This window comes from Nilaparvata lugens, chromosome 2, assembly GCF_014356525.2.
Source record: "Nilaparvata lugens isolate BPH chromosome 2, ASM1435652v1, whole genome shotgun sequence".
Classification (NCBI taxonomy): domain Eukaryota; kingdom Metazoa; phylum Arthropoda; class Insecta; order Hemiptera; family Delphacidae; genus Nilaparvata; species Nilaparvata lugens.
The window spans coordinates 76762813-76824073 of record NC_052505.1 but is presented as its reverse complement, the minus strand read 5'-3'; the positions used below and the strand labels follow the sequence as shown (position 1 = coordinate 76824073).

General features: G+C 34.7%; 1 protein-coding gene across 1 annotated transcript; it reads right to left on the bottom strand.

Moving 5' to 3' along the window:
* Positions 1-37129: 37129 nt before the first annotated feature.
* LOC111047692 (DNA helicase MCM9) lies at positions 37130-61040 on the bottom strand. Its single transcript, XM_039420194.1, has 11 exons — positions 60812-61040; positions 60363-60459; positions 54597-54784; positions 52073-52239; positions 50573-50707; positions 46416-46522; positions 42440-42659; positions 40860-41102; positions 40023-40169; positions 38567-38742; positions 37130-37376 (listed from the first exon to the last, which is right to left on the bottom strand). Exons 1-11 carry the CDS (start codon positions 60822-60824, stop codon positions 37130-37132), a joined length of 1740 nt encoding a protein of 579 aa, XP_039276128.1. The 5' UTR covers positions 60825-61040.
* Positions 61041-61261: the final 221 nt, after the last annotated feature.

Below are 61261 nucleotides of genomic sequence, written 5' to 3'. Positions count from 1 at the left end.
CCACAACCTCCAACATCATTTCTTCAGCTTCCACACCCACGGCTCAACCCCCCTGTAACTTCATCTCTTCAGCTTCTACCCCCACTGCTGAACCTCCTGCCACCATATGTCCTTGTCTTCCTAGTCATTCTTCTCCCCGCTCTATCAAACATAGTAAGAATCATGCTTCTAGGCAGATAAAGAGAAAAGATGAAGATGACTGGTTTGATGAAGCTGTGCAATGGAATGCTCGAGCTAGGCTGGTCCTTGAAGAAAATGGTAATTCTTTTAATAATGGAGGAGGATCCATAGTACATCCTCGTTCATGTCCTGTTTGTTATAAGACATACAAATAAATGTAGGCAGACCTTCAGTAGGCACAAAAAGACTTGCATTCCTTCCTCTGATGTGTGACAATCTTTTGTCTTGCAAAACATGCAAAAAATCGTTTAGAACTGTAAATGATTTTGATAGTCATAAGTTTTTTCAATGTAAATTCTGTTTCAAAAATGTTTTTATCATTAATTGTTTAAGTAATAGGCGAAAATTTTCATGTGATGATTGTAATAATGCTTTAGAGACACTGCATTTTGATACCATGTTAGAATGTCATACATGGATGAGAAATATAAGTGAAAAAAATTACTCTTCTTTTATAAAAATTACTGGCATTCAGGCTAGAACGTTAGCAGGCAACACCACTAAACAGCATTTCTTCAGGTGTATTTTTCATAACAGAATAATAAGTAGAAATGTGCGAAAAACTGTGCGTAGGCGTAGATATGGCCAAATTCCTAATACTCAATGTCCTGCCAGGATTTTTGTGCATGAATATCAAGATGGAAAAGTGAAGGTCAATTTCTTTTCCAAACATTCACATCCATGTAAAAAGAGTAATGTGATTTTCAATCGATGGATGCCTGAGACAAGAGCTTCAGTCAGAAAACTATTGAAGGATGGTGTTAATCCAAACTTCATTAGAAGAAAATTCACAAAGCCATTAAAGATACAGATTCTATCAAAAAAGAAAACTTGATGACTAATGGACAAATTTTACTGTATAAATATAATTTATTACGCAAAAAAGAGGGTTTTGTGGTGATGCTGAGTCTCTCGAAAATCATAAAAATAGCCGGAGTTCTAGAAATAAACGTTTTATATAAGCCTATAAACCACAAAAATGCAACACCAAAATCGGAGACAAAGGGTTCGATCTGTTGGCCGACAGTGACGATTTGTTTGTGTACGGGTTCCAAACAGATCGTCAATTGAAAATGCTGGATCCCTCTCCCTTGGATTCCAGTTTATAAATAATAAATTGACCAAAGATGTGATGATTTTGTTTTTTAAAAGTATTAAAGAGAGGTGCCCGAATTTGAGGGTGAATGCAGTCATGACTGACGATGACAAAACAACGTGGCCCGCTTTCGAGTATGTTTTCCATTGTAGTGACCCCAACCTCAGACCACGACATCTACTATGCAAGTGGCATATGGTCAGGGCAATTAAGAAAAATTGCATAAACAGAATTAAAGATACCAAACTTCGAAAGGAAGTTTTTGGTAAATTTATTGTTCTATTAGGATTGAAGAGCTCCACACAGTTCGAAATAGGACTTTCCAATTTTTTGAAAGATTTGAGACACATGAAAGGACTTACATCCTTCATGAAGTATTTTGAAATGTTCTATGCCAACAGATGTAACAAGTGGGCCATGTGCTTCAGAAATTTTTATCACGCCGACACTGGTACTAATATGTTTGTTGGATCATACCACAATAAATTGATCGTCACCAAAGAGGTGTATTAACCACAAAAATGGTCCCAGAAATGTTGGAAGTGACAAATAAGCGAGGAAAGAAGCCATCAACAATTCTTCAATATAATCAGAGCAAAACCTTTGTAGACTTATCAGACCAAATGTCTTCTTATAATTCCCCTCTTCAACGGAGCGTTAAATGGTACAGAAAAGCTGCATTTGAATTGCTGCTGAATACTGCAATTGTGAATTCCAATATACTTTTTCGTTTGGCTACAGGAAAAAAGATGGACATAACCTAGTTCAGGGAGAGTGTTGTAATTGGATTATGTCCAGATGGACAAATTCCTGTGCCTGTAAATAATAAACATGAGCTTGTAGAAGGAAAACGAAGAAGATGCTCAACTTGCTATTAGAAGCTGTCAAAGAGGTTTGGTAGGAAGTACGCCACAAACAATGCAAAACGAGTGATCACCAAGTGTCCTGGATGTCCAGAAATAAAATATCTTTGTTCAAAATGCTTTTCAAAATGTCACTCTGAAAAAGTGAGCTATGTATAATACAGCAATACATGAAATAAGTAGTTGAGTAGTTAGGCTAGTTGTTAGGTAAGAATATATATCGATAGATTAGGTTGGAATATGTATGGATTAGGTTAGGCTATTATGTAGGGATTTGTGAAAGTGATGCATGGTGGAGACTATATTGAACTGATGTGTGTGATCGAAGAGTTTCTGGAGGAGAAATCAAGGAATGCCAGTTTTATGTGAGTACTCCAGAACATAATATTATATTTATAAATGAATTCTGCATGAAAAAGTGCATTTATATGTTGTTTGTGTTATCTTTGTACAAAAGTAAGTGTGCCCAGATTTTGTACACACAGGTCTCAGCAACTTGGAAACTGAATATGGTTATACACAGCCGGTGTGTACCAAATATTGACACAGCCCAAATTCAAATATTTATTTTTTCAAATTATAAGGGAGTACATACAAATGATTTCAAAACATATATTGTTTATAAATTTAAAAAAAAATCACTCCTGGCCGGGGGGGGGGGGAAATCTTACCAATGTGGCCCAGGAGCCAAAGTGTTAATATGTGTTGATTTAGTGGATAGAGTATCAGATACCGTGTTCGAGGTTGAGTGCCATCAATTAGAGGCAAAGTATTTTGTCACTAGGGTTTCCCCAAAATGCATGCTACCCGACCACTGTATACCCGACATGTATATAGTGAGGTCCACGTTATAATGACAGTATTTGTTCAACTTTGGAATTGCTATCCTTGTCTATCATTCGACAAAGCCGGTGGTACTATCCTTTTCTAGGTCCACAACAATGCCAATTATGTTTTTGACAGTGTAGAAATATAATTAATTAATTAAGAGAATCCGCATCGCTATTCTCCTATCTTTATCCACTGCCATTATAACGTGGACCTCACTATAGCAATTTGTCTAGCTCAGGCCTATGCTCACATCTTTTCAAATTGTGAAGATTCGAGTACTTTGTGTAAGCATATACAAAGAGTTTACTCACTGAGCACGCATGAGCTTGATGTTCATTGTGAGATGGGTATTAATCTTAGTAATTCCAGTCAAACAACATCAAATAATAGTATTGATCACCTTGATAGTGATAATAATGTAATATTAGATAACAGTAGGCCTAACAATTTCCAAGCTCCTCCATCCATGCCAGTCAAATTTTCACCCAATCAGAAGATGCTTTTACAACCGAGACTATCAAAACAACCCAAAATAAAAATAGAAAAAGAAGACTCGAATTAAATAAACCGGACATAATAAAGCATTCCTTTTTGAAGAAAAAATTGTTGGAATCCACTTCTCATGATATTACAATATTGGAAGAAGAAGATATAAATAGTATTTATGGAGCTCAGTTATTGACCTTGACTAAAGCTAATGCTCATTCTGCTAGTTTTACTGAACCAATAACTAATATTCAATCAGCCCGAAAGCCCCTCAATATTGATAATTTTTATGTCACTTTGCTGGAACTGAAATCTCTTGATCTACATTTTCAGAAGATGAAGAGATAAAATTGAAACAATTTGATCGATTTTTCACAAGAGGATGGCTGTTTGATTCAGTTATCGATTTTTTCATTCACATAAACGTAAAAAATAATAATAATGATCAGTAGCCTGTATTCCCAGTTGATAAAAGAACAATTAAAATTCTCAAACTATTCGCAAATCGAACTTTCTAATTGTGTTGAAAGATTTCCCATAGAAGATTATAGGAGTTACAGTAATATTTTCATTCCTTGCTGCATCAATTCATTGTAGTTAAAGTAAAGGAGATGAAAATTCTTTTCTTTGATCTGTATAACTCAGGTATAAATAGTTTACAAAGGCGTCTTTTGGAAATTTGGATTCAAGTTCTTAGTAGTGAACACATTTATCTCTGGACTCCCCCATACTCCCCACCTCATACTCTCCAACCTGCAGATGATGCCGTAAATTGTGGTCCTTTGATTTGTTTTTATGCGTTCAAAGTTTTATTGGGGGAAAGTCTTGAAAGTCATTTTGATGCTAATCTATTCAGAAAATTTATTTTTGATACCATCTCTCCCGTCTTCAAATTGCTTGAAAATCACAATACAATTCAAGAGAAAACTATACACACTTATGATAAAAATCTCTGTCCTTGAGCACTACAGACTCCAATATGAGTTTTGGCCGCCTCCACTGCAGCTCTCCACGTTTCTCGTTCCTGTCATTTGTCTCCATCCTCTGTCTCTACATCCCATTTTTTAGAGATCGTCACTCACTTCAGCTTCCCACCTTATTCGCGGTCTTCCTCTCTTCCTTCTTGAATGTAGCCTCTCCTCGAATATTATTTTAGGCATTCTGCTCTCATTCATTCTACAGATGTGTCCAAACCACCCAAGCCGCTGCGCCTTTATAAATTTTACAATATTTCGGCCTTTTATCAATGCCTCGAGCTCTGAATTGGTTCTTCTCCTCCACTCCTCTTCTTTCCTGGTCGTGTGTTGATGGGAAGGAAATTATTTCATATTTTTCTTAGAGAATAGACAATAATTATTTGTTGAAATACCGCCGATTTATGAAGTTACATCACAATATTATACTATTGTTATTCTAGTTGCATTCAATCTTAATTCTCATTGTCTTTTTTTATACTTAGAATCTTCCTTTCAAAAACACCTAGATTGTTTTGTCTTCTTTTGTTAGCGTCCAGGATTTACAGCCGTCGTTACAACAGGTCGAATTAGGCTATCATATATTTTAAGTTTTGTGGTATTTCTACATATGAGCCTGCTCTTCAAAAGTTTAAAGTTACTAAATTATGCTCTATTTCCAGCCAATATTTCCAGCTTATGCACAGCCAATATTTCCAGCTTATACACAGTCAGTGTTACAGTATGGTATCATTGTCTGGGGAGGGGTGTCATCTGCTAGCCTGGAGCCTCTCTCGGTTACAACCGAGACTATTCAAAACAATCCAAAATAAAAATAGAAAAAGAAGACTCGAATTAAATAAACCGGACATAATAAAGCATTCCTTTTTGAAGAAAAAATTGTTGGAATCCACTTCTCATGATATTACAATATTGGAAGAAGAAGATATAAATAGTATTTATGGAGCTCAGTTATTGACCTTGACTAAAGCTAATGCTCATTCTGCTAGTTTTACTGAACCAATAACTAATATTCAATCAGCCCAAAAGCCCCTCAATATTGATAATTTTTATGTCACTTTGCTGGAACTGAAATCTCTTGATCTACATATTTCAGAAGATGAAGAGATAAAATTGAAACAATTTGATCGATTTTTTACAAGAGGATGGCTGTTTGATTCAGTTATAGATTTTTTCATTCACATAAACGTAAAAAATAATAATAATGATAGTTTATTAATCAGTAGCCTATATTCCCAGTTGATAAAAGAACAATTGAAATTCTCAAAACTATTCGCAAATCGAACTTTCTAAGTGTGTTTGTTGAAAGATTTCCCATGGAAGATTATAGGAGTTACAGTAATATTTTCATTCCTTGCTGCATCAATTCACATTGGCTTCTCATTGTAGTTAAAGTAAGTGAGAAGAAAATTCCTTTCTTTGATCTGTATAACTCAGGTATAAATAGTTTACAAAGGCGTCTTTTGGAAATTTGGATTCAAGTTCTTAGTAGTGAACACATTATTTTATCTCTGGACTCCCCCATACTCCCCACCTCATACTCTCCAACCTGCAGATGATGCCGTAAATTGTGGTCCTTTGATTTGTTTTTATGCGTTTAAAGTTTTATTGGGGTAAAGTCTTGAAAGTCATTTTGATGCTAATCTATTCAGAAAATTTATTTTTGATACCATCTCTTCCCGTCTTCAAATTGCTTAAAAATCACAATACAATTCAACAGAAAACTAAACACACTTCCTTCCAATCTCTGTATTTGAGCACTACAGCCCAATATGAGTTTTGGCCGCCTCCACTGCAGCTCTCCACGTTTCTCGGTCCTGTCATTTGTCTCCATCCTCAGTCTCTACATCCCATTTTTTGGAGATCGTCACTCACTTCAGCTTACCACCTTATTCGCGGTCTTCCTCTCTTCCTTCTTGAATGTAGCCTCTCCTCGAATATTATTTTAGGCATTCTGCTCTCATTCATTCTACAGATGTGTCCAAATCACCCAAGCCGCTGCGCCTTTATAAATTTTACAATATTTTGGCTTTTTATCAATGCCTCGAGCTCTGAATTGGTTCTTCTCCTCCACTCCTCTTCTTTCCTGGTCATGTGTTGATGGGAAGGAAATTATTTCATATTTTTCTTAGGGAATAAACAATAATTATTTGTTGAAATACCGCCGATTTATGAAGTTACATCACAATATTATACTATTGTTATTCTAGTTGCATTCAATCTTAATTCTCATTGACTTTTTTATACTTGGAATCTTCCTTTCAAAAACACCTAGATTGTTTTGTCTTCTTTTGTTAGCGTCCAGGATTCACAGCCGTCGTTACAACAGGTCGAATTAGGCTATCATATATTTTAAGTTTTGTGGTATTTCTACATATGAGCCTGCTCTTCAAAAGTTTAAAGTTACTAAATTATGCTCTATTTCCAGCCAATATTCTTTGCTTTATGTTGTAACTCATCTTGTTTTGGTTATTCAATTCATCCCCCTAGTAGCTGAAGTTCCTCCTTGAAAGACCTTCTGACCAATTCTGAGATTTTGTAGAATTCTTCTTGCTTGACTCCTTGATATTTAATATACCTACTTAGTTTTTTTTCCACTCCTTGACTCCTTGATATTTAATATACCTACTTAGTTTTTTTTCACTCCTTGACTCCTTGATATTTAATATACCTACTTAGTTTTTTTTTCATTTACTATCAACATCCAGTTTGTCACTTTGCCAATTATTATTGTCATTTAATAGTCAAATAGGCTAACTCTATCGACACCAACATCAATCAATCTGAGGTTCTCTACCAGATTCTATGTAATAAAATCTCAATAGAAGCTATAAATTTGCATTTCATAGGAAAGCCACCTCAGAGTAAAATTATTTTAATTATTAGTATTTATTATGACTGTTTTATTAGTAATATCATCATCATTTGTATTGTGTTTATTTGTGTTTTTCGTTTTTTTGCTTCTCTTTTTTTCTGTTCTCAGGGTAATATCAGATGCACAACTAAGATGTTTCCATACAATTTATATCTGAGGTGTGAACGCATTTTCAACATGTCTAAGATTAGTAAACCAACTGCGCTGTAACATTATTACTGTATAATAATTATTTCAAATATCCAATGACAGCTATATAAATAGAAATATTTGGTTAATAATTTAATCTTCGGTCAATATTTGCAAAAACAAATATTTGCTTATTTTTATTTATAAAAATTCTTTAAACTTTCTTTGGATATTTGAAAATAAATTAGTAATATCATGAAGAATTTATCCTCAATTTCATGGATTTATCTCATACCGAATTTAAAATGATCTGACCAAGAAGTTTAAACTTTAAGTTAAAGTTACAACTAAAAGTTAATTTTGATCATTTTTAGTAAGATTTTAATTAAGATCATTGGAAGAATATCATGAATAAATTAGTAATATCATGAAGAATTTATTCTCAATTTCATGGATTTATCTCTTACCGAATTTAAAATGATCTGACCAAGAAGCTTAAACTTTAGTCGCTCATATCTCAAAAAGTAAGGATCGGAAAACAATTTTTTTCTGATAAACCTTTTTTATTTTGATAGCTTGATAGTAAGTAACCATGCAATCCTATCACTATTATAGCTGTGTGCGTTTTATGCAATTAAGTTTTGTGAATCGATCCTTTAAATTTTACATTACATTATTGTTTTAAAAGTTTCTTATCCAATAATAATTCATATATTAGACTATTTGAATTATACTTATGTTACAAGGCATTATTAGTCTCAATTTATTATTGTATCAAATTTCAATAATTTACTTCTGCACATGGAATTAAGCCTTCAGCATTATTCTATTTCAATATTATTAATCAATTACAAAATGTTTTATTGCTTATATAGACCTAACCTATTTGTAGTTCTTATTATGGATTTATAATCTTGACTATATCTTAATCATTGTTGATATCAATTACTATTCAAGGTCATCTATCTTGTTTACCTTGAATTTGAACTTCAATATTTATCATGTACAACCATTACTCTGATTTATAATCTTAGGTATTTCAAATTTATTTGTGATTTGAATTAATTTCAACTAATTTTTGGGTTTATATAATAAACCATGTATTTTAGAGTATTATTGCTTTTGAGTTCTTATTCGTAATCATACTTCATGTATAATTGGATGATCATTCATTCAATGTATTCCTCTTCTTTATCAGTTACACTTGGTTGCTGTATTTTTCAATATATTCAATATATGTTGCATCTCACATTTCTCTATATTTTTTCTTTCATTTGACCTTTACTATTGGTAGGCTATACAACAATAATTGCAAACACTTAACTTAGCTGTCAAATCCTTTCATCAACATCCCGATGTGGGTAATTTAGGGGAGACCAGTACACAGTGGGCCACCGTACACAGTGGGACACTGTTCAAATATCGCGCTGTATTGCTCACAGCTGATTCATCAGCTGTACCCATAATGCAGTTTGGTCTAGGCCTCCTCCATATTGGAGATCATTGTTGTAACACAAGACAAGCATTCGCTATCCTGAGGTATGTATTTTAGTCATATAAAAGTTAATTTTTCTGCCTATTTTCAATTGTTTTAATTTACTATGGGAGTGCCCTGACTCCTAGTTGGTATTCTAGTAATGATGGGCATTATCTAAGGTACAAAATCATGTATGAGTTCTTTCCTTCAGATGAAGGGTTATTTCAATACAGTCCATGAATCATAAAAACAACAGGTTGTACACAGTGGGACATTAATTGGTGGTACACTGTGGGACGTCCCACTGTGTACCATATCAAATTTACTGTTGAAGAAGCTTTTGTTAATAAATGTGAGAAAAGTTGTTTATTGCAACAAAATTCAAGGAACATCCAATTATTTCATTGGTATAATGTCAAGTTAGTTTCTTTAAGTAGTTTTGACTATCCCACAGTGAATTTACTCACATAGCTGAAGTAGTTGAATAGGCTATATCATTTTTATGTAACCCATTATGTAAGATAAAAATAACTAAGTGGCATCAATCACAACCACTGATGAGTTTTCCTACCTTGTTTTATTGGATAATGAAACAATAAAGCATGACTTCCTTATTTCATTGTTGCTACTTTTATTAATGCTAATCATAGCCTATATCAATCAATTGCCTACTAGGACCATTATGCTGTCACCTGAATTGTGTTCTGCTACATGCTACTTTACTTTTGTTCCAATTGGGTAAATTACTAAACTTGTCCAAACTACTGAACTATTTTACTTATTTACTTGTTTCAGATGCCACGTCCAGAAAAGCCTCGGAAAATTGCCACCTTCAAGCAGGAGGACATGGGACGAGCAGTTGACCATGTATTGGATGGTGGGTCCATAAGAAAAGCTGCTGCACAGTTCAAAGTTCCACGAAGCACTCTCCAGCGTTATGTAGATAGAAAGAGGAATGCTCATCCAGGGACTGTAGTTAGAATGGAGCCAAATTATGCAGTGAATCAAATATTCAATGTGGAATTAGAGACTGAATTAGAGAATGCTGAAGAATTATTTAGTTACTTGCGCAAATATGGCTTATGGTCTAAGCAGTTTACGGGCAAGGAAATTGGCGTATGATTTGGCAGTTGCTAATGGACTGAAGATTCCAGCTTCATGGGAAGCCAATAAAGCAGCCGGGAAAGATTGGTTCAGAAGTTTCCGAAAACGAAACACTCTATCCCTCCGCAAACCTGAGCCATGCAGCCTCTCCAGACTTACCTCTTTCAATAGAAAGAACGTAGGACAGTTTTTTGAAAATTTGAAAAAGGTGCTTAAGAAATATCCCGAATTGGCAGACCCTTCCCGTATTTACAACCTTGATGAAACCAAAACACCCACAGTCCAGGAGCCTCAAAATGTTGTTACAGAAACGGGAACCAAACAATTAAATGCAGCTACAAGTGGAGAACGTGGTATTCTGGTAACAACGTGTGCCATAATCTGTGCAACAGGAACATTTCTGCCACCAGTGATGATTTTTCCACGAAAATTCTTCAAAAGTCACATGATCAACGGTGCTCCAGCTGGGACATTGGGACTGGCCAATCCATCAGGGTGGATGTCCAAAGAGCTCTTCCCAGAGGTTCTGCAACATTTTATTACACTATCACATAGTTCAAAGGATCACCGAACACTCCTGATTTATGATAATCTTGAAGCTCATCTGTCCATTGAGGTCATTGAAAAAGCTAGGGCTAATGGGGTAAGCATTTTGACACTCCCACCGCACTGCAGTCACAAGATGCAGCCCTTGGACAGGGCAGTATTTGGGCCATTCCGAAAGGCTTACAACAATGAATGTGATAATTGGCTCATCAGCCATCCAGGAAAAACCATATCCATCTATGATGTTGCTGGATTAGTATCTTTGCCATTTGACAAAGCTTTTACTCCAATCAACATAAAGTCGGGATTTTCAAGCACTGGAATATTCCCCTTCAATGAGGATATTTTCACCGAAAATGATTTTCTGCAATCTGCTGTTACTGACAGGCCTCCACCAACATTGGAAGAACTGGATGGACCAATCCAAAATGTTGATGATGATAATAATCCTGCTGATCCACAGACAATACCTGATTGCTCTACATCAATGATTGCACCTACCTCTACACAGGTCGTATCACCAGAAGCAATTCGAGAATTTCCAAAAGCTGGCCCAAGGAAAATAGCTGATGGACAAAAGAAAAGGAAGAAATATTCAACTTTAATCACTAGCACTCCTGAAAAAAACCTGGTACCAGAAGTTGGCCCTGAGAAGACATCACTATTGGAGAACCAAAAAATGAAAAAAAATCCTGGGAAAAGAACGCTATTTTCATCATCAATCGGCAATGAAAGCAATGATGAGGAATCGGACTTTTCCACAAGTTCATCGGATGAAGAAGTGGTGGAAGACACATTCTTTGATAAAGATATAATTGCACTGAGCCTACCACACAAATGGGTGTTGGTCGAGTACAAGGGGAGAAAACACATGAGACTTTTCTATATAGGACAAGTTGAGGAGGTTATTGGTGACAATTGCAAAATAAATTTTCTAAAAAAGGGAAACAAACAATATACATTTCCAACAGTAAGGGATGAGGGGAATATTTCCTTAGCTCAAGTGAAAAAAGTTTTGCCTGAGCCACACATCAGGAGGGGGCACTATGATTTCAGATGTTCCTTCCCCAAACACCTGAACTATGTTTAGAATTTCAATTCAATTTATTGAATTTTAATTGGAAAAGAAATGCCATTTCTCATTTTTTATATTGTTTTTTTCATGATTATTCATTTATTATTATTTCTTAAGATTAAAATAAAATACATAGGCTACTAAAACGCGTTTATCATTGGAATGAAGCCTATGTCCCACTGTGTACACCCACTTGTCCCATTGTGTACTACCATGGTACACAGTAGGACACTCTGCATGACTGACTATGAAAATTAATTACACAAGTATTTACTTGAAAGGACTAAAGTTTTATAGTCCATAGAGTAGCCAGATGTATAACCTATGTTATAGAATTGAAATTGTTCAATTTATTTTAAAATGGCTGCCTCACAATTGAAAATAAAAAAAACCGTCCCACTGTGTACTGGTCTCCCCTACTCTGCATTTTCATTCTGCTCTTCATTTGTAGAGCAGTGGTCCTCCTCTATATAAAAACTGTTATAATTGGGTCATTTTTCCAAATTCATATTGAAATTAACAACCCACTGAGCTACCAGATTTTTTCTTATTGCTTGGCCCAGTTATAACATTATAATTAAAATTCTTCAACTAACTATAAATTTAAATACCATTGTTAGTTTCTCATGAAATTTTTAAACTACCTTACAGTACGGTAGTGAAATGCACTCTATTTCTTGATGAAATAACAGCATTGAAAGTTGTGATAATCTATTTTTTGTTCATAATTAGGATAAATAAAAATCTATATAATGTTTAAATGATGTTAATACATTCTTAGGGCGGATTTAGTTGGTTATTTTTGTGATAATGTTAGGAGACCGTTGATGTTTTCGCATTTCAGGAGTTGTTGATACAACGTTAATAACAACAGAGAAATATCCTAAAATTCCCAAAGAAGTTGTTAGATCTTTCCACAAACAAAGGACCTTCATAAGGATGAAATTTCTTAATGAGAATCTAAATAAGAGGAATAACTACAACGACGTGAGAGAAACTAAAAGAAAATACAAAAAACTAATTTGAAATGTTATGTATTGAATCGAATCACGTACTCAAATGATTTGTTTTAGACTCGCCAGTGACATTTATGGGATTAAAAAAAATACATTGTTTTGATATTGTTTCAAAGAGGATAAAATGCTGAACATTTTGATGCCATTCACTTCTATATAGTGTTGTTGGTTGCAATAAGGGCTGAAGTAAGGCACTTTTACGTTTGAATGCATGTTTAACCGGGCCGAGAGGTCGCAGCATGACGTCACACCATAGCCGGCTGCGTTCTCCACGCGTCTTATGGGATCAAGGCATTCTATACACTATTCTTGGTACACATGGGCCTGGAATGTACTAAATCAAGTTTAAAGCCCCATGTGTACCGCATAAGGACACACACATTTTTTCACAAAACCTGAGAATTTGCTAAGCTAGATTCAATTATACTGTCTCAACTGTGGGTTTAGAATCGGAAGACATGGAAAAAATGGTCTGTGTTGAGGGGAAAGTGAAGGGAATCTTGTCCGGGAGCCAACGGGCTCTATTAAATAAAGACTGACACAAGAAATCATTCTGTTATGAAGGTATGCCTTCGGATGGACTCAAAAGGGGCATTTGTAATAGAATTTTTTTTCGATGTGATAAGTGAGGAATCACTGCTATTTTATATTCCTGTACATGAGGATGATATAGCAAGTGTCACCCACCTCCTAAATGCCAAGTGCAAGGGTCAAAATTCCTGTCACTCGTTTCATTATTATTCATATATAATCTTTTGGCAATTGATGTCTGACCAAAAGACCACTCACTGATCAATGTTTCACTGAGATATATTCATGAAGGATATAATTCGAGCAATAAGAAAGACCAGTTACATGGTGGTTTATTACATGAAAGTTTTCCTTCTCATTCAATTGAGCTGTTCACTCACTTCATTCATTCTATTGTCTCTGTGATAATTCAGTTTTTCAGAATTTCACTATTGCAATTGCAAGGGTCAAAATTTCTGTCACACTTTTGATTATCATTCATATAATCTTTTGGCATTTGATGACTGACCAATAGACCCCTCATTGATCAATGTTTCACTGAATCATGAAGAAGGATAGAATTCAAGCAATAAGAAAAACCAGTTACATTGAGGATTTCCTTCTCTTTCAACTGAGCTGTGTATTCACTTCATTCATTCTATTGCCTTTGTGATAATTCAGTTTGTCATCCAAATTACACTATTGCAATTTCAAGTGTCAACGTTTCTGTCACTCGTTTGATTATTATTCACATATTCTTTGGCAATTGATGACTGACCAATAGACTCCTCACTAGGAAAATCATTATAGATGACTGGTATCTCTGGACTACAACTGCAACACTTGTGACATCCCAAACCAAATCTTCGTGAAGATTTTGAATTTTCCATTCCAGATACTGACAATATTGATCGACAATATTATTTTCAATTATTATTCACCATTTCAGTCTGGAAATTCAGTGATCAATATTGAATAGTTGGATATCAGTATTCCCTTTTTTGAGATAGTTTTTTTGAGTGTTTGTCACTGTGACACTGCAAGCGGCTCCTAGAGGGAAGTATATCGCAGCTACAGTGCAATGTTTCATTTCCAGAATCTGAAGAGTGCACTTCCAGTCATTCTTCAAATGCTTCAACTTTTTCCTGTACAGCTGATGGGTGTGAAGAGCCTGCTTCCAATCAGCGACATAATATAGACCATCATCCATTGTCTCGGCGAATCAATTTCCAATTCCAATTCTGATTCAGAAAATGGTGAAGAAAATCAGGAGACCTGTGATGCAGCTAAGCAACAACTTGGGTGTTTCATCTGTCCAAATGAAAGTGACCCGATCATAATTAAAAAAACTTTCATGGAAAAACAACCCATCCAAGTTGTAGAAAGAAAAGGTACAAAATTGCCATTTGACCCTTTTTATTACAGACATTTGCCAAGTGTTGAAAAAATAAACTGTAAATGGTTATCATATTCATTTCAGCTGAATAAAGTGTACTGTTCGTGCTGTATGGCTTTTGGAGATAAAGGACACAGAGACTGTACCTTTATAACTGGTTATGACGTTTCTTCAAAAAATATGTATGAATCAGTCGAAATGCATGAGAATTCAATCCATCATGAACTTGCTGCAACAGCAGCTTTTCAAAATCAAAAGGGCTATGATATTTCGACTTCTGAATACCAACTAAACTAAACAGCAAGAAAATGAAATTAAAACTAGAAGATTGGTTATCCAACGTTTGATAGACATAGTTTTGTTTATAGGAAGGCAAGGCATTGCCTACAGAGGTGACGAAGCAGAAGCAGCCTACGCTCTTGACTCTCTACAAAATCATGGTAATTTCCTTGAACTGGTCATGTTGGTGGCTAATTATGATGCAGTTTTGCAAATGTATCGAGGTCAGCAAAAAGTTCATAATGAAAATAAAGGACAAAACAGAAGACAAAGGAAAGCAATCTAAAAGCCCATTGAACAAGGTCGAGGATTGATCTTGACTTTTTAATCAAAGACTTTCTAATCAAGGTAATTAGCTCAATCGGTCGAAATATTATTTTGAAAGACCTCAAGGATACCTTCATCTACAGCATAATAATGGATAGCACCCAAGATATAGCTGTCATGGACCAATTGGAAATATGCATCCTCTATGTAGTTGAAGGAAGAGCTAATGAGAGACTTTAAGAGATTGCAGTTGTTAATGACTCAAATGGACTTGCATTGTATGAGCTTATGAAATCAAAATTATCTGAGTATGGCATTGCAATTTCAAATATTATTACTTGTTCGTTTGATGAAGCCAGCAGCAACAAGAAAGGCTACAAGCCCTTTTAAGAAAAGAGAATGAAGACCTAATTTATACTCACTATATGGCTCAAGTACTAAACCTAGTTGTAGCTGACTCAACAGTGAAGCTACTACAAGCTGAGAATTTGTTTGGATTAGTGGAAGAATCTGCGGTATTTCTAAGCTCATTGCAAAAGAGAATGGCCGTCTGGGAAAGGGAAACAAATAGAAAACTGTAATATTACATTTTCTCAATTGGAATCGAATCTTCAATTCGAGATCTATGAAACTTTATAGTAAATATCAGAGTCATCGATATACGACAAACTTTTCGACTGAGAATTTTTTATGGTAAATGATTGTTGCATTGTTCCATGGTGTCACCGAGGCTGGGTTAACAGAATTAATAGATAAATGGTTTATTTAAATAGAGATGATATATAAAAATTTAAAATAACAGTTTCAAAATAAAGTTTTATTGAGAACAAATATAAAATGTGAATTCTAAACTTGTAATTTATAATTTTTTGGTGACGTGTCTGTAACGTTGAAGTGTCTAGAAGCTTTTGCTCTCTTCCTGACTTGTAGCTTTTCCTGTGGCTTTTTTCTCTCTAGAAAAATGGCTGGCTGTGTGTGTTGTAAATTTTTGCTCTCTGAATAATTTTCTATTTAAGTGAATTTATTAATGTTTTAAATTGAGTTTTAAACAGTTTATAGTGTTCTATTTTGTCCGTATATTGCTATTTGTGTATACAAGCCAATAGCCACTGTTTTTCAACTACAAATTGGATAAGTACTTTAGCTCGTAGTAACTCTAAATGCTTAGGCTTGTAATATATTGTTCTTTGTGTATTTGTGTATATTGCCAAAATTCTTTTGAAGATTATAAGTTCATTTGCTCTGAAAACTGGATTTCTCATTCATAGGCGATAGATCCATTCATAGTTTATCAAGAATCTATTACATTGGAGCCGATAAATTTCCTTAGGTTAATAGGTGGAATGCTATTCCAACCGATTTAAGGAAAAATTGGTAGCACGGCAAAACATACTGCTCATGAAAAGTTGTATAGATTGCAAAAAATAGGAGAAACGAGATGGTGGAGCAATCATAAGGCCCTCTCATCAATAATTATTGATAAAGAATTCCTCATGACTCAAGACAGGGTAAATTCAGCTAAACTCTTCAATTGTATTTTTGTTTTCAAAGAAATCTCTGTGGGAAATTTTGATATCAAATCTCTTTTCACAGCAAGAAATCTGATTAAGTCAATGGACCAAATTTGAAAACTTGTTTATTTAGTTAGTTTTATCAGATTTATTTTTGGTCACTTCCCCTGTTTTCAAGTACTTGCAAAGAAATCCATTGACTATGCTTTAGCTTGGAATTTGGTAGAAAAACACTGCAAAAGGCAAAAGAAATGTTGCACAGTTTGAAGAGTTATATGCAAAGACAAAAAATTATACGAGTGCAGTTAATCATGTGCTAGACGAAAATGATGTTGTTGTTAGAAAATGATAATGAGTTAATATTATTGAACTATTATTTTATATTATACGTTCAAATTTGAATACACTGTTTTTCCTATGTTGGCAATGACAACTGCTGTTTTGTATGCGTTGAATAAACGATGGTGGTGTGTGTTTTTTACTGAAGCTATCCTGTTTTACCGTAGTGCGAAGTATTAAAATTAACAGTTGTTTTAGAATTGGACTTCAAAAGAAAAAGAATGTCAAAGAAAAAAATGATGAGTGGGGAAAAATCGAAAGATGAAGCTGACTCTATTTCAATACTTCAACATTACAAAAATGTATATTTTGATATTTTAGACTGTGCAAGGATGAGTACGTACTGAAGAAAGATTTTGTGCAAACAAAGACGTTTTATGGGATTGCTGGTGGTTGGGCCCCAAAAATTTTGACTCTATTTTGAAACTCAAAACATTTCCCACTGAGGCCTTGCACAGTGTTTCTAAACTAAGTAAAATTAAAAGATGTCGCCTGTTGATAGAGCTGTGACCGTTTGCACAAAAATACAGCAACTTCATAGCGTCGTTCACTGAGAATAATGCAGATGCAGTGCCGAAAAAGACACTTTGGAACCAACTGAAGAAGAGGAAAAATGCTTACATTCACTGTTCTGAAAAGAAAAAAATCTGGTGTGGCTCACTCACACAACTTTCCTTTCCGTTATGAAAATTGATCACCTGACGCTAGTGTTCCCGCGCATCTCAAGTCTACTATTCAAAGATTTGAGCCAGCTGGTGACAGGGCAATAACGCTGGAGACACACGAGGTCTGTTATCTCTTCATAGTGAATCATTTAATAGAATCAACAGTTGCCAACAGTTTGCAATAATTGGATAATCACATTTTCTCGAATTTCGAGCTTATTTTTAATTTTAGGTGAAAATGTTACTGAACATTAATTGTAGAGATTCTCATGCTCAATCTCCACTCGAAGTTTTTTGTTTAAATTGTATCTGAAGCCTGATAATTGAGAATATGAAATCAAACTTTGCATAGATGGGGCGGAGCTCCTGAAATTTTTACAGATATGGGACTTGTGGCAGTTGATAGAGCTTATCGATGACTATTCTAGGTATGACTTTAATCAAAATCGTTTTCGAGAAAATCGCGAAAAACCCTGTTTTTGACAACATTTTCGCCATTTTAGCCGCCATCTTGAATCGCATTTGATCGAAATTGTTCGTGTCGGATCCTTATGGTGTAAGGACCTTAAGTTCCAAATTTCAAGTCATTCTGTTAATTGGGAGATGAGATATTGTGTACACAGACGCACATACACTCATACACACACATACAGACCAATACCCAAAAACCACTTTTTTGGACTCAGGGGACCTTGAAACGTATAGAAATTTAGAAATTGGGGTACCTTAATTTTTTTCGGAAAGCAATACTTTCCTTACCTATGGTAATAGGGCAAGGAATGTAAAAATGTTTCCAGTGTTTGGCATGTGATTTTTCTATTCTGTTTGAACTTACTCAATCTGGACTGTTTATCAACCTTTATACTGCATATAATTTTTTTCCTTACCATACCTTGTACCCAAGTCATCTGTGAACGAGTTTTTTCCAAACTTAAATAGTCAAAAATCGACTTCGATCAACTTTGGACCAAGACCTTATGTCCAGTCTGCTCTTTATTAATGTTGAGAAGGATTTATTTAATAATTTGGAAAAAAAATAATAGATGAAGAAACATTAAAAAGTGAGTTCCTTACAAAGAAGCTATTATTTTAGGACTTAAATTTTTCTTGTTTTTACTGTAAGTACATGTAAACATGTTTGAAGTTCTTTTCCTAGTCTTTAACAAGTTGTTGATTTATTCCAGGGAAAAGTTTAGCCTACTGGTACTGAATAAAACGAAAAGGCAAATTGAACACTATTATGTCGTGATTTAAATATTGAGGAAAAGTATTTTCACATATGTCATGTTTATCACAGATTATGATACTATATTTCCAATAAGATAATAATAGAGAAAAATATATCATCAATAATAATGCAAATCTATGTTATTAATAATTTGTATTCCATATTATTATTTGTATTCAAAATCTATATTATAAACTGTAAATTTCTTATTTTGATAAATAAAAAGTCAACAGAATGGAACGCTGCTTGCTTATAATTGCAAAAAAAGATGTTATTATGGATGAGTAAGAAGAACAATCAACAGAATATTGAAACTAATAGAACAGATGAGTAGCCCAGCTACAAAGACGGCCAACTCAAAAAATTTTAAAAATGAGATTTTAATAGATTCTTATAGTATTTTGAACGCTGAATCCTATTATGGCATCGGTTTGTTACAAAAACGGACAGATCAATGCTTAAAACCTATTGAAAAATGCTACTTCGGTACAAAACCTGGCCAGTTCCACAACCATGTTGTTACAAGAACGGCCAAGTCCAGCCAAGCCAATCGCAGTAGAGGATTTGAGTCACATGACCCTGAACAGACCACGTGATCTGACCACCTGACCTGACCATGTGACTCTGAATCATTCTGGTCTGCAGTCATAATCATAAATTTCAGAGAAGAGGTTAGGAGAAAGATTGTGTACTTTGTTTCAATTGAATTAATTTACACTTAATTTGAACAAAATATAATTATTATATCCGCCAAGAATGGAAATTAATGTGGAAGTAGTTTCTCCTGGTAGTGCACGGAAGAAAAAAAGAAATCCTGCTGAATGGGAGACAAACAAGCAAAAAAATCTAAGGTAAGAATGTTATGGTTTTAGCTTGCATCATTTTTTCTAATTATTTCATTGTAAGTTAACTCTTATGAGTTAAAAATAAATTTTTTTATTATTCAATAATCATTGTATTTATTTTTATTCATATAGCCTAATATCAAGAAGGAAACAACACGCTTTATTTAGCCCATAACTTCTGTTAACAAATGTTTAAGGTTATGTTAGTATTTTGTTTGTACAGTGTTGAACAAAACTCTGACACCAGACCTGAGCCAGCCAGGTTACACAAAATTATTATTATTAGCCACTAATAATACTCCTAACACCAGTGTTGCTAATCTCTTAATTTTAATAATTTTCCAAAACTATTTAATTGTAATGGAATTGAATTTCTGAAACAGAAAATGTTTTTATTTGTTTCAGATACTCTGCAAAGCATCTACCAGTTTTCCCAAAATGCGGCCATAGGGGTACATCGTTCAACTGCAGCCTTCTCACCATGAATGATGTCAAGAACTTTCATGAATCTTTCTATAGTGTAAAGACAAAATCTAGTCAGGACGCTTTCATACTAAAATACTGCTCTTGTGCACCACCTGCTCGACATCGTCCTAAAACTAGAGATCGAGGTGAGAAGAAACTCGTCTACAAGTACTTTGTAAAGAACCAAGTTGATAACCGCATAGAAGTTTGTAGAGCAGCATTTCTTGAAATTCTGGGTATCACTAAACATCGCGTGCAGGGGATGTTCACTCGTTTCAGGAAAAACGGTTGTGATGTACCACAAGAGACAAGAGGAGGTTACCGAAAAGAGGAAAAGTACAGGGCCAGAATTGAGTCAGCTATTGCATTCATTAAAAGTTTTAAGGGATTAGAATCCCATTATTCTAGGAAAAATAGTAAGAGAGTCTACCTAGATTCGTCATTGAGCATTGAAAAAATGTGGAGAATGTATCAGAAGTTTGTTGATAATGATTTAAAAATAGCACAGGGTCTGTTTCGAAAATTGTTTCTTACAAAATTCAATTTAAGTTTTTGCACTCCTTCAACAGATGTTTGCTCTAAATGTATTGAATTGAATGAGAGAATTGGAAGGGAGAGTGATGAATCTGAGAAACAATCACTCAGAACTCAGCTGAATCTTCATAAGCTGCAAGCCAAAGCGTTTTTTTTTCACTCTTGAAGCAGGATGAGCAAGGCCTGTTTATTATTTCTTTTGACATGCAGAAGAATCTGCCACTACCCAAACTGCCAGATCAGAGCTGTTATTACTCAAGACAAATCTATTGCTACAATTTAACAGCAGTAGCTGGAGTGTCATGTGGGGGTAAAGCTTTAAGCAAGAATAATGTCTCAATTTACACATGGTGAGAAGATGAAGTTAGTAAATCTTCCAATGAAGTTGCGTCAGCTATTTTTAAAGAACTTCAGATCAGGCTTGACAATGGAGACTTCAATGATACACATACCATTCGTTTGGTGTGTGATGGATGCGGCGGTCAAAACAAAAACACTATTGTTTTGACTATGTGTTTGAATTGGTTGGCTCGTAGTCCATCACACATCAAGCAAATGGAACTGGTATACCCTATCACTGGGCATTCTTTTATGCCGAGCGATAGGGTATTCGGCTGCATTGAAAGAGAAATAAAAACAAACGACACCATTGTTACACGCGAGGAATACCATACAATATTTTCAACACATGGTGTTGTGAAGAAAATTGATGAAGACTGGCACGACTTCGATTGGAAATCAAAGGCTAAGGAATCTATTAAAGAAACCAAAGATTTACATTTTAAAATATCAAAGGTGAGAAGACTGATTTTAACCAAAAAATGCACACAATAAATGTTCAAGGCGAGATGTCTTACATGAATGAGACAGCTCAGACTCTCAGGGCGAACAAGGCCTGGTAATAAATTATCAACAATCAGACCTAATAAAATTGAACCAGGCTCAGTTAAAATTAATCCTGCAAAGCTCAAAGACGTTCAAAAACTGCTTGAGAAGCACTACGGGGCAAACTGGTTTGAAGTAAACAATCTGGAGTGGTACACAAATATTATTAACAATAATAATAATAATGGTGGTCCTCAACTGGTCAATGAACAATGTGAGTGTGCAGATGAGAATGATGACAATGACGAAATTGTAGAATTTGTTGTTTGATTTTTTCTATTTTTTGTGTTTTATTAGATTTTTATCAGTTGAGCTGACAATTTGAAAAAATAAAATAATGTTTTTTTAAAACTGTTTCATCAATAGAACCACCCTCAACGATTTTCCATCATACAGCAGTAATTGTTACAAAAACGTCCAGATCAAAACCTGCTTAATTACAAAAACGGCCAGCTCCATACATTGGTTACAAACTCGGCCATGTCCATTTTTATTTTGTAAATAACTAATCTCTATATCTACAAAAGGCTAAGCCCCGACAGACTGAAATCACACCACAGCCCAAACTACTGAGCCTACAAACTTGAAATTTTGCACAACTGTTTATGATAGCCTCAAAACATCCACTAAGGAAGGATTTTCAGAAATTTGCTCCCCTGAGGGAGCTGGGGCCCCCAAAAAATGTTGTACTTTTTAACCGCTCATTGCACAGCAAAGTCATGAGGAACTTTTTTGTTCAGCTACGAAAAAAAATTAGATCTATGCAGAAAAATTCCGACCAGGAGCAGAGAGGGGTCCAGGAGAGGGCATTTTTTGAAAATTTTCATGTAAAATCACACTTCAGCTCAAACTAATTGGCCTACAGACTTAAAACTCTGCACAAATATTCTTCAAACATGCTTGACGCGCACTAAGAACGGATTTTGAGATATTTTGCTTCTAAGGGTTTCAAAGGATGATAAAGGATCCTATTTTGTAAGGTTATGAACATGGTAAGGTGAATGCCACATGGAACTGAGATAATTGACACATGATATTCTAACATATGTTGTAATTATTGGAAAGCTTAAAATAACTTTACCAATCAGCTGATCGAATTTTATTTTCTTTGGATCGAAAGCGCGAGCTTGCCACATGTTTGTTCCATTGTTACATTCCGATTAGAACAGAGCACAGAGATTTTCTTTGGTTAGGAGTTTGTTGATAATTCTTTTTTCAAATTCAAATATTATTGCAAACAAAAATCACATTGAAAAATTTCTTAGTAGACAACAAGATTACAAAACCGAGTTGTCAAACATAAACCTACATTTATTTGTAGCACGGCCAGAAAAAGACAAACTTGAGTACGGTACTAGCCGTGAGTTCATTCAATATAACTTATATTTTTGTGTTAATATTTTGTGAACAAAAAGTACGAGTTGATGAGAGATGTGAGTAATTTCTTATATTTGATCTAAATGGTTATTCATATTGTAGTAGTCGGGGTCACTTCAATCAAAGTTCTTATTTTGTAGCTAATAAATTTCATATGTATTGATTGTCCATAATGTATTCAGTGTTCATAATGGAAGTGATTGAACTACTCAAAATTAATTACTTACTGGTCCTTCATAGAATTTATAGTATTCCTGGTGATTGAGCCTGTCTTTTTTCAGCGTTGACTATTAATGATAAAGCTTTATTTACAACTAGCTTACCTGGCGAACTTCGCACCGCCAAAAAGTAAATGTATCTCATGTCACACTTTACTTTAATTGGTGAATCTTGGAATGTATCTGGCAATCAATATTTTCATTTACATCTGAATACGGACTTCCTATGTGCTTTGTCATGCAGCATTCATTATTCCCAAAACATATTCTTCTCAATCAATTGGTAGTAATATATCTAACAGTAAAGTGTTGAATTAAAAAAAAATAGATAGGATAAATCAGTGTTTCAAAGATGAATTCAATGTTTTCATAGTTGTTGATTGGCAATAGATGGTCCAGGAAATATGCGATGTACAATGAATCACACAGAATTAGGTACATTATTCTTTCCATCTTCCATTTTAGGATGAATATAAGCTAAGCTGAAAAAATGTAAATTATTCTGCCATCAATGAATGCAATATGAACTCTCTTCCATGAGGTGAATAATTTTTTTCCAACATTTTCCGGTTACTCATTGATAGGGGAGTGATAATTATTTGTATAGACCATTATCTACGGCTGGTATCAATCAACTCCAAACTACCGTTGTAATACCAGTAGCCTATACAATTTATCATAGGGTAACGTGTTTATTACAGCTGGTAATTTTAGATGCTAAATCATATGCCTATTATCCCAATATGATCTTGAATCATGATCATCTTTCCGTTCTTCGGTAGCCGCTAGGCCGACAATTTCGAAAACATAGGTCTGTAAAATGGATTAATAAATAATAATCATTATTAGCCACCCTATTAAAATTTCTGGTCAGAAACCATCTCCAATATTCACAAAATATTCCCAAAGTTTCATGCCGTTATGTCGAGTATTTTTCAAGTCATAGGGAACAAACACACAAACAGACATTCATTTTTAAATAATATATAGTATATAGAAGATAGAAGATTTCATTCGGCTCAAACAAAAGCCTCTCTAAATGGAGGTAGAATGATAAAGTTGAAAACTTTCAGTTCTGTTGTTTCAACATTTTGTTTTCAAATCACTTTCAAAAAATTCATGTAGTACCTACTATTGTGTTTGAGACACTTCTGGCGCTATCATAGTTTCACAACTATTCTGTTCCACACTCCTATCTCTTGCAGTTGTTAACCATATCTATAATAAAATAAAGAGTTGGCTTATACACGTACGGGATGGGAGAATTATGTTTGACGCATCATCACGTCTGAACTATAGGACTAATTAACTTGAAATTTTGCATATAGGCTAGATTCTTAATTAACCAGGGATGGTTATAGGCCTCTTTTCAATTCTTCAAGATTTCATTACGTCAAGTTTTCAGATTATCAAGTTTGAAAATAGATCCTTGCGAAGCACGGGTTCCTGCTAGTTAACCGATATTATTAAGGTTGAAATCTTAATGCTATTCAACTTTCAAGACATAAGACTGTTCACATAAAAAAAAACAGCAACTAAAACAGTTTTTTTCTATAAGAAACAGTTTTTGGTCTCTCCTGAAAATTTTGCAAATGGTACTTGGCCGTGTTTTTAATTAAGCTACTCAAATAAAAGAATAAAAAATCTGGTGTGGCGCACTCACACAACTTTCCTTGCCGTTATGAAAATTTATCACCTGACGCTAGTGTACACGCGCATCTCAATTCTACTATTCAAAGATCTTCCAGCTGGTGACAGGACAATAACGCTGGAGACACACGAAGTCTGCTATCTCTTCATAGTGAGTGATTTAATAGAATCAACAGTTGTCAACCGTTTGGATTATTGAATAAACACATTTTCTCGAATTTCGAGCTTACGGTATTTCCAATTTTAGGTGAAAATGTCACTGAACATTAATTGTAGAAATTTTTATGCTCAATTTTTTTCACTTGAAATTTTTTATATTCATTTTTTATATCCACTTTAAATTCATTCATATATTCAGCCCATACTTTGAATTTTTTAGTTTTTTTTCACCAAAAACTAATTGGAAGTCAACTATCAGTAGGTACCTAACCGGCGTTGGTTGGATTTAATTCCCCGTGAATGGCCTGTTAAAAATCTTTTACGTCGATTAGTTTAACCAGTGTTATTTTTCGATTTTTACCTTTGTGCAACCAAATTTTCTTCGTTTCAACTAATTGCGGTTAAAATGATGCCAACTAATCAAAATTAAAAATTGTTTACGCCGGTTAGTTTAATCGGCGTTATCGCTTGAAATTTATTTTTTGTGAAACCAAAATAAATCGGTTAGCACTAATCTCGATTAGTGCCTTTGAATGTAAAACAAGAGAACACAGCAAAAGAAAGTACTTATTTGAACTTTATTATTGAAGATATTCCGCTAATAAATTATGTACACTTGAGTGAGGAAATCCAGAAAGATAGTATTTAAAAAAGTATGCAATATTCATTGAATAGTTATTGGCCAAATGAAGATAAAGTAGATAGTGCTCTGAAACCATATTACAATCGACGTCACGAATTGCATATTGAGGAAGACAAATTGATGTGGGGGTCATAGAATTATTATTCCTACTCGGTCTTATGTTTGGTAGCCAAATCTTGATAAAGACATAGAAAATATTTCCAAGACTTGTAACTTGTGTTTAGCTGAAAACAGCAATCCTTCAAAATCAATTTTGCACAAGTGGCCATGGCCAAATGCCCCAGGTAAAAGAATACCTTTGATTCTTGTGGACCAATTCATGGCATGATGTTTATTGTTATAATAGATGCCCATTCAAAATGGATTCATGTCAAACATATGCAAAACATCACTTCTCAGAGTACAATTAAAGTTTTAAGAGAATATTTTTCATACTGGGGTGTTCCTCTAACAATTGTAAGTGACAACGGTACTTCTCTAGTTTCTGATGTAATGAAAGAGTTTCTAAGAAATGTTGGAGTAAAACATATAACTATTGTTCCCAAGATTATAATGATAGAGTCATGATAGCCGAAAGGGAATGTCGAAGGGATAATGATGGGAATACAGACAGGATTGATGAAATTGATAGGGGAAGGGAAGGTAATGATGAAATTGATAGGGAAAGGGAAGGTGATCAGATGGAAATGATTTGTAGAGAAATGGAAAAGAGAGAGTTGGTGGAAGAAAGGATTGATTCAAAAAAGTATAACTTGAGAAATAGGAATGTTCTTAAAGCTCCTAAAAAACTTAATCCATAAGGATTTTTAAGCATTACAATTGGATTTGTATTATGTATTATTTATTTATTTATTTATTTATTTACAATGCAAATAACACTAATGTAATAACACTGAAAGATAAAATAATAAGGTAGTCCTTGTGATATTTTTCTTTCAAATTTAAAGGTGACAAAGTCCAAGAGAAGGTTAGAATTTCACGTGTACAATTATTATAAAATTTCGGTCCAAAATAAACATTAAAACTATAAATTTTGAATTTAGATGGCTTAAATTGATAAATTAATTAGAATATATTGATTATTGATGTACAAGTATTGATTATGTATTGAGTATTGATAATGTATTATTATGATTGTATTATTGTATTATGGTTTGTATTATGTTCTGTCTATTATAAGGAGAAGGGAATGTAATGTTTGTGGTGGCCACACTGTAAAGAATGCTTTTGCGCGGGTTGATGTATGAGGCAACAGGCAAGATGTAGGCTAACGAAGTGAAGTGTAATGAATATAATGTGGTTAAAAATAATACTAAGTTTAAGAAGTAAAATAAAGTTTTGTTAATTATATGAAAGTGGTGATTTATTTATTACACAGAGCAATGATCGATACTACAAACTGGAGAGCCTATATGACTTTAATGGGTTGACATACCCTGTTACCATTGAGCAAATCAGCTTCTTTGAGAGGAAGATACCTGCAGAATCGGTGAATGTAAAGAATATCATTTTCCCCAGGCGAGCTGTTAAGGAGGTCAAAACCGATCACATAGATCTTCTGATGATGATGAAAGCAATGACGATACCTCACAGGAAGTAGTAGCATCTGAACAGGATAACAACAAGAATGATGAGAAAGTCGACACCCATTACTGTTACATCAAGAATTTTGAGAAGCTTTTGAGAGCTCAGACTTCTCGTGCCTGAGCCAGAGAAAGATGGAAGTCTACCAAAAATGAAACTCAAAAACCATCTAAACAAATTCAGGCTACCTTTAGTAGCATATGCTGATTTTGAATGCATTTTGGAAAAACCTGAGGAAGATGGCAAAAAATGGATAGAAAAAGCAACCACAGTGATGCAGTACCACCGAGCAGTCATACAGTCTATATTTTGTGAGAAAACTACAACTGTATACATCATGGCACACAATCACCTACCTCATTCCTTTAGAGCCAATTGTCTACAGGGGTCCCAATGTAGCTGAGCACTTTATGAAGATACTCACACAGAGCGCAAGAGATCTTGAAGAAGCAATGGATCATCATCAAATAAAGATGCTTCCACTCACAACATTGGAGAAAGTGCGGCATGATGCAGCTGAATTTTACATGGAGCTGGTCAACAATGAGAAGAGACTGAAAAAATTAATTGCCTGCCCAACCTACAAGGATCATATTATTTTCGGTGATAAGATATGTGCCGTCACCTTGCACAAAGATAAAGTTGAGCTCAACATGCCGATCTACATTAGTTTGTCAGTGCTTGAAATCAGCAAGACCCTAATGTACCAATTCCACTACGATGTGATGAAAACTACTTACAAAGAGAACCTGCAACTGCTCTACCAGGATACTAACAGCTTATTCTGCCTTGTGAAAACTGAGAACCTATACAATGACATCATCAACAACCAGCAACTGAAAGACACTTTTGACACAAACAAGATGGTGCTCGGAAAATTTAAGGATTAATGTGCCAGCAGAGCTCCTCATGAGTATATAGGTCTACGTCCAAAGTATGCTTGCCAATGCTTAAGAAGTGATCCCAGCAAGTTGAAGGATGGACTTATAAAGAAGGCCAAGGGAGTGAGGAGGCCAGTGCTAGGCCAAGAATTGCCTAAAAGCCACTCTGATGCTGCAAACTATATTGTCTTCCAGGACTACCTTGACTGCCTTTTTGATAACAAAGATATCTACAGGGAGCAATTGGTGATGTTTGGTACCAGGAAGCATCAAATGACCATAGTTCAGAAGAAAAAGGCTTTTAAAGCAAGGCTGATGAGAAAAGACACATCCTTGAAGATGTAACAATTTTTATTGTTACAATTGAGAGTGATGAGAATTATGCGATTTAGCCTGAGAAGTTAGCCTGTTATGAAAATGGATTTTGCTGTTCTGCTTTTCTGCGGTGTGTTGTGTCGACTCTGTCAGTGTGTGCGTAGAAGTTGTAGTACTCAGAAAAACAACAATTTTCCTGGAGCAACAGCTTAGTTCATGACCCTTGCTTTTCTGCGTTGTGTAGTGTCGACTCTGTAAGTGTGTGCATAGAAGTTCAGTCGAGTTCAGGACCTTATAAGGCAAGGAATTTATATCTGTCAAGGAAAAATAGCTGTCACTTGGTGGGAGAATGTATCTTAAATTGTAGTTGTAACGTTCCTTTCTATTGGTGGACATTTTTCTAGAGAATAGTAACTGCCAATCACAGTTAACGTTGGTTAGGTCTATCTAGTATGGACGATCACACAGCTGTCCACGGCAAGACGAGAAAAGCGAAGTGGATTCACTCAGCGTCTGTCCTCCGTCATAAGCAGTACAAAATGTAGTCTGATCAATATTTCGTGTTAATCATGGCTTCCATGCCAGCTTTAGGCCTTTTTAGTATTTGGCTCTGGAACCTTTTGTTCCAGTAGCATTTTTAGTTTTTTCCGCCTCAGTAGTTGCTTTAATTAAGAAGAGAGAGAGTATCAAATTGTCACCTCACAATGGAGATTTATCTCCTATAACCGCTACTAAAGGTACGTCATAGATTTATAATATAATTAAGGAAATTATTATCAATGAAAGCTTCCATCAAAGTATTTATTGTAATGTACCGTAATTAAAGTGTAAAAATTGAGAATAGTCATTTTGATTTGAATGGAAGATGGTAATGGTAATTCAAACTGATAAATGTTGGAAGAAAATGAACGATATACGTTTTGTAGAAATTTAGAATACCTATTAGTAGGAATTGAGATATTTTTTGATTTAAATTATTTTTGAAGAGGAAGCTATTAACCTAAATTTTCAATTACTGTTGTTTAAATCCAAATTGACTGATGTTTATAGTATATTATTATGAGCTCTATCAGTATTTTTGTTATAGATTTTATTTGTCTTTTTGATTCTAATGAAAAGCTTTCATGATTATTTAGGAAACACCTATCATGTAATTTATTCTTTTAAATTACACCATAAATGTAATTTATGTAAGAGAACTGACCAAACTAACAACAATACTCGAAATACCTTATTATGAAGTAATTCAATCAACTTGTGAATTATGTAGGCCTATTATGGAATACTATGTACTCATCGCTTTGTGTATAGGGCATAACCCTGATTACAAATAAATTCTATTCTATTAAATCAAGAGATTGAAGTAGGTAATGTCTATTTATGTTTTAAAGTAATAAGTATTGATTTGAGTTTTATATAACCTAAAGTAGGTTGATTTTTTTATTATATCTGAAGTTAAGTTAATTTGTATTATCCTAGTTTATTTTTTTTATTCTAACAGCGGTGTAAGTACGGGAACATGAAAGTATGGGATCAACGTACGAATCCATCAATTTACGGGTTCATGAACGAGTGTCTTTAAGCTGCTGAGACGCCTCTAAATCGATGGCAGTCCTAGAAGCTTGGGGTATGCTGTCTCCTGATGGTAGAGCTCAATCCCGAGCCTAAATTTGAATTGAAGAAACAGCTTTGAGGTAACAACCTTTTTTTCCAAATTAAACGAATGTCCCAGGAACTCCGGATGTGACAGAATGGGTTTTAATAATTATAGACTTTCAAAAAGGGGAAGGGTGTAAAACGTGCGGAACTAGACTTTTTGTTAAATCGTAATTTTGAGACATTATTGGGGATTGATAGTTTACACATTTTATTAATTTGGTTTGATTAATAGATTTCTGGTTGTATCTTTACATTGAAATGTGAGGCCATATTTTCTCTGTAAGGATCCAGCTGGGAATTTCAGTTTTCTTTAAATTTGTATTTTATTATCTTCTAAACTACTAAAAGTTGAATTAGTATATGAAATGTTTAAAGGTCTCTTATTGATAAATTGATGTTTTAAAATAATTTTCATCTTAAAGTTGTAAAGGATCAAATGAAGTTTCAAGGACCCTAGCCTTTCTAAATTTGTTTTGATAACACATATTTTTGAATAGTCTTCCTACGAAGAATTCCGTGATGTGATACTTGAGGAATGTTTGTCTTTGCAGCTTTCATGATATAAAGATACAGAATAGTTATTATTGGGGATCATTAATATTTGATAATGTTTTGATAGTGTTTTAAAGTTTCCAAGTGTGTTCTAAATTCAATGTTCTGAGAGTTTCCTGAATTTTATGTTGATCTTTTCTTAACATATGTATAGTTATTTATGATTAACTTCTGAAGAATATTTATGATAACTTTCAATTCTTCTTTCTGAAATTAGAGTCCTTTAAGCTTCAAATGATTCAATCTAAAACGTTTCCAATGTAAAGCAGACAAAGTAGGTAGGTTATTACCGAATTATCTATTTCAGAGATAACTTTCTAAATTTAGTAATTTTATTTTCGGTTTTCATAATGTAACTTCCTTTTGTTTTGTTAATTGTTGAATTTTAACTGTAAGAGGTGACAATATAGTTGATACCTTCTCTCTATTTCGTTGTCTCTCTTGTCATTTCTGGTTTCCCCGTTCTCTAGCACTAGGTATGTTTATCAAGCATCCCTTTTATTAAGTTATATTGTGTGTGCTTCTAAATTCTAAATTCAAAATTAACTTTCTAAATTCATAGCACGGCACAAAGATGGAGTTAGTACTTTAGCATATGGACATTGTACTTATATTGTTTACTTATATTTATTGTGGGCAAGATTTAATCGTAACCTGTTGTAAATCCAATGATCTTTCATTTTGAAAAGAATAAAAATTGGTGTATCTTGCAAGATGATTAGGCCTACTCTAGATACGAAAAAGTAACTTTCTGGATGGAGGTTGGTCTTTAAATTACAAAAAAAACTAGAGGTCTTATAAAAATTATTATTAATACGTTTCTGCACCTTGTTTTGAAGAACTTGTATACCAAATTTTATCAAAATCGGACAATAATTGTGACTGTAACTGCTGTACAAACAGACAAAAACAGACAAAAGCCAATTCAGTCAAAACTATAGACCTCAGCTTCACTTCAGTAAATTAAAAAGGGATATTTTGGATGTAGGAGAGTTTTTGATTTTTTTGAATACTGCTTCTCCCTCATACAATGCTTGACCACTCAATTTATTGACTTTAATCTTGTAGAAAATGATCTGGAAATTTTTGATAAATGATTCGAGAATTTTTCTTGGAAAACTCGAGATTTTCTAAATGAAATTGTAATTTGATTAAGTCCAGAAATTTGCTTTTTAAAGGTAAATCCACTTTTGAAATGTAGTAGATTTCAGATTCGAATTCAGAAGTACAAATAATGCTGAAAAGAAAAATTATTTCAGTTCTGTTTCCTCAGAAATGATCATTTATGATACCATATTTAGAAATTAATTTGTATCTGCAAATCAATATGAATAGACAAGTTTTTTTGACAATAAGCAGTATCATTTTCTATTATAGTGTGCAAAAATAAAATAAATATAGATGCTTTGAATTTCTACAATTTGGAGAAGTGAATTACACTTATTGCCGCTTGACAATTTCAATAATTACAATTTTTTATTGTGGTTAAAGGATAAAGAAACATTATTCTGATATTTATCGAATCTAATAAAGAGAAATTAAACTGACTTCAAAGAAATGTCGGTATTACTACCAGGTTTATAATAATGATAATAAGGAAAAGATGCATTCATCTTTAAATCAATTAGATTGTTGACACATATTGACAACCTTATCAAAATATAAAATGCAGATGGAATAGGGCCAGGGCCGGCCATTGGAGAAGGAAGCAATAACAATATAGGGTCAATATTGCCTATAAAATTCCAGCATTCTTCTTCTTGTAATGTTGCTACCCTGTTTTTGCAAGATTGAAGAATTTGAACGAATATTAGTGAATTGCTCATTGAAATGAGAGAATGCATAGTTATTAAACCCAAGCCTTTTTACCTCTGAGAAAATTATTATAAAAACTATGTTATCATTTTAAATTATTCAACAGTTAATGTTTGTATTTTCAGGTACAATAGTACTAGGTTTTAAACTAACACTTTTCTAGGTTAGGCCCGCCACTAACAATACTGCAGGTCCGTCAAACATGTTTGTTTGTACAGACTTTTTTTGTCTTCAACAGAAGGTTTTCAACGGGAAAAAGCTGTTTGACAGCAGTTTCTAACCTAAAATGAATCACCAATAACAATAAATAAACCACTGGAAAATTACAAATCGATTCAAAAATAATTCGATCTCAAATAGAGAACCGAAAAAATAAACAACAAAGAAATGAAGACACAAAAACCTAACCTCAAGAAGTTTTGCTTGAAGCGTTTCACTAAAGACACAAACGGTGTGTATGTTCGACAGACATGCCATATCGTTAGTGGCCGAACTTAGGGTTAGTTTTTGAGTTGAAGGCACTTAAACTATTAGAATAATTATGGAGGAAATATTTATCTAAAGCCAGATTCAAAACTAAATTAAATAGACTCACTAAGAATGAGCTTGCAAATGAAGTAATGTAGCTGTCCCATTGCTCATACAAGAGCATAAAGGTAAACTGTCATCTCTGTGCTTAAAGTGCAAAGGTACAGTATTTAACAGAGATCACAAACAAAATAATTAATAGCTGTCTAGTGGAATCTATACTGATTCGAGAAGCTGAGTAAAATAATAACTTGCTTTGATTATACCTCTATGATCAAGACTGAATATGCTATGTTATCGTAAGAAAGTGCCATGATTTTATATAGTATAGATAGTAATTATTATTTTACTGAATTATTCTGTGTTTTTCAAATATCTATATTCAAAATGGCATCCTCATCTTCACTAACAGGATCAAGAAACAGCTTTTGCATAGAGATTCGTGATGATATTGAAGGGGAGTATCCTGAACTCTTTTGTGATACACTTTTGGGAAAATCTTGAGAAAAATTTGTCTTTTTATTAATAACTTGTTCGTTATTCAATGTTCTACCAATAAGACTGTTCTGAGAGGATATTCTCTCTTCTAAATTTTGTTCTGAGCTCGGCTTCCTACAATTAGACTCATCATTTTTAATTGGTGACAAACTTGAAAGAATTTCATTTTCGTCATCACTGTTCATTTGATCAAAAAACAAGCTCTGTGATGAGCTAGATTGCGAATTGAAAACTCTTCTATTACTTTTATTGGCTATTTTTGTCGTTTTGGAGTCACAAGGACTATTAACCCTAACTGAATTTTTCATATTATCATCATTGGAAATTATCTCTTGGGATTTCAGATATTTATTAGATGTAAAACCTCCCGGCTCTTTTATTGAATTCTTGGATAAGCAGTTTTTATCGTTTATTGGAATGCTTTTCTCTTTCTCGGAAACGTTGGTACATTTTTCAACAGAAGAATGTTCCCTATCACTGATGGAATTAGTATTTGCGTATGTGGAGTCAGATATATGATCTTTAAATGCATTTTCCTTTTCAAAAGATTCGCTTTTCAAAGGAGTTCTATCATAAATTTTGTTATTGATAAATTTACTCAGTCTGTTTCTAATACAATTTGGTTCTTTACTTTTCAATCCATTTGGAAATTGCTCTTGACACTTGGAAGTTATTCTTTCTTTATGTACAGGTGATTTTATTGCATCTGAAGGAATCAGTTCCTCAGTTCTTCTACACATAACATCGGGATCACCAAAAGATCCATTCAGAGAGCAATCACTAATATTTATTATAGTTGCATTCTTACTACTGTTACTAACATTTATGGACTTATCTCCAATTAGCTTGAGATTATCTTTGGAACAGCTACCTTGTTTTGAAAAATCAGAAAAAGCCAACCCTGCACGTGAATCGTCACTATCAGAATCATCAGCTAATCTTCTAATTCGTTTGAATTTCTTGGGTGATTTTCGAGGTTTCTCTACACTTAGTGAGTCAGAGGAGCTTGAGAACTCATTCATTTTCTCATCACAGCCTTCCATGCTTCGCCTTCTTTTCTTGTCGATTTTGTTGTCATTTGAATCTGATTTTGAGTTATTCAATAAAGAATCGAGCAAAGCATCAACCGAATCATCACTACTTGAATCGGTTTCTTCATGGGTTTTCTTTACTTCCTTATTTCTATTCCCTATACTCTCCTTCCTACTACCTCCTGAAAAAGTTTGCTGTTTCAATTTCCTATTTTTCCTACATTTTGGATTCTTAACAGTTTCTGCCGCTTTGTAAGCAATGTTATCTTTCCCTTTCCTTATTGAACTAAATACTTTACTCAATTTTTCAGCAATACTATGAGTTGATTTCGATGCTGGAACGTCAAGAGTGGGCTTTGATACAGATGAATCCTCTTCAAAGGAGTCAATTTTTGATAGAGAACCAGTGTCTTGATCCAGATGTGGTATATTATTCCGCTCAAAGTTCCCAAGTTGCGTATTTTGTAGCTTTTCGATAGCCGCTAATTCTTCTTCCATTATTGAAATCAATCCAAGGCGTTTAAGTATCAATTTAACTGGAAAATATAAACAAGAATGATAACTATTATTACTTATAAATATTATTACTTACACTCAATCCAAGTTTTGAGAACAGAACCATCAAGTCGTAAACGCACAACAACAATTCTCCACAGATCGTTATGAACGCCAACCTCAAAATTGTTAATGACTGGTGCCTTGGAGAGGGACTAAGCATAAATCCCTCGAAGACTGTTGTCATTTCATTTACAAGGAAAAAGAACCTGGAGTCTCTCTCGAGGTTGAAACTTGGATTACCACGGCTTGAAGTATCAAGCACAGTCAAATAGCTAGGGCTGACCATTGACTCTAAGCTGACTTGGAACAATCATTTAAACAATACACTGCATAAAGCAAAATGGGCGCTTATGACGTCCAAGGGATTGGCAGGCTTCACGTGGGGGATAAAGCCTCACATAGCTCTGTGGCTGTACAAGGCAGTAATAAGGCCTCAGGTAACATAATTATGGATCAAAATGACTTTGTCTGGTGGATAAAGGTTACAGCCACAGCCAAACTCACAAGTTTACAAAGAATGGGCACACTTCTAGTCACTGGAGCTTGCAGGAGCAGCCCATCAGCAACTCTTGAAGTTGCTCTTAGCTTACTGCCATTGAGCATTTTTATAATCACGGAGCACGGAAATCATCCTATCGACTGAAAATTGCAGGCCAATGGAGAGAAGGCCTGTCCGGAACAGGCCATTGCACAATCACCAAAGCTGTTGCTCACAGTCCTGTGCTTGAAATGACATCAGATGTCATGAGTAAGGAGTTTGTTTTCACTAAACCCTATTCTGTTAAATTCTGCTCCAGAGAGGAGTAGAAGTCTGAGGAAGGGGCCTATCTCAAAAGAGGCAGCCTTTTCTGGTACAAGAATGATTCTCTCATTGAAGGGAAATCTGGCTATGGGGTGTACAGAGATTCACCCAGAACACAAATTTGTGCAAGTCTGGGAAAACACTGTACCATCTTTCTGGCAGAGATTTGGGACATCATGGCTTGTGCCAACATAGGCATTGCCAGACGCTACTGCGACAAGCATATAGTAATGCTGTCAGATTGTCAGGCAGCCCTCAAGGCTCTTGAATCCAATGAAATCAAGTCTAAATTGGTGTGTGAGTGCCACAAAACACTCAGCAGGCTTGCAACACGCAACTCTGTGCATCTTGGTTGGGTACCCGGCCATGTAGGCATAGGAGGTAACGAGCGTGCAGATGATCTTGCTAAGCGGGGTTCCAGTATGCCATTCTTTGGTCCAAAGCCAAGCTGTGGCATAAGCTAAACAACTGCCTTCCATACAATAAGTAGCCTAAATGGTCCAGGGACTTACATCACCAGCAATGGCAAGGTCACCCTGGTCAATCACTTGGCAAAAGGCTGCTGGCAGACGCAAGCCCTTGCTTCACCAGCTGGCTAGTGAGTTTGGGTAGAGGTCAGGTCAAGAAGTTGATTGCCCTGATAACTGGACACTGCCACCTCAGGAAACATTTCCACACGATTGGACTCAGTAATGACAGTCAGATGTGTAGGCTTTGTAATCAGTCTGAAGAGACTGCCAAGCATATCATACTGGATTGTGAAAGACTTGGGGCAACCAGGTGAGGAATGGGATGTTAGTATAGGGAAAAACACCTGGACCTTGTAAAGGACACAGGGATTGGTTTGCCCAACTAACATACTTGGGACACACAATAAGCTTCGGTTGACTTGTGAGGTTCTCTGAACCATTGGATCTTTAAATCCGTCCCTTCAAAAACATAAACATAAACATTCCACAGATTAGAAACATGCATAGTATAGATATACAAAAAGAAGGTATAGATGAAAGAAGAATAAATAGGTAGAAGATGAAACCGTTCAATTATATACCGTATGACCAATCTCAAAAAAATATATATAACAAACTGGAAGCTTGACGAATTGAAAACTTAACGAACAGGAAATAGGCCTATAACCATCCACGGTAAATTAAGAATCTTCAAGCAAAATTTCAAGTTGATCAGTTTATTAGTTTGTGATGATGCGTCATTCATGTATTTCCTATCCCGTAAATGTATAAGCCAATTCTTCTCTTTATAATATTATAGATAAGGTTGCGGTATTACCTGACCAAACTTTCGAGTAGCCTAACAGTGGTCCTTGCTTTATTTCTCGACTCAGCCTTTCTCTGAGCCTGATAGTAGGAGGTGATTATTGTGTTGGCGTTGGGCGTGAAAGTCGGCTCCAACTCCTTGATCACACAAAAATACGCTCGAAGTTTTTCAAGACTCCACAGTGATGTTTTCTGACTAAACATGGAACGGTCAGAGAGTGGATCTTTGTTTTTCAAAATAAAACTTGAAACCATTCTGAAAAAACAAAGAACTTATATTAGCTTTGAAGAACAATAAAAGGTTTTTTACATAAAGGACTAAACATGGAACGGTCAGAGAGTGGATCTTTGTTTTTCAAAATAAAACTTGAAACCATTTTGAAAAAACAAAGAACTTATATTAGCTTTAAAGAACAATAAAAGGTTTTTGATATGGTACTGAAGTTTAATAAAAATATAGCATGATTGAAATATGTAAGAGGAAATTAGTATTAGAAAATGTAATAAAATGTGTAAAGAAAATTAGTGTTTTCGAAATATGTAGTTGTGAGTTGAGTCAGGTGAACAATTTTACAATTGGATTCTATTCGATTCTACAAGGTCTAACCTAAGCATTGGTTTGAACAGAGTGGGACAGGAAAACAAGAAATTTCGAAATAATTACATTACCATAAATAAATTATTAATTATCCTCCATGTTTTTCCATTTCCAATCATTTTCATGATTTGTGTGTTTTATTATTGTTGAATAAATGAAAAATAAAACTGATACTTCACTAACGGAAAAGCATTTAACAAGCATTGCGTTTCTTCAATTAAAATGCCAAAAGTTCACCTGTACTTTTCAATTTGGCATTTATCAAAAAGGTGTCCCCCTATTTGGGCTCCTCACAGTTCACACAGCTTTTCGTTTCCGTATAATACTGTTCCCAACTTCATTCCACCCTTGCAGGAACGATTGAGTTAATGTGTTGCAGAATCAAATAAATTATCTTCAATCTTATTTCTTGAATAAAAAACTACGATTTTCCAGTTTGAGTTCAAAATTTTCTGAGAAACTCATCAAAATAATATTATCAATTTCAAGTATTGATATACGTATAGTTTAATAAGTATTTATTTTAATACAACCAACATACTGAAGAATACTACTTAGAGGATAGTAGGATATCAAGAGAATTTTTGCCAAAAATGATTCCAATTTTTTAATTCAGATTATGAGTTGTTGGCTTGCTCTAATCTACTATTTCAAACGCAATAACCACTGTGAATCCTAAGATGCGACGTACACACTAATACATTTTGAAGAAACAAAAATATTTAAAAAAATTATATTGTAATAATTATTGGAAAATTTGAAAGTAATTGGAATAGAATGAATGTTTCAACGTCGGTCAATATTATTTCAATAACAAAAACTGACAGGAATTTTGCTAAAAGACTCACTTGTCCCACTCAGCATTTCTGGAGTCGAGCAGAATGAGCACCAGGTCGAATCGACTGAGTAGAGGGCTGGCCAACGCCACATTCACACTCATCGGCTGATCTCTGTCATATTGGCCTTTCGGGTTTGTTGCCGCCAGCACTGAACATCTTGTATTCAGTTTACACACTAGACCAGCCTAAAATCACAATCATAAAGACTAATTATAGTGATGAACGATAATTATATGAATACAGAACAATGATGGAGAAGAAAAAATATTGCCCTGCCTCAACTTGTGTTAAAAATTGTTGACGGCTCAACTGAATTTTTATTTGAATGGAACAATCTTACTTCAAATTAATGTGTTTTCTTGAAATCGTTTTTCCATAGTACCGTGAATCAAATACCCTCTCATCATTGAAACTGTTTTTTGTAACTGGGATTCGGCTCCTTCAGAAAACAGCAATGAACAACTTCTCTATTAATAATTTCACATTCAGCTATTTTATACATTTCGAGTAAACATTACTAACTTACAATTTACCACAAAACAGTCGTTAGGTCATGTCAAAGGCCCTGAAATTGATCAGGTGCGAACTGAAAACTCTGAGACTAGACCTGAGCCAGCCACGTCACTCGATATTATTATTATTTTACCACACAATACAAGCTGTAAGTATACAGCTTTTATTTATAATTTATGTATAAAAATAACAAAAAAAAATTTAATTATGGATGTTATCAGAAATATATCTATATAAATGAGAATTTTCAACAAATATTGCGACTGGAAACGTTTCACATGTAAGTGAGGGTAGCCACTACAACTAACTAGGTGAAATAATTAGTCTTTCTCAAGTTCAAAATGAGTGCTAACCGTAACCCTTATGTTGTTGATTTACCCTTGTATTTGACGTTTCACATATTTGAAAAATTTCAAATCAGATTTAGCTGGTGAATGACAAACACTTTGGGCTAACGTTTTATATTTACGATTTTTCATCCACCAATATTGATATTTATACTTTCATTGGTGGTTGTTTCTCCCCAACTCATGATGAGTACTGAAAATGATGAATGGAACCTATTCCGGGTAAATTCCGCATCAAATAAGTTAACGATGAATAAAGTAGATTGATTTGTTGTGGTTTAAGAGCATAATAATATCATGCGATAAAGAACAACAATCAATCAATCAATAATTTTATTCAATTCAACACAATATACATAAAAGGAATCAAAATACAAAAAATCACAATCAAAAATAAATTTCTAATAAAATTCAAAAACAGGCTTCATGGTGGGGTGTTCTGAAAAGAAAGAAAGGAGGAAAAATACCTAAGCCAACAATGGTTTCCCATGTAGAGGGTGAACAGTATTCATATTACATGTCAAGACTCAATTAATTGGTTTATAGGCTCGGCTCAACCTAGATTGATTGAATATCTAAAAACTTTTCAAATTATTTCTACTCACTTTTGCAACACTTATGGTCTGTTGCTCCATTGCCTCATGGATGCTGGTCCTGTCATGTTCTCTAATTGAATTGAATTCGTCGATGCAACAGATCCCTCCATCAGATAAAACCAGAGCACCGGCTTCAAGCTGCCATTCGCCATTTTCCTGCAAGTCAGGCAATGATAGTGAAAACCAAGTAGCTTCATTTCAGGTGAAAACATGGTGGAGCGGCGAAGGCAGCTGTAAGCTTGAGAGTGTTGAATGTTAAGGTGCGTACAGATATACGCGCCGCGAACATGCGCAATTCACTTTCAATCAGCTGATGCCAAGCTTTTTATATCTGTATTTTACCGTTTCTGTAAAAATACAGATATAGTCAGCTGATTAAAAGTGAATTGCTCATGTTCGCGGCGCTTATATCTGTACGCACCTTTAGGCATGCATTGGAATGGGTTGAAACATACTGCTCCACTATTCGCCACCATTTAGTTGCATGCATTACATTCAACACTCCTAGTGCCGGTTGCACAAAAGCCGGTTGAATTTTTATCGTGATTAATTCCACGAGAACCAATCAGAGAGCCAAGAAGGCTTATTTTGAAAAAAGCTACTCTGATTGATTCTCAAGAAATTAATCACGATTCAAATTTAACCGGTTTTTGTGCAACCGGGCGCCTAAAGCTTCATGCTGCCTTCGTCGCTCCACTGCGTTTTGCACCCTTACAGGTGAAACAGAACAAGCCAGAATACATCAATAATTAACAAATATTGCTTGTTAAATATCACTCTGGACCTACTTACAATTTTTCCATTCAATACGGTAATAAAGGGAATATACATAGGATGTTGACCAACCTGAATGGCACTGACAGTGAGGCCAGCCGTGGTGGCGCCCACTCCGGTGGTATGCACAGAGCGCGGACACAGCTGCGACGCAAAGTTGAGGATGTGGGACTTTCCTGTGCCCGGGTCACCCACCAGCAACAGGTGGGACTCTCCCCGAACCCGGCCACCGCCCCCACCCTCGCCACCACCCCGGGTCACTCCCCCCGCCAACACGCAGCCCACCGCCAACTTCACCAGGTACAGTCCGTACACCTGTCACAACAACAAACCTATTTCTTTTCAACTTTCAAATTAAATCAAATTTATTCACTCAAAATTCAGACAAAATATTCACAAAAATATAGGACGAAAAGTTACAAGTGAACAAGATACTACTCACAAAAAGTACAGTTAGTTACTGGGCTTTGCGGACAGGAGTCAGATACAAAGTGATATGAGTAAGTCTATATTCATTCAATTCATTTCAACAAATGGGATGTGAAATTTCCATCCATTTCTCTATTACAATATTATTGTAATTATATTTACTACTGTACAAACGCATTTTTGTGGAAAAAGAAAATTTGAATTTGAATAGTAATCAATGAATAGAAAACCATATAAAGTATAGCACTGATTATCCGGACATCCGCTGAATGATATGAAAAACTGAAACCCCCTCAAATCTCAACCTATTCTGTATTTCAACTTTGCAAGCGGCTAATTGGTCCGCTGCAATCAAGGTGCAGTACAATATTTTAATAAATAAAAGATTTGAGTTACTGTACCTTTTTGAATTACACAATATAGTGCCTTTTCTAACTAGAATGTTAATGAAAGATAATATTACACGTACAACTAAGAACTGTAGGCCAGAATGCAAAGTTTTAATTACGTCTACACATAAGAGTTAGGGTAAAATTCTGGTTAGAATTGATTATCCGGATTATCAGTCATCCGGACACTGTCAAACATTAATTAGTCAGGATAATCGGTGCTCTACTGTAAATTGAAAAATAAATAAAGGGTATTCATTTCATCATGGAAAAATGCTACAGCTCTGAATACAGTGTTAAATTAAAAAAAAAAATTAAATTGAAAAATATTTGACAGCATGCACCTTGAATAAGAGTTCTATCATACTCTTCGAGTTCAAACCTGAGGCCTAGCACATACGGTGTGAATGTTTTACAACCACGATTGTAAATAGTTGCTTCTGAAACCAACTTCAAACCGGCGCACACAGGTGTACTGGCAAAAGGCCGGTTGTAAAAATTCAAAATTGGTTGTAAAACAATTCAAAAGGCCGGTTGTAAAATGGGTTGCATCGATTTTCATTATTTCATCTAGTATCGTGCAACTGAAGTCTACAACGCAACTGCAACTGCGAGCCCACGATTGTATCTTCTATGTGATTGGTTATAGTGAAGTTTGCGTCTCCCCACTTAAATACATTTTCAACGTTGCAAAACAGTTGCGCGCGCAACTGGTTCCCTTCGGTAGTTGTAAAACAGTCACACCGTTTGCGCTGGACCTTAGTCAATAGAGTTTGACAAGAAGACTCAATATAAAATACCGAATTTAAATTTCCAATAGGGAAATGGACTTACTTGAGGACATATCGAAGCTAAAATCTGGTTTCGGGCATCAAACGGACAGCTGGCATTCGATTTCCAAAATTCAGAGAATTCATCTCTTATCTCTCGTGTTACGAGCATGGAGGCGCGATGGTCGTTGCACACTTGAATGTGATTGGCTAGCAGCACCAATTCGATGTCAAATCGGCTGCCAGGTACGGTTGTTGGCTTCCATCTTCTCAATAAAATGCCACTGTTGGTCAAATAATAAGCATTCATTTAGAATGGGATAGGTCTACAATATTTTAAACATATTTATTCATAACAGTAAGTAACATGAAGTGCATTTCTATTCCTGATGCTGTACTTAGGACTATTTGAAGAAGCATTAAGGGCCGGTTTCCGAGCTCGGGATTTAGCTATGTTCAAGACTTTAACTGGCTTTAAACTCTGGAGTCAGAAAATTAGCTTTCCGAGTCAGAGCGTTAACGTAGTCGAGGACTCAAATAGACCCTGGAGCTTAGATAGAGATCACGTTAGACCCTGGAGTTTATAATTTCGCTGTCTGAGTATAGGGCTTATAAGTCCAGGACTTGAATTAGATTCTCGCCTCTTTCTGAGTAAGGATTTATCAAAAATCGTTCAGTCCAGAACTTGAAACAGCGTGATTTTAAACCCTCGACTGAGGTAGGTTTTAAAATTAAGTTCTGGACTTGAACCGAGCAAGCACATCTCATTTATTGTTTTGGAGTAGATGAATAGCCAAACAAATGTCTTGAAATATGTAAATTATTTGGATTAGTACTTATAAATACATAATTTATAGTTTGCAAGTCTATCTTGAAATAAAGTTCTATTAGAATTATGTGTAAAAAACTACCTAACCTTATTTTGCAACTGTGACATAACCTAAAAATGTTCAAGAAAAATAATACAAGGATTGCCTTGTAATATTAATAATAATATAACAATAATAAATTATCATTCCAATTTTTTTTCAAAACAAATACATTTTCCAACTCAATAGCCTACTAAATTTTTTATTCCAAAATCACTGGCAAGGATCAATGATCAATATCAGCATAACGTGAAATGAAATGTTTATTCATTCATGTTTCAAAAGGTTAGGTTTTGCTAGGCCTACAAATAAATCTAGACGTATTTTTACAAAATAGTTTGGAGAGCATACTCATTTGAATAAGCCCGCTTCAATCAGCTGTCTCCCATTGCCAAAATAACAACAATATAATATTATGAATTTCCCTCATGTTTACTGCATTAAAGTCCTGGACTCAAATAAGTCGAGAACTTATAAGACCCCCCCCCGGAGATTAGAAGATAAACCCATGACTCAGAAAGTCGATTTAAACCTGAGTGCTTATTTTAGTCCTGGACTCTATGGGCCGGTTTCCGAGCTCGGGATTTAGGTAAGTTCTAGACTTTAAGCAGCTGGAGTAAGAAAATTGGCTTTCCAAAACGGGGCGTAGTCGCAGTAAATAGTTGCACCAAAATAATAAATCTTCATTTTCTCATTTCTAAAAAAGGAAACGTTTTTCCTTGACGAAATGAAACATTCCTAAATAATTCAAAATAGCTGAGACTATACTATTTTCTCTCTATTTTATTTTGTGTTCAATTTTTTAGTTTTTTAAAAATTTAATTTAAACGTGACTTTGACTATGACTACTACTACGCCCCGTTTAGAAAAGCCAATTTTCTGACTCCAGCTCTTTTAGTCCAGCCTATATAGACATAAAAAAGGGGGTGTGCTTACAATTTATATTGTAGTTCTGATTTTTAAATATATTATATGGGTACATAAGAGAAGTGCAGAACCACATTCTTCATGCAAAATTTCCTTGTGCTAGATACAGAGTGGCCCAAAAACCTCGTATTTTCGGCTCATTTTTCAGTTTTCAGCTAATTCTGCCAAATCTCGTAATCGGACAGAAAAATTTGCTCTCAATTTTTTTTAGATTATAAAATTCTGAATAAAATAAGATCATTCGGAACTCTCTATCTTCAACGAGTACTGAGTTATGATTTTTCAAAAATGAGTAAAATTTGAAGAAAAAATCAATTTTGAAGAATTTTAGTTTTTGATCAACAATATCTTCCGATTGTTACCATTTAGATGTACAATTCAAAATCCCTCTGGTCGTATTTTTGCGCTCAACAATCTGAGATCATTTAGAGAGCTCTATATCATATAGATTTCCAGGTACACCTGACAACAATGCTCCTTGTATTGTAAAAAACACCTAATTTTCAGCTTCAACCATCATCACCAACTACATTGTCCTCTCATTGATTTTTCGCACAATGACATAAGTTCATGATATTATGTTCAATAAAAATCACCCGTTAGATGCACTTCATTACAGTATTTCCTAGTGGAGAGGCGCTCTTAAGGATACCTCAAGGATCAAAATTTCTAACATTTATAACTTTTTCTTCTCACAAAAAATGACCAATTTCTAACGGGTGATTCTCATGGAACATAATCTCATGAACTTATGTCATTGTGCGAAATACCAATAAGAGGACAATGTCGTTGGTGATGATGGTTGAAGCTGAAAATTAGGTGTTTTTTACAATACAAGGAGCATTGTTGTCAGGTGTACCTGGAAATCTATATGAGATAAAGCTCTCTAAATGATCTCAGATTGTAGAGCGCAAAAATACGCCCAGAGGGATTTTGAATTGTACATCTAAATGGTAACAATCGGAAGATATTGTTGATCAAAAACTAAAATTCTTCAAAATTGATTTTTTCTTCAAATTTTACTCATTTTTGAAAAATCATAACTCAGTACTCGTTGAAGATAGAGAGTTCCGAATGATCTTATTTTATTCAGAATTTTATAATCTAAAAAAAGGTGAGAGCAAATTTTTCTGTCCGATTACGAGATTTGGCAGAATTAGCTGAAAACTGGAAAATGAGCCGAAAATACGAGTTTTTGGGCCACTCTGTATCTAGCACAAGGAAATTTTGCATGAAGAAAGTGGTTCTGGACTTCTCTTATGTACCCATATAATTTATTTAAAAATCAGAACTACAATATAAATTGCATGCACCAATGTATATAGTGACTGTACTATTTAAAGTCTAGAACTTGGCGAAATCCCGAGCTCAGAAACCGGCCCTAAATGTACAAAATAGAACTTGTAACGGAGTAAATGATGTAATTTGATTATAAATAAAGTGAAGCAGTGTTGAAATCTTCAAATTGTCATCAGAAATAAACAAAGCTGAAAGTGAAAGCATATTAGTAGACTAATACTCTGTACGAAATACAATGATTGAGTATTCATAGTGCGATACAAGTGAATAGATAGTGTGATGGTCATATAATGACAGTAGAATATTCCTACGCCTCAAGTTGCACATTACAAAATATATACGAAGGCTATTTAAAGAAATTTCAAATTGAAAATTATTACTAATCAAGATCATTATAATTTAATGTGTAAAACTAAATCATCATTTATTATTTTATACATTAAAAATCATTACAAATGCCGTGAATCTTGTCTAAGCATTGGCATATCTTTCTTAGCTGTACTTTACCAAGTTAAAATGAACATACTCCACAGCCTACCGGATAATAATCCAAGAAATAGTTTTTTGGATAAAGAATAAATTATTAATAATGAAATTTTATCAAGTTTTTAATAATAATCCTAATGATCACAGAGGCTGTTCGGGTCACGAAAAGCTTATTCCAAACTAACACAAATAAAAAAGAAGATGAAGTGAAAAAAATGTGAACTGATATAGGCATTTTAGGCTACTATCATTACGATCAAATCGCTAAGGATGATCGTCATCGTTGTTTGAAACGCGACAGCTTCTCTTGTAAAGTAGCCTATTGTACATCAAGAAGTATAATTATTCTTACGAATGTTGTCAGTTATTGGAATAACATATCCATTTCACGCAACATTTTTTTGAAAGCAACATTCCATAGAAAGCAACATTTTTTCGAAAATGAAAATACTGGCTTACCTAACAACAATATCATCCCCTGGCTTGCACATGCCAACCAAATCATCCTCCAGTGTCACCCACAATGATCGAGGGATTCTACCCATGCTCAGCATAGTAACTTGCTCCTGGAAAGTAATGTTATTTGCTGTCGATTATTACATTACATTACATCACCAGTCATTTGTTTATATGATAGGAAATTCTGATTTAGCATTATAACCAATTTCGTTACAACATAATTTGAGATACATCATTTGAATAATTTGCATTGATAATAATCGAAAATTGTCAATCATCCGCCCAAATGGGAAATATAGAAACATGTATAAACAATATAGAGGGTGTACTGAAAGAAGGTGCCCTTAAGCCAGGGGGTGATTCCTCACATCAAAAGAAGAAAAAAGTTCTAATTAACATAGGTCCGAAAATGCTTGGTTACCAAGTTATACAGGGTGAAAGATTTCGTCTGAATTTCAGTTCCCCTGCCCTATTGATATTTGTTGAGTGTTAATTAAGATGTTTAATTCAGCCTCCCTCAGGGGAACTTTCATTATGAAAGTTAACGGGTGTGGCAATCCCCGGGAACCCCAGCAAGTGGTGGATGCTGTGTATTAGCCTCACAACATCTAGAGGCAGTGTGAATAACATACTTCAAGCTTCCACTGCGCCCCTGCCTAGGGTTACTAGGTGACACCCGATCAACGGCCTAGAAGGCGGATGAGGAGAAATCCCAAAGGCGGAGAGGGCGGAAGAGCCTAGGAAGTAAACCCGAACAAAATCCAGGATAGGCACACTCTGAGAGCTGTGGTGAAAGCAAGTGCCTAGGAGAGGGCAACTCTAAACAAACAACCCTGGTCCTCCAGGTTGGGGGTTGAGCATGGGGTTAACTCCTCCATCTTTGAACTCATCCAAAATTGATCTGCAATCAATTTTAAGATACGTCATAATTATCTGGGGAGCTACGAATTTTACACATGTTGAACCTCTCTATAAACTTCAAAAACGAATACTAAAAATAATAGGCTTCAAGGAGAATCAATTCCCCACGAACATTCTTTTCAAGGACAGTAAAGTACTGAGTGTAAGACAACTCTACATCCAGGCTATCATCACGCGAATGAGGAGAAACAACGAACACATAAGACTGGCAGATCATAACCATCAAACAAGGCAGAGAAACACGTATTCAATAGTACCAAGGATGAACACTACATTTGGGCAAAGAAACTACACATATTTGGGACCAAAAATTTATAATTCAATACCAAGTTACATTAGGGAAGAATTCAATAGACACAGGTTCAAGAAAAGTTTATTTTCCTGGTTGGTTGATATTGGAGTGGAAAATTGTGAAAATTTAGTTAGACTGTAAATATTGAAACTATTTATTCTTCATTCCACTCTTTACTGTTTTTCATTTTTCTAAAAATAACCTTTCTTATTATTATCCTTAATAGAACATTAATATTTATTTACTAATTCCATAATTTTGTTTGTTTGTATTATACATTTTTACTAATTTTATTATAAAAAACTTTAATCCCATATCAGTGAATGAAGTTTGTAAATAGTAATTATTACACGCAATAAGCAACTAATTACTTACACCCCAACACATATAATATATAGTGGGGTGTATATTTATTCATTGAAATTATCATTTATTCATTGTTGAAACACCGCTGATTTATGTAGTTATATTACAATACTATATTATTAATATTCTAATGTTGCATTCAATCTTCATTGTAATTAATAAGTTTTCATAATATGTGAAATTTGTTGCATAATTGGCTGTTGTACTGTAATTTATTGTAGATTCGTGTATGAACCAGAATGTATTGTAACTTACTTGAATAAATTTGAAATTTGAAAAATCTTGTGAAACAAATTTGTTAAGAACACTCGCAAAGAGCCTCGGACGGACGGAACTCACGGCTCACGGATTATATAACTGGAATGGAAATGAAACCGAATCACGGAAAAGGAAAAGGATTGAAAGATATGATCTGAAACTTGCCACGTGGAATGTAAGGACAATGCTAATGCCTGGAAAAATGCAGGAAATTGCTAGAGAAACTATTCAGTTTGGTATTGATATTGTAGCATTGCAGGAAATCAGATGGAAGGGACAAGGTGAAATCAGGAAAGGGGGATACACAATTTACTATAGTGGAAATGAACAAAAAAGTGGACAAAGTGGCACTGGATTTCTAGTCACAAGAAAATGCTCCAGAAGTGTATTGGGGTTTGAACCAATAAACGACAGACTCTGCAAATTGAGAATTAAGGGATGTTATAGAAACATGACACTCATATCTGCATATGCTCCAACTGAGGATGCAGAAGTTGTAGTGAAAGAGGATTTCTATAGTGAGCTTTACAAGGCTATTGATGGAATACCGCGTTATGACATGAACCTCATCCTTGGAGACTTTAATGCAAAGGTGGGAAAAAAGGACTTTGTGAGGGGCATTGCTGTTCAGCAATCACTAAACGACGAAACAAACGAAAATGGATTGTTCATGGCGGAAATGGCTGCAGCGCACAATCTTCTCATCAAAAGTACGGCCTTTGATCATAAAAAAATACACAAGGGAACTGGAGAGTGCCAGGAACTAATTTGATGAATCAGATTGATCATGTGATTGCTTCTGCACGGCATGCTTCATCGGTTATCGATGTTAGAGCTTGCCGAGGCCCTAACTGTGATTCTGATCATGTTCTTGTTAAAGCGGTTATAAGGGAAAGGCTGTCAAATGCACAGAGTGGACGTCCTCAGGAAAGAAAGAGGTGGGACTTGGAAAAACTCAATCACCCTGATGTAGGTGACAGATACAGAAGGTCAATTGAGCAGGGATTGCAAGAGCTGAAAATTCAAGATAATGAGGAGATGCAGGTTGATGAACTTACTGCTTAGTTGTCGAAATTGAAGCTTTTTAATTCGTGCATTTTTCAAGTACAGTTCCAATTTATTATCGAAAAAGCTACTATATATGGAAATTGTACGAGCATTGACCTATTTGAAGCTTTAGCTTTTCCATTGGAAGTTAGGCTCTACTCTCGTGGAGGGGGAATAATTTTCAGTGAAAAGGCCAAAGTTCGAATTAAAACGTAACCGGGAAAGGATGTAACTGTGTGCGAGCCTCGGTCCTCTGAATGTATCTGTTTTCCATAAGTTTCACTATCAGAAATTCTTATCTAATTGAATAGGAAATCAAATTTTATAGAGTTAGTAGAAGTAGAATCAGGAAATTATTTGTGCGTGTGAGTTCAAGTATAGTGAGTTTTCTTAAATCGTATGTGAGTGTTTCTGAAGGGTCGAAGTTTAAATATTCATTTATTCATAGACAATAGTTACAATGCAGGTAAAAACAACAGGCATTCGCCCAAAACTGCTTTAAACCTTAATTTGGAGTACACAGTCTAGTCACATATTGTTAAAATGGTGAGTGCCAAACTTTTGTTGTTTTCTTAAATAGCTCAAAATTTAGTTACATAGAATGACCGAGGCCCGAATTTAGTTGCAGCAAGTTCCCAAGTGTAGAAATTAAAAATTGAATATGCCTTCTGTTCTAAATCGATTACTGGATAGCTTTGTTTGAAAATTTGACATGTTACATGACTTTTATTAATTCGTTCGGTTTAGAATTCAATAAACCTGACGTTAAATTAAAAAAAAATATATTTTCCAATGAAGTTCCTGGCTCGTAGTTAATGTAGTTGCTAGAATAGGTGACAATTAAAAAATGATGAGAGTCTGTGCATTTAAATGAAAGAAACCACTAAAAGCTCCCAAACAATCAAGGATTCAAATATATGATTTGATAGCAGTATAGTTTTAGCAAATATTATAAGAGAGAAGAAACACTCCCTACGTTTACATTGGTGCGCAGCGGTGGTATAGCCTGCATAAATGTCTATCGAAACACATGACTTTTTATATATTTCATATTTTGAAAGATTAACCAATTCATTGTAGAAAGAGATTCTCGGCTACTTACATAATTTTATATACGGTGTGAGGTAAAGAGGTTTATAAAACACCTCCACCGGTTACAAAATGATGTCAGATGTGGGATAGTGTTATAAATACCTCCTACCGGTTACGTTGGTAATTTTATTTATAAGGACTTGATTATAGAAAATGTATTAGGTTTATTTCACAAAGTTACCTGAATTTTGATCTCCTGATAATCTTTGAAGTTGTTATCATCAACAGCCTTCACAACGCTTGGCATACCCTTGCAGCCTTCAGTCACTTGGCAACCATTGGGCTGCGGGATAACATAGTGCATTTCGTACTCTGCCTTCAACAAATTAAATATTGATTAGATCGAGTAAAAACATAATTGATTTAATACAAAATACTAGTGCAATATATTCTCCAACTGATGAAGATACTCAACAACCAAGTGTGAGAATAATTTTATAAAACAAATGCTCTCTTATATTAATGTAATCAGCAGGTAGTTTTCCACAGAATATTACACACAAAGACACAGCTTAATTTACCCAATTGTGTACAGATTGAATTTTCTTTAATCAATTTTTCAATCCAATCTGGTACATTCAACCATAGAGAAAATATAGCATAAGAGGATATCCCATGGCATAGGTCGTTAATGTTCCGACTACTGTTTTGTTGGGTTGAGAGTGTAACAACGGCACAGTATAAAATTCTAACAGCGTCACATAGCTTCACGAACAATAACTACCGGCTATCGGCGCTTGAGTTAACAGTGAATTTTAGAACATAAACGCCCTGTACGATGGGATATCTTCTCTCACGCTCTATATCTTTTCTCTATGATTCAACTAAATTAGGAACTAGAAACCAGATTCAATCTTAAACGTTTCCTGCTGATTTCAATACATTCCAAACTGAAGCTATGTCACTCCAATCAACTATATTTTCAATATTCTACGAAAATTCGAACATGGTAACAAGAATTTAAGAAATTGACTAATTTTTTATTTCTTATGTAATTATTAACGCAGGTGAGTCAGGCGTATTGTCAAAATGAGCGCTGAAACATAATTTTTACTTATGACTTCCACTGATGTAGTTCAATAGTAAATTTTTACGATTTATGATGGGGTACGTTCAATATTGTTCAATTCAACTGCAATTATTAAGATTAAGATTCAATTTATATGATCTGAATTCATAAACATAAAAAGTAACTCTTATATTTTGGAACATCGTCACTAGCAATCGCAACTTAACTAGGCTAGAACTAAAATGCAAATCAAAATATCAATAACTGATTTTTTATTGTAATAACGAATTAAAATTTTGATGGGTGATTTCTACTTACTCCATGAGCTTGAACATGGTTATGGATGGGATGAAGGTGAGAGATGAGGAGATCTACATTTTTAGGTGGGTTACAGGCAAGTGACTTTTCAGCTCATAACTGATATTTTAGCAGATTTGGTCTCAAGCAGGCAAAGTTTCAGTTCCATTAAGCAGTTTCCATATCTTCCTAAGAATCATAATATAATTTTCATGTCTTTCAGAGAAAAATATTGTCCGAAACTAAAATCTGAAAATCACCTCTGGCATCTAACCCAAAATATTATATAAGAATAAATATAATTGCTATCAATAAAAAAGTTACAACAGTATTGAGAAGTAGGTGAAACATAGTTTGTTGGTGAATAATGATTACCTCGATAAGAGTAGATTTTTTACACTTGGGGCAAAAGTAGTTTCTTCTATACTCGAGGACTTTTGGAATCATTGTCCTGATTACAGTTCCTGTCACTCTCAGGAAGCTGCTCAAGTCCTCATTTCCCGGAAATACTGACCGATTCAGTTCTGGACACACAGGAAGTCCTGAAATTAAATTAATATTAAGATATTTTTCTTGGGAATATTATCTTGTTATAGAGTATAAACAGTGATTGATCGCAAGATGATTAATACCCAAAGTACCTAGAATACATGTATTCTAGGTACATTGATTAATACCGATTGAATTTCTTCAAGGCCGGTATTCCTAATAATAGTTGAACCCAGGTTGAAGCTTTTAAATGAAGCTTTTAGGCCCGTATACAGATAATAAGTTTAAACGGAGAAATGTCAGCTGTTCGATTAAACCCCGTCGTATGAAACACATTATGATAAATGCAACCATACCTGACGAGTAAACGTGGTTTAGTGTTGAACGTAGTGTTAGTATATGGCCCTTAGACAAGCTATGGTAACATCCTATTATATTGAGCGAGCAATTTCTGTATTTATGTATCTGTTTATTTTTATATCTGGCTATTTTTATATCTGGTTCTATATGTTCAACGGATCTCGAAAACGGCTCTAACGATTTTTACGAAATTTGGAACATAGTAGGTTTATGATATAAAGATTCGATTGCTCTAGGTCTCATGCTTGGGAAAACTCGCTGAACGACATTAAAAGGATAATTCATCCTTGACTGAAACAGCTGTAGATAGTAAGAAAGTGAGTATGTGAAAAATCAAAATATCGCATCCCCGAAATTCATAAGATGACGTATAGCCAGCTGTGAAATATAAACACGATCTTTTTAGAGAATCGTGTTCTGTCATGGCTTACTTTAGATAAAGGCTGGAACGCACAACATTGCAACGTCGCAGTCAAGCTCAGCTTCAGGCCGATAAAAGTGAATTCACTTGGGTAGACTCCCGATTAACTACCAGCTTTACGCCCTTTATCAAATACCAATACCGAGAAATTCAATTCAATGATAGTAAAAAAATATATAATATTAACTGATAGACTAATTTCAACTTTAGCTCTAGGATTTTCAAGTATAATGCCTAGCTTGGTAATATATTTCACTGTACTTACTTTCTGTGTCTGTATTTCCTACGAGCAATTTTAACGATCAAATGTATTTTAATTAATATATGAAAGTATTAAATAGTACCTTCTAAATAATGTAAAATGAAAATATGAAAGTCGAATATTGTCTTCTTTTTAAGAAACTTCTGAATTTAATGCATTCGCTTTTTGTGCATCTATAACTAACTATACACCGTAATGATAATCGATAGTTCAATAATATCTTTCAAAGGGAATATATTCTACTACCATTCAGTATTTGTTCGTAATAATATAAATCAATTTATATTAAACCACATCATTAATTACCCTACCCTTTATTATTCTTTTTTCTTTTAAAACAAGACTTGTTTCAACTCATCTTTTTTTATTTAGGAAAATGGCTTTAGATGAGTTGGAACTAGTGTGTTTTGGAAGAAAGAAATACAAAGAGTACGGTATTGAAGATTTATATCATGTTTTAATAATTTCAAAGTAGCCTTATAAAGAGAAGTGGTAATTCATATTAATAATGAATAAATAGGTTATTGAATGAATAAACTGCTGGAATAATGATAATTCATTCAACTTTGTCCATTAACTCAATTATATCTAGGCATAATAGTATACAAAAAATCACAGAAGAATTGATATCCAATAGCAATAGTTTAATCTATCTTTACAAATCTCTGTAGGTTTATAATCACATTATTGACATAAATCAAATACTTACTATCCCTACTAACAAATGCAAATGATTTCACAATATACAATAATACAAATGATTCTACAAAATACAATTTTTCTAATGGTGCAATGAATCTATGCATATCAAATAAAGCAAAGTCGGCCTGAACCACACGTTGCCATATTGAACATGTTCCGGCCTTCTATCTATAGTAGGCTGTGGTTCTGTTTATCAATAAATAAAAATAACGAGCGAAGCTCGGTGCCCCGATATTGTATTATAATGTGTTATATTCAGAGTTTAATTGAACACCAGTTGGTCCAATTCCGTTTCAACTGCTATTCAACATTCTGAACTAAGGCCCGCCGCAAATTATACCCACGCTAATCCACGAAAAACAACCCACGCCGTGGGATGTTTTGTAAACCATTGCTATAGAATTATTCATAATCAATCAGCTGACAACTGGATTATTCATTGCATGTATTATTATAATTACACAGATGTCTGGAGAAGCCTAGCAATGGTTTACAAAACATGCCATGGCGTGGGTTGCTTTTCGTGGATTAGCGTGGGTATACTTTGCGGCGGGCCTAAATGTGACTGTGGCCCACTGCTATTCATCAGGATATTGATTTGAAAATGAGCCTTTCAAGAAATGGTCTTGTACTAATTTACATGTTTTTGATTTGAAAGTACAAACCTGCAAGCCTGGCATGGACCTTAGTCTTCAATGTAAGCCCCTCTGACGTGATTTCTTGTTCGGAAAACTTTGCAAGAATTTTGCGTTGTGCAGCAACAAGTGCCTGGTCACATAATGGCAGAACATCTTTGGGGTTCGATAGAATATCATCTCCCAGCTGGGCACTTGTTTCAAATAGGGTAACAAAGCTGCGAAACAGAAGAAATATTGAAGAATAGTTTTTTTCATTTTTTAATAAAAGTGTAGCTTATTAGGGGATCAAATGGTCATGGAGATAATAATAATATTCGTATGGCTCTTATTGGTGGGGAGTCCCTGACGGAAGTTCCACCTCCCCTGAAAGCCGTCAATGGGCCTTACAACTGTCATATTTCAGCCGGGACCGACAATTTAACGTGCCCATCCGATAACACGGGAGCGACCTGGTTAAAAACTTTTGGTTATGAGCAGGTTTGAACCGGGGGTCTAATGGAGAATATCACAAAGCAAAGGTTACAAAAACCTAGTTGGTCCCTGGCGGTACTGGATTTGATTCTAGATTAGGCTAGAGCTGGATTCTCACATATCAGTGACCGACACAGTAATTTGCAAGAGTCCTGATTGAACGGTTCCTACTCAGAACGGCCGAGCAAATATGAATAGTCCTATTATAACTTATGAGAATAATACTCTGACTTCACCGGTCACTTTCACTGAAAGGACTGACGGAATCCAACTTGAAAGGTGATATTCTCATATAGTCCAGTCGAATGGTCGTTTTTCAGGAAACAGCCCCGAAAGAATTTTTCTCGACGGTTCTAAATGTATTTTGGGGCGCTGAATTCGAATCTGAAATTTGCTGACACGCCAGTGGGCGGCTTCAACCCCAAAACCCCTAAAATTTCGGACTTTTTTTAATTTTTCTCTTTAACCTCGAAAACTTTGAGTTTTGGAGAAAAATCATTCTCGACATAATTGAAGAGAATAACATCTCCAATAAATTGAGTGGTCGCGCAGGATTCTACCATTCTTGGTTCCGAAGCTACGAATTTTCAAAAAAGGGGTATTTTTATTTATCACGTGAAAGAACAATCAATTCTGAACAGGATTGCTTAGGAATTTTAGAATTTAGTAGTGGGGGGAGGGGGAATACACAAAAAATAGAAAATCATATCCTGCAGCCAAAATACAAGTTTTTCATTATAATACCTTTTCAAGGCCATCCTAACAAAAGGATACATATTTCGGCTGAAATCATCATAGATTTTGACTGGGAGGGAACTCCCTGTCAACTTCTTGCTGTATATCGGAGTCCAAACTCCAGCTTACCTCGATTCTTAGTAGCTCTCGAAAATCATCTCAATTCTTTAACAAATAGGAAAATGCTAATTATAGCCGGAGATCTGAATTGTGACATTTTAAATGTGTTTCCGGGTTCGCTGGAAGAGAAATACATTGATGTGTTGAACGAAGTAGGACTAACAGCTAGTATAGACAAGGTGACTAGGCCGGCCAGCGGTACTTGTATAGACCACTATTTTATAAGACTACCACAATCCTTTCAAGCCTCTACAATAATAGTTCAAACAGCTGTCACTGACCACTACGCAATATGTATGAATATATTCTCTAATAAGAAAACACAGCACACAAATAAGGATGAGTATTTTTCAAAGGTTGATTGGCAATCAATCAATAATTCTCTTTCTTTGCAGAACTGGGACTCAATTACTAGCGAAACTGACGTGAATGTGGCAACACGTCTGTTTACTGAAACTATCCAGAAAACTATAGAAACCAACACTAAAAGAATTCAGGTTACTGCAAAATATACAAAATTGAAGCCATGGATCAGCATTGGTCTAATTCAATCTATCAGGCACCGGGATAAATTAAAAAAGAAATTGAATAGACAACCCTTCTGTATCAGCTTGAAAACCGAATTTCTCCAATACAGGAATAGACTCCACTCTTTGATTAAACTTGCAAAATACAATTATTATAAAAACAAAATAGATGAAGCCTCCCACAATCCCAAAAAATTCTGGTCAACTGTAAATGAAATATCTGGAAGACCTACTCAGAAAAATTCTTTCCCTATAAATGTGCTTATACAGGATGGGCAAGCCACAGGACAACATAGTGTTTCAGATGTTAGTAATGGCTTCAACAAATTCTTCTCCTCTGTGGGGAGGTGTTTGGCTGATAGTATTACTCCCTGCCAGCAGTAAACGATTCTTATCATGCTGTCGAGTCTCGGTTTGAGTTTCAATGTGTCACACAAGAGGAACTCAAGCAGGTGGTTGGCAGCATGAGAGGAAACAGCGCACCAGGCCATGACCGGATTCCTGCAAGAGTTATTAAAGAAAACGTGCTCTCACTCATACACCCTATTCACTATTTAATTAATTTGAGTTTACAAACAGGCAAATTTCCAGATGTACTCAAAATCTCCAAAGTTATCCCTATCTACAAATCTGGCCCCAAAACCAATTACAGTAATTACCGTCCAATCTCTCTTCTGGCAATAATTTCAAAAATACTAGAAAGATGTGTGAAAAACCAATTAATGCAATATTTGACCGAGAATAATATTTTATCAACATCACAATATGGTTTCCAAAAATCAAAAAATTGTTCAGACGCGTTTTTTGACCTATCTAAACATATTACTGAAAATATTAAAATAAAAAATAAATTGATAATTACTTACCTTGATTTGGCAAAAGCCTTTGATTCTGTTGATAGGGAGAAACTCATGATAAAACTGGAAATGATTGGACTCAAACAGACCTCCTTACAGTGGTTCAAGAGTTATCTACAGGACAGGTTTCAATATGTCCAAATTAATGATAATATGAGTGGCCTGGAAAAGGTTGATTACGGAGTTGTTCAGGGAAGTACTCTAGGGCCTCTACTCTTTTTGATCTATGTCAATAACCTACCGCTGCTGAACATCAGCAGTAAACTTTTTTTATTTGCTGATGACACAGCGGTGGTTTCTACAGGTAGGCAGTGGGATGAGGCGTTCAAAAATGCAACAACCGACCTAGCTATGATAAAAAGCTGGTTCGACCATAACTGTTTGACCATAAATACGAGTAAGTCCAAGTACATGCCTATTGTAACCCGTGGTCAGCAAGATCCAGGCCCCAGAGTCATGAAACTTCACTCATGTGGAGACCCAACTTCTACCTTGTGCAACTGTGAAATCTTAGAAAGAGTAAACCAATACAAGTATCTGGGCATAGTAATTGATTACAACTTAAATTGGAGTCCACACATACAGTTTATAAAGCAGAGGCTCCGAAGATTGCTGTATGCTTTCAATCAACTGAGCCAGGTACTGAGCTTGCAACATTGTAAGACTGTCTATTATGCTTTCGTTCAGTCTATCATACAGTACGGTATTCTCATCTGGGGAGGACTGTCACCTTCTCTCCTGGAGCCGCTTGCGGTGTCGCAAAGACAAATAATTAAAACAGCCCTGAACAAACAATACCGATACCCAACTATACAACTATTTTCAGAATTTCCTGTTTTAAACATAAGGCAATTGTATATAAAACTCTATTAATTTACCTTAAGAACAATAGTCATAATATTTTGCCAGAAATTCTCCATACCTATCCTACTCGGTATAGATTGAATTATGGATTTGCGACGCCGCGGGTGGTTCACGGAGTGGAGCTGAAAACACCATTCTACCTGGCTCAGATGGTATATCGTAATCTGCCTGCAGAGATGAGAGACTTCGAATGCAGTATTGCTGTTTACAAGCGTAAGGTCGAGAGGTGGCTCTACTGCCTGGGGTGGGAAATGTCTGAAAGCCTGCTTCATTCTGTTTATATGCACTACAACCTATCCTTTATTTTTTCTTCTTTTTTTTTCTTTAGCTCAGTTTGGTCAATTTTTGCTATCCTACTACTTTTATATTTTTAAAAATTTTACAAGGAAAATCGCTCTCATAAGGATGAGTCCTGTGAGTCCGCTGGTCTCTTTTCCTTTTTTAAAACATGTCTTACTTTAGTTAAGTTATAAGTCTAGTTATAATGATTTAATTTTCCCATTTTCTCCCATATGGATCTGAGAAGTCCCGTTTTTTTTCTTTAATTTATAGTTTCATATGTCGCTGTTCTGTTCTCTGCAATCAATCAGACTTGTGTTGTTCCAGACTTGTGTTTTCATATTCCTTTCATTATATTGATAATAATTGGCTACCGAGAACTCACCCCTACACACAGACGTATAGTCTTGTAGAGGTATTCCAGTAACCAATTTTCAAGTGTCATATTTTTTGTAACTGTGCATTTTGGAACAATAAAGAATTTGATTTGATTGATTTGATCTCACGAGGGTTATATTATATAAGAATCACCCGTTAGAAACATTCAATTTCAGTATTTCCTAGTGGGGGTACGTCATAAGGATACGTTGAGGATCAAAACTTCTAACACTTATAACTTTTGACAGAATGATTAAATCTCCTCGAACTACAGCTCATTCTTCTCAGATCGTCAAGGCGGTTCAAAATCATGTATCATAACTGAAATTCGATGAAAAAATAAAAAATTCCTCCTTTAGTATATTTTAGCCCATATTTAAATGCACAGAAAAATTGCCAATTTCTATATTCAAAACTGTGTATCTCGGTAACCCGAAATGATAAAAAATGGTAGTTGGTCTTGATTTGAAGAACAGAATCTCTTCTTTTATGTGAGGTAAATGAATTTTGTAAAAATATAATCGTGAAGTAAGATACGTTTGTTTCGAAAAATCAAGAAATTTGCGATATTTTCCTCATTTTTACAGTCTCGACAGTTTTTCGATAATAAACAGTCATGTTAGATGGATTTAAGGCAACCTTACTTATAGAGCATGTAATTCACTTCATTTGAGACCAATCGCAAGTTTCTATCATGTATCTTACTCGTTTTACAGACTCTTGAATAACAGTAAAATACCAGAAAAAAGAAAATAAAAATAATTATTTGTTCAATTGGCTGTAACTTGAACGGTATTGAAATCAGAAAAACGATTTATGAGAGCGAAAAGAGGAGAAAATTCTCTACAACCTTGACTACTTTTTGGATTTTTTATCTGAAGTGTTGTGCAAGATACGCAATTTTGAATATGCGACACTGTGAAAATAATCAACATATCACAAATTTCTCGCATATTCAAAGTGTTTATAGTAGTGAGTTGCGATCGCGGAACCAAACCGATAAGGGAGTGTTGAATTGAATTATCTCTATCAATAATCATGTGGGGCCTAGATGCATTAAGGAACAGTGTTAATATATGCAAATAAACATGACACAAAAAAGTTAATAGCGGCTCTCGTTAAGGGTGCATTTAAAAGGTTATCGGGTCACAAATTTACATGCTTTGAACATAAAACCAATTGACATGTTATGTCTGGTTAAAGGTACGGTTTTCAACTAAACCATCCCCTAAAGTTTTGTTTATGCACAGAATAAAAACTACTAAGTTATAGACAATAAATTCAAATTTTTGATTTTCAACCGTATTTTTCCAAGTGTAACTTTTTCCAATTGATCAACATCAAAACTTTGATAAGTTATCATGACGAAGTTGAGAGGATAAATTATAGAAAAAAATTAGTCAGAAAATTAAAGTACCTAGCATAGGCTTATAAAAAACATAAATCAGTTATCAAAGAGTTTTAAATACAATATAATTCATTATATAGTTAATTGTGAAAATTATGAACTTGAAGACAGGTAACTTAGATAGGTTATTATGAAAATTATTTTTCAAACTTACTTGACAGTTACTGAGAAGTGCATAGAGTTATTTTTGTTTCTTAAGATATCAAGTAGATCCGTATGATGTTGAGTTTCTACAAGCTCACTGAAAAGATCTGAAAATAATAAAAATAATCTTTATAGAATAGAAATGATAAAATTAGTAGGCTACGATAATAATCACGTAACGAATTATTTAATAATATTGAATTAATTCTTTATTCTCTCTATATTCTAGTTTTGTCATCAGAGTAACATTAGGTTAAAACATACTGAATAAATTGCAACCTGAAATTTGAGGCTAGAAAGACGGGCATTTAAGATTTGAGTTAGGCTACAGTTAACTTACACCGATATGTAAATTTTAAAAAAATCAAAAAGCCTACACCAATTTACAAATTTAAGGAATACTAATATCTACAGGCGTTGTAATTTGTCATGAAGGCTAAAACAAACATCATTATTTACCTGCAGTTTCCATTCCTCTTCACTTACTAGCATGGCCCAACAAAAACTTCTAATAGACCTATCTATTATAAGCACATAACTTTCAAAATGAGTTTTCAAATGGGAATGAAGACTTGAGAATACAGTCTATATGACAAGAAAAGCTAAATATTTAAGGAAAGTAACATAATATAAGTTATGTTAGCAATAAGTGGGCGGTAAGCTAAGCACATTTTTTGCTCTTGTGCCTCTTGAGCTCTTGAGAGGTTAAGTTATTAAACATAAATGAACGGAACGCGCGCCAATTTGTTTGAGAAAGTATGATAGTCGATAATCGAACCTCTCTCAGCACAACCTTTTTGGACGCACTGAAGTAAATCAGTTGATTCTACGTCGTTGTTGTTCAACCGTTTTGAATGTTTTTGAAATGGGAGGATAACATTATACAGAATGTACAACAAAAGGTGTAAC

What these genes read in the sequence shown, in the direction of transcription:
- LOC111047692 (XM_039420194.1), bottom strand. An exon ending in AAAAATCTACTCTTATCGAG is followed by an intron (nt 50,708 to 52,072) that starts GTAATCATTATT and finishes AATTTGTTGAAG; the next exon opens with GCAGAGTACGAAATGCACTA. An exon ending in AGACCATAAGTGTTGCAAAA is followed by an intron (nt 38,743 to 40,022) that starts GTGAGTAGAAAT and finishes TTGTGATTTTAG; the next exon opens with GCTGGTCTAGTGTGTAAACT.